Here is a 72089-nt window from a genome sequence, read left to right on the forward strand (position 1 = left end):
ATTCTTGTGTTCACCTACATTAAACCCAATTGGCACAAAACTTGGCATATATAGGCATTTAATTATTCCCAATCAAACATAATTTATACCATTTGAAGCACCAACCAATTCAAAAACATATCAATGCCACAATATCCCATTTAATTCATACTAAACTTTTCTTATACAATTCAACAATGTAAGCATTTCTAAACATGCATCTTTATGCTTAAATTTCACAAGCAAATATCTTTTCAAATTTCAATCTTTTAACTACCACAATATCTACTATTCGTAAGCATTTCAAAGCCAACCTCAAGTTCATAACATAAACCACATACATACATACATTTATATACATATTCAAACCGACTAAATTAAGCCAATTCTCATGGCTATATATATATACAAACCAAAACATAAGTATTTACAAGCCATTTCAAATGGCACAACACATTACCAAATCTAACTAAAATGACCAAAGTCCCTATACATGACATATACTTAAAATACAAAGTTCATAGGTACTGAGAGATAGGTGGATAGTGTGAAACAATCTCCAATGATCTCTGTATCTGAGCTAGCTTGATAACACTATAAAACATGGGAAAAAAAAAACAAAGTAAGCTATAAAGCTTAGTAAGCTGATATGAAATAAACTTAATGGAATCACATAAATATAATTCAATAATTTGAATACACCAATCTGTAGTTTACATTAGTTAACAAACCTTTCAAATACTCATTCACAAAACTATATACTTTCATCATCGTTTCTTCGATTCATTGTTAAAATAATTTATGCACACACCTGTACTATCTAGTACTAATCTCATATACATTCTCGTCTTTCATTTACCCGTTAAACCATTCGGAATAGAAGTCGGATACTCAAGGTTTTCACACGATAAGTACCTATACCATGGCCTGAAGCCAAATCAAGGTAACTTATCTCCAAAGTACTGATATCATGGCCCGAACCTAAATCAATCGATATGCATGGCCCGAAGCCAAATCGATGAACTCACACCCGAAGTGCTATATCATGGTCCGAAGCCAACTCAATGTATCTCCTAATGACATGTCACTAGCATCTTAAACTATTCCTAAGTTTCAATTGGGATTTCGAATGTCGAATCATCGTCGAATCACTATCGTTCATATCCACAGTCTTATATTTGCAATTTATGCAATATCAAAGCATATGAAATACATTTGTATTGAAATTTATCACATCCGAACTTACCTCAAATATGGAAACGACGAAATAAGTCGATTAGTCAATAACTTTAGTTTTCCCTCGATCTAGATACGAATTCCACTTTTCTTGATCTAAATATATTTAAAACTAACTTATTTAATCATCTATTTATTCAATTCAATAAAAAATATACATTTGATCTATTTTACATATTAACCCCTAAACTTTCACATTTTTACAATTTAGTCCTTATCACTCAAAATCACAAATTCATGTAAATTTCAAAACACCCATGCTTAGTTGAGTTACCATTATGCCCCTAGCAGCTCATATTTTTCATTTATTTCACATTTTAACCACAAAGTTTCAACATTTCTCAATTTAATCCCTATTTTGCATTTTCACTAAAAATCACTTAACAAAACTTGTATATCTATAAACAAGCATTCAAAATCTATCAAGAAACTTCAAAAATCATACATATTCATTAATATAATCATTCAAAATCTTTAACAGTTTTGCAAAATAGTCCCTTGGCTAGCTAGTACTAAATATAACGATCACAAAAACATAGAAATCATTAAAAACATGACAAAAATATACCTAAATGAGCAAAAATGCCCTAGTCAAATGATAGCCCTAAAAATGGTGTTTCTTCCCTTCCAAAAATCAATAGAGAAGATGATAACAATTAATTTGGTTTTGTTTTATTTATTTATTGATTAACAAACAAATTACAAAATTAAACTTTAATAAAACCATTTAATATCATCCATTTTATGTCCATAATTACAATGGTCTAATTACAACATAAGGATCTCTACTTTAATATTGCATAGCTATTTGACACCTTTAGCTATTAGAATTCAAGTTTTACGCTTTACACGATTTAGTCCTTTTTACCGAATGAAGCATTCAAACGATAAAATTACTTCACAAAACTTTCACACGTACATAGTATCATGCTGTAAACACTTAAAATAATATTAAAATAATTTTTTGTTCTTAGATTTGTGGTTTCAAAATCGCTGTTCTGATTTAACCAAAAACAGGTTGTTATAGTCAGGACATTTTAGACGTTTTGTAGGCACTTATCGGAGACAAACGCGCAACATCATGACGAGGGTTGTCAGGATATTGGGACTAGGCAACGATCTCTTGAGGCAGGGGCAGGGCAATGTCACAACGACGAGAGTCGTGACGATATCTCACATAATGTATCCATGTTTTAGTCTCCAAGCAAGACTTTTTATCCTAGTTGAACTCTGATTATACCAAAGATATTTTAGCACGGTTAGAACTTTAATCTTAGCCTATTGAAAAGGTTCATTTTATTCCTGTTTTGAGATGTCAATCAATAAGGGCTTTTCTTGAGGGCAACAAGATGTAGTCGCATATGAATTTCGATGAGAGATTCATGGTAACTATGAAGAGAATTTTGTTCTTGAAGTTAGGGTTTTGTTTTTGGGGTTTGGTATTGTACGTTGAGTACATTTAGGTTTATTTTCTCCATATTGTACTCTCGTTTGTTTACTCATTTAGTGAAAAGCTGAAGCCTCATTTGCTCGTAGTTTTTATCCTCTTCGAAAGAGTTTTCCATATAAATACTTGTATGTTTGGTTTTCTCTATTTTACTTGTTCGTTACTTATACGGGTCGATCTTCAACAGATAACACCATATTTGGAAAGGGCATCTTAGGTAAACCTTTAGCTCTACAATGCTTAATTATGAAGTCAATGAGCTATTTCTTGAGGGTACGCACTCCAAAAAATTCTTAGGTTTCAGCATAAGACTATCTAGTATCAATATAATGTTGTTCCAAGAAGGGATTAATAGGTCAAATAATGTTGCCCATTTGCTGCGATTTGCAAGCATAAGAGTTTCTAACCTTTGCTTTCTGAGAAACCCAAAACCATAAACAATTGACATGATTTTACATAGAATGAAGCTCATGATCAAAGATGAAGTCTTTGGAGTAAGAGTGGTTAAGAAAATGAGCATAGTCAATAGCAACTTTTAGCCCATTTTTGTCATCTATGACATAACATACTCTTTTAGATATTGATATAATGTATAATAGTACAAACCCGCATAATTAGGAAGCCATGGACGAAGAAATGCACTATATACATGGCTCATGAAGGCTTTCTGTGTGGAAATGGGCATAAAAAACTCAGGCAATCAAGCTTGCTTATTTCATTTAACAAGCCATTCATGATGATCATATACTACAACATATCAGGTGTTTTTGGAAGGCGGAGCACATAATTTCACCTCCCATTCCTTGGTGACATATTTCATGTAACTTAGTTCAAAGTTGATAGTCAAAGATGTAAGTTTCATTTGAGAAATAAAATACAGTAAATTTACAATTTACATAATCATCATGTGAAGCTTGCAAAAAGAAACTGTAGGGCTAAATACATTGTGCATACCATCCATTACTTTCACTAGAAGTTGTGACACCAAGATAATAAAAAACATTACATCTTTCAAAGTCCAAAGAAGCATGCACAAGAACCTTCTTCAGTAAGAATAAGCCTTTCAAGGGAATTCATTCTCTCTGGATATCAGAAAGGATGTCAAGCATAACTCCAGAAAGGACGTCAAGCATAACTGTCAAATATCTTTTAGAATTATACTTTCCTAAGAATAGGTTGTTGTATTTTAGGATATGATTAGATAATTTCCTTATTTGTATTTTAGGATGTGATTAGGGAGTTGATTTGTTATTGTTAAAGAATTTAATATGTTGTACCGATGCTATATAATTGAAAGTTTAACTCAATGAAATAGATAGAATTATCTTGTTTTGTAGTACACAATTTTCATATAGAATTCTCTTATTTTGTTATGGTATCGGGGCCATTGGGACTTTTTGTTCTTCCTCGTCATTCTCTTCTTGGTTTATCATTTGTGATTTTTTTTTGTTCTCTTGATATTGTATTCATGGAGAAATCAAAGATAGCTTGTGTCAAGTTTTTTGGAAAGAATTATTTCTCTTGGGAATTTCAATTCCAGATTTATGTTTAGGGAAAAGAATTGTGGGGGACCATTTATGGTACAGATAGCAAGCCTGCTGATCTGATAAAGGCAGCTAAGTGGACAATAAAGGATGCTCGTGTCAAGAGCTGGTTATCTCAAGAAAGTTTATACTCAAAATAACTTGGCTAGGTAGTTTCAATTGGAATATGAAATGTCCAATAATGCCCAAGGAAAATTGTCTATTCAGGACTGTTATTCTAGTTTTGTGATGTTGTGGATTGAATATACAAACATTGTTTATGCTTCAGTGCTAGGGACATCTTTAAAAACGATTAGCACTCTTCATCAGACCAATCAAAGAGGTCAAATTTTAATGAAACTCTGATCGAATTTTGAAATTTGAGATCAAATTTGTTGCTCAGAACACCTCCTCCATCTATTGATGATTGTCTTAATGAACTACTTCAAGAAGATAAGCGTCTTATGACATAGACTACATTAGAGCAATGAGGGAATTCCTCCGATGTTCTCAATGTTGTACATACTGCACAAGGTAAACCGCGAAGTGGAAACATGACCAACATCCAATGCTACAGCTATAAGGAATTTGAACACATTACAAATCAATGTTCCAAAAATTTTTACAATTATTGCAAATGAAAAGACATTATTTCTGAATGTAGGAACCGTCTAAAAAATCGTAATCTGAGCACTTTTCATGCCTCAACTACCAACATGGTGATTAAAAGATATTCAAAGTTTACTCCTCCTCAACAATCAACATCGTCTGTTACACCAGAGAATATTCAACAAATAGTTGTTTCATCCCTTTCTACTCTTGGAATTACTGGTAAAAATAAATCCTTATCTAAAATCAGGTTTGTTGACTTAGCTTCTCCAAACCATATGACTTCATCATCTGATAATTTGCTTAATGTCAAAAATTATGATGACTACTTGAAAATTGAGACTGCTAATAAGAATCGTATTTCAATTATTGCTATCAGTGATATTTTTTCCTCTCCATCTATAAAAAATGTCTCCATTTCCCCTGATTTATCTGCTCGTCTGCTTTCCATTGGACAATTGGTAGAGGATAATTGCAAAGTTACCTTTTCTCACCAAGGCTTTCTTGTTTTGTCGGACCTAAGTCCAAATTTTGGCATGTGAAGTTAGGCCATCAAAATGATAGGACTCTTTCATTCATGTTAAAAAAGTAATCTAGTGTGTCATCTAAGGATATTATTTTTTATTGTTCTACTTACAAATTGGCTAAAAGTAAAACTCTTCCTTTTCCCTCTCGTGATGCACATGTCTTTCATTATTTTGATTTAATTCACAGTGATGTTTGGGGAATTTCACCAATTGTTTCTCATGCTCAGTATAAATATTTTGTGACATTTATTGATGATTATAGTCATTTTACTTGGGTCTATTTTTTGAGATGTAAATTTGAAGTTTTTGAGTCGTTCTTAAAATTCTTGGCCATGATTAAAAATCAATTTTCTAGAAATATTAAAATTTTACAAATTGATTCGAGTGAGGAATATATATATCTCAGCATTTTCAAGGTTGATGTGGTTATGCGTTACTAAATGTAAAAGCTGACATCTTCTTGATGTAGTTCGTTTCTTGCTCATTGAGTCTTGTGTTCCATCAAAATTCTGGGTGGAAGCTTTGTCTATGGTTGTCCACTTAATAAATAGTCTTTTGACACTCACACTTCAAAGTCGAACACCATATTTCCTTCTTTATTAAGAGCAACCTACATATCATCATTTTCACCCATTTGGGTGTGTTTGCCTTCTCATGAACTTACAAAACTCTCTCATTTGTTTGTCAAATGTGTTTTTCTTAGCTATGCCTCACATAAAAAATATTATATGTGCTTTGATCCTATTGTTTAGCGGATTCATGTTTCTCGTAATGTTTATTCTCTTTGACCATCAGTACCTTTATCCTTTACCCGCTGTTCATGCTAATAATTCTACTCATTCTCTTCTTCAAAACCGTATTCCTATTCTCTTGCTCCTATCACACGATTCCCGCCCCATCTTGTTTATACATGTCGAAATAGGGATAATAACACAGTGATTTGGTTCCTGAACTTTCTCATCAAGAAATCCCTAAAACTAGTTTGCTATTGTCACCACTTATGTCTTCCTTGCCACCAGCCCCTGCCAGTGATCTGTCTCCACTTAAAAAATCCACTCGCAGCTCACATCCACTAGACAAATCTGACTATTCTCCTAAAATATTTGGTTATCACAAATCTATAATTGCTACACTTTCCTCCATTAAAATACTAGGATCATAATTAGAAGCAATCCAACATAAATGTTGACTACAAGCTATTCAAGATGAACGTGATGCTTTGCACCATAATCGGATTTGGGACATTGTCACTTGTCCTTCTGATGTTACTCCCATTGGTTGTAAATGGGTTTTCTCAATCAAACTAAAATATGATGGGCCACTTGACTGATATAAGGCTCGCTTGGCGGCTCTCGATAATTGACAAGAATATGGGATTGACTATGAAAAAACATTTGCTCCAGTTGTCAAAATGACTACCGTTCATACAATCTTGGCTTTTGCAACTTTTCAAGACTAGTCCATTAATCAGATGGATGTAAAAAATGCATTCCTCCATGGGGATTTAACAGAGAATATTTATATGCGTACTCCACCTGGTTTAACAACTATTGCAAATGAGGTATGTCACTTGAAATGTTCCTTATATGAGCTTAAACAAGCTCTTCGTGCTTGTTTTGTAAAATTTAAAAAGGCTCTAATTGATTTGTCTTTCGTACAAAGTCAATATGATCTTTCATTTTTTTATGTAAGACTCCTCATGGAATTGTTCTGTTGCTTGTGTACGTGGATGATATTTTAATTACCGGTTCTGACATTGAGAAAATTCAAGAACTTAAAATATCTCTACATGCTTCTTTTAACATGAAAGATCTGGGTTCTCTTGCATATTTTTTGGGTTTGGAAATTCACAAAAACAAGAAAGGGATTTTTGTTAATTAATATAACTATCTCAAGGATATCATTTAGTTAGCTAGATTAGAAAATACTACTTCAGTAGATACCCTAATGGAATTAAATGTCAAATATCACAAAGATGAAGGTGTTTTTCCTTAGGATCCTACCTTGTATTGCCTTCTAGTTGGGAGTCTTGTTTATTTGGCAATCACTAGAACAAATACATCTTTTGTTGTTAACTTGATGAGTCAATTTATGGGTTCCCCATGACATTTACATATGGCTATTGTGAAGTGAATTATTCGCTATCTGTATGGAGGGGTGAGCATTCGATCGAATAGAATCGAATCGAATCGAATCGAAAATTTTTGAGTTAATCAAGTTTTCTAATATTATTTTATCATCCTAACTTTATTTGAAATTTTCTCGAATCGAGTCGAGTGATATGGAATTTGAATCGAATCGAATCGAATATATTTGTTCGAGTTAAAAAAAAATTGACTCAGCGTTATTTATTTTTATGTAATTTTTCAAAAAAATAATTTTCTTTAAAGTTTTTAAACATAATCATTCAACAAAAAATTAAAGTAAATAAGTGAATAAATAAAAGCAATACAACATCAACCCAAATAAACAATATTAGTCCAAATAAACAACAAAAACAATACAACCAGATTATAATAAAAATACAGCAACTCGATTTGGAGGTAAAGATTTTGATTTGAAGGTTTGAATGAACTAGAAGAAGAAGGAAGAAGGGTTTATTTTAAGGTTTTTTTGAGAAAAATATATTTTAAGATTTAATTTTTGTGGAAATGAAGATTGGAGTCCGGAGAGAATAAGAAAAATAATTTGGGGTTTGGTTTGGACTTTGGAAGATGAAATTGGTTGGGGCATGGGGGTTTGATTTGGGGGGAGAAATTGGGTTTTGGGAAAATAAATGGCAGACGGGCTTGGGGTTGGGGAAATGGGATAAAATAAAATATTTGGGCTTGGGAGAAATTGGGTTAAGTAATTAATAAAAGCCTAAAATTTTAAAAAATTAAAAAATATAGTTTATATTCGGTTTATTCGAATTATTCGAGTTATTCGAATTATTCGAGTTATTCGAATTTGAGAATTCAACTCGACTCGAACTCGGAATTCGAAAAAAAATTGAGTTAATTCGATTAACTCAATTCGAATAATTCAAAATTTGATTTTTTTTCGATTTTTTCGAGTCGAATCGAATTTTGCTCACCCCTACTGTATGGTACCCCTCATCGTGGTTACTTTTTTTCCAGCTTGCTCTTCTATTAATCTTATTGCTTATAGTGATACTGATTGGGCGAGATGTCTTGATACATGCCACTCTACAAAAGGATGGTGTGTATACTTGGGTGATGCTTCAATTTCCTGAAAATGCAAGAAACAAGATGGAGTCTCCAAATCCTCAACTGAAACAGAGTATCGTGCCATGTCTTCCACATGCTCAGAAATTACTTGGTTACGTGGTCTGCTCTCTGAAATGGGTTACCAACAAATTGATCCTACTCCTCTCCATGTTGACAATATTAGTGCTATTCAGATTGTAGCAAATCCCGCCTTTCATGAATACACCAAACATATTGAAGTCGATTTTCATTCCATTCAAAAATCATTTGATAACAGTTCTATTACGCTTCCTCATGTTTCTACCAATCAATAGATTGTTGATATCCTCACAAAGCTTCTCCCTTGTGCTCGATATCAGTTTTTTCTGTACACAAATTGATGTTGCTTGATTTACCTGCATTAATTTGAGGGGGGATGTCAAGTATATCTGTCAAATATCTTGTAGATATATACTTTCCTAAGAATAGTTTGCTGTATTTTAGGAATGATTAGATACTTTCCTTTGTTGTATTTTAAGATGTGATTAGGGAGTTGATTTGCTGTAATTAAGGAATTTAATATGATGTACCAGTGCTATATAATTGAAAGTTTAACTCAATGAAAAAGATAGAATTCTCTTGTTTTATTAGTTAACAATCTTCATGCAAAATTCTTTTGTTTTGTTAAGGAGGTCTTGAAACCCTCCATGGATCCTAATAACAGAGTCTGGTTTGCAAAAAAGCTTTGTTCTAGAGAACATTTCACAAGGAATGATGCGAGTCTTTTGCACCATAATTTTGATAGATTCTTTTGGATTGTTTAGTTCTGGAATAGAGAAAGCTTGAGCAGGCAAGAACTCAAATATTTGTGTCTCAGGAAATGAAGAAAGAGCCCTTTTTCACACAAAATTAAAGAGAAGGCATTGAAAAATGTAGAAGGGACACATCCAAGTATCTCCATGTTCCTTTTGTTGTCTAGTAATATCGTTTCCCGTGAGGAAGCCAGTATGCAATCAGCTTAAATTATAAATGGAAAGTTTATTACCATTGCTGTAGGCAAGGAAGCCAAGACACCAATAGAAGATGTCCCTCGTTTAAGTTGCTTCCCAAATGGAAAAGCAAGCGAGATAATCCACTCATCTACGTCATTCCTCGAACTAACCTTGCTTTAAGGTTTCACTTGAAACACCTGACGCCACATGAAATAGCGACACGTCTCTTCAGTGGTTTCAAGGTTTTCTTTAGCTGAGGGATGGACCACACATGAACTTGCTCTATCAGATGGCTAGGTATTTTGATCTATTTCACTAGATATAAATATTTCCGAAACATTTTCACCTTATTTTGGATTATTATTGATGACACGAACAGATAACCTTTTGATCTTGCATAAGAACAGGAGAATCTCAGGGTACGGCTCTGACAATTGCGCCTTTGTGGCTTCCACTTTCTCAGGTTTCAATGGAAGAACGATGGTGGTTGAGGGTAAAATCTTATTAGCTCCATAAATTCCCAAAGATCTGAAACAATGGTTGTTCCCTCAACTCATTCAGGAACTATGTACCCAATACCACAATTGCTAAAAATGTGAGGTTGTTTACTCAGACACTTTTGAATCCAATCCCTGTACAAAGAGGAACCATTAATATGAAAGAAAATGGGTATTCAACCATCCATACTTTTATTTCTATCTAAAAGATGATATATTTCTTACTCAGAACTTCAATTTAACATGTTAAACAATCAATTGGTATACATCTACAAATCCACTTAATTTCAACTTTCAAGCAAGGAAGTAGTAAATTTTTAGGAAAGAAAATGGGCATTCATTATCTTTATCTCCAATAAACCCCAGTTGCCTCTTTCCCTTCTTGGTGGATGTAGCACCCCAAACCCGGCCCAGAAGTTATGGCCGGATCCGGCATGCCACATCAAAAACGTTAAAAAAAAAATTCCATTCTAAGTCCAAAAAATCGTACTTGATGTTCAAAAGATTAATTCATTAAGGGTTAAAGTGAATGGAAGCTGTGCACCAGGTAGGAAACCGGAAAAGAGGTGGTGAGTCCATCGGACTGCTTAAGTACCAAGCTCCTTCGGATCCAATCCTGACATGCATACTTGCCATTGCCACACCTTAACGTCATGGATATTTCTAGGAAACCGATTTGATTAAGTCATTTTTAGGAAAAGTGATTAATTTTGGAAAATACTTTCATTGCGGAAGCTTTACTTGTTGTCGTGTTATTTTGAAATCAACTGTTGTTTTTGAAAACGCGCCCTAAAGCTATCCAATTTCAACAGTTAAAATAAGTATTACCTATTTTAGTAATACATATTAAAAACCATCAAAAATAAATAAGCGGCCTTATTACATTTAAAAGCCCAAAACCTCAAACGTAATTAAAAGGATGTCCAGTTCACGTAAGAAAATCAAACTTTCGAGCGGTGGCCACTCCAATTCTCTTATGACTCCAAGCCCACTATGGTTGGGGATTACCTACGTGGATGAAAATAAAGGGATGAGTTTGGGGAAACTCGATGTGTAAAATAACCCAATCATAGTCTAAATCACTCAACCCACAAAAAGCAGAATAAGTTGGCCTTAGCCTGAGCAGATTCGAATAAAGCCCATAGGCCTATAATGTAACGTAAGATATTACATGTTTATGTAGAAACCCAACCATATCCAACCGTATACACCCCGTACCAACCTTACACCGTGTGGGAGACAACTCGACCCACCCAACGCTACACACCACGTAATTTGCAGCATGGCTGCTGAGCAGAATAATGTGACAGAGTCACCAGATCTGAATAATCGTGGCGAGCCACCGGAATCAGATATATGTGGCGAGCCACCGGATCGATATTTGTGGCATAGCCACCGTAACGCTTCCTCCATAATATAACCCATGTCCCCATGCAATGATATATAATCATGGCATACATCATACGAAATCGGATCGTCATGCTTTTCACCAAAATTAACCCTAGGGTATAACGGTAATTTTGCACCTAGGGTATAACATAATTTTCCATACATAGAGGTATTATAGTAATTTAGCTACTTTTAGGGTTTTCATGCATATCCTAACTATTTACGTACTATCGAACACTTACCGTGCATACTTACAATTGGGCCGTTGGCCCATGAACCCGATCTTTGGCCCATTAAGCCCAAATTATCAAAATATACTGAAATCGCGCGCTTCGCAATTTATTACTTTAGATTACCAAATATACAAACCCAACTATTTTACGAGCATTCGACACTCATAAATTCCCAAAATACCGACTTTTCGACATTTTGGCTTTTACTTTTGCCAATCTAGTCTATGAGAGGTGTCGATTACACACTGCTTATGCGACGATATCTTGTGAGATCCACACACAAACCGCCTACAATTGGATTACTAACACGTTAATCTAACTATTCAAATACAAACTACGATTAACCCCTTACAATATTCGCCAACCACACCTACAAATCATAGTAAGCTTATAAGAAATCAATAAGCAACTCATTAACAAATTTTGTCAATGTTTACCACATAATCATAATTTCACTGCAAGCTGTCTTCCTGAGTAACAATCACTAAATCATTTATAACTGGAGCTACGAAACTCCAAATCAAGTGCTGTTAATTTTCCCTGAAAATAGACTCATATATATTCTATCCATAAAATTTTCAGAATTTTTGGTTTAGCCAATCAATACCAGATTTTTCTCAAAGTTTCCCATGTTTCACTGTTTGACTAATCTGACCACTCCTCATTACGAATCAAATTTCTCATTGTACAGAATTCAAAATATGTTCTTGTTTATTTCATTAGAAACTAGACTCAATAAGCTTTAATTACATAATTTATTCAGCTTCTAATTCTTCTCCCACAATTTATGGTGATTTTCCAAAGTCACGTTACTGCTGCTGTCCCAAGCAGATTTATTACCAAATCACTCTTTCACACATACCTTGCATGCATGTTATTTAAACATGTATATCACCAATCAATCATCACATATCTATGATTTTACTTAAGTATAATCTCCATTTCATCATTTTAAAGCACAACATGTTAGCTGATTTTTCCCTTTAACATCTAAGGCACATGCATGCTCATTTGTTTGGCTCAACTTCACCTATCTTTCATTTTTCATCAAAAGAACATGAAACAACAACCATTTCCTTCATTTTAATTCATGACTAAATGCTCACAACACAACTAAAAATCAAAATATGCTTCAAGAGTTAAGGTAGAATCAAGAAGAACTCATGAACCTCAAAGTAGAAGCAAGGTACCAAGAACTTACCTTCAATTTTCCTCCTCCTAATGACCGAATACTCAAGAGCTTTCTCCTCTCCTTTCTCTTCTCTAACTTTCAGCTATGATGAACAAAGATGGACAAAACTTTGTTCTTTTCACCCCTTTTTCTTTTAATAAAACTTCATATTTCATCCATTTAATTCTTTAATACAAAAGACATGAAATTCTTATCATGAAACATTTACCTAACCCATTATCATGAAACATTTACCTAACCCATTATCATGGAACATTTACCTAACCTATTATCATGGAACATTTACCTAACCTATTATCAATTTGTATCAATTTGTACCATAAATTATGGATATCAAGTGTACATTTTGTCTACAACAACATGATGGCTGGCCACTTCATGTAAAATGGGAGGTTTGTCATACAAATCCTCCTATTTTGCACTCCTATTTATTTGACCACTTCAATTTAGCCTATAGCATTTTCAAACATTTTCACATACGTTCTATTTCATAATTTCACTCCCTTTTTGTTATGGAACAAAAATTAACTAAAATTGCCGAGTTCTATCTTAAGCTTGGGCTTTCTAGAGGCCCATTAACATAATTAAACCTATGCCAACATTCACAGGATTCCTGAAAATTGGGGCGTTACAGTGGACCTGCGTACACTACAAATAGAGTCCATGTTCCAACTTCATTGTTGAAAACCAACAATGTTGAACGTGCACCAGTCCTGGTTATGTCTCTAGTTGTCAATACAAACTCCGGAGTTGGCTGAACACCAATCGGGTACTCATTGTCCTCTGCATTCTACATTGAACACACATGCACAAAATGGAAAAACTAGAGTAAAAACCCAGTATATGCTTACGCTTGGTAAAGAATAGAAGAAACGATAACCTGAATAAGCTCCATTAAAAAAGTGAACATCTTTAGTGTATAACTCAGCAGAGAGGCTGGAAACAGCATGATAAAGATCTTGGGTTAAAGGAAGGATTGGGCTCTTTCTTGCCTATTGCGAACTTGTTGCTCCTGATTTCTTCTACATGAAGCTTTGCAGCATGTGTTGCTGCAATAACAGCCATTGCCATTTCTTTGTAACCCAACCAATGCTGAAACACAAACCCTTTCAAGTCACAGAAGATGGAGAGGAAACCAGTGCAAAAAGAAGATAATATGTACGAATGGCTTTGACCCTTTGATAGGACTGAGAAAAAAGGGTTTTTTTTTTTTTTTTGAAGAAAAAGAGGAGAAAAAAGTTGATCAGATGAATATTGCATGAAAGGTCTTCGGCAGTATAATAAACTATAGAGTAATGATGATATTAGCCTCCGTTAAGTAATTTACTTTTATTTTTTCAGTAGAAGGGGCCTCAATAGTGTTTTTACCAGATAAATAATACTATATTATATTATTATACGAAATTTTCTTATGGGTTTTGCTTTCAGAAAACAGATTATTATCATAATTGTCTTAATGTAGCAGAGGAATAACATAAATCTTTCCCTTTCCACCCCAAAATTATTAATTTAAATATTAGTATAGATAATGTATCAACTAATCTTATTTTTAGCATATCCAACATGTCATTCATATGCCATTGTTGTTGTATTGGAAGATAGTATAGCTTTGAATGGGATAAGTATATATATGAAGCTTTTCAAGCAAGAGTCTGATAGGTAGGAGAAGTTAAATTAAGAAGTTAAAAACAGTATGAACGAAAGTTAAAAGTTTTGATATCCATATTTAAATACAAATATAATTATTAACATTGAAAGTATTATAAAAATTTTATATTAGAAATTAGATTGTATTTTAATTTTTTATTAAAATATGCACAAAATTAATTTATATATTTTAATCAAAGAGTAAAATAATCATTTTATTATAAATTCCATCTATTTTTACTTATAAAATTTAGTTCTTGTAGATGCCATACATGTAGCATTTTAAGCTTCACTGTTTAATTATTTTATGGTCATAATTTACTTTTTAATTTAACTATAGAAATTAATTTATTTATTTTTAAAATAGAAGGAAAAAAGATTATGATATTTCATGAAGGAAGAAGCTGTTACATGATTGAGATCCTATCAAGTATTAAAATTGAGTAGTAATAATAAGGATTGATTAAACAAGATTTGGGTGAACTAAAATTTAACACAAATACTACAAAAAGGCATCAAGAATTACATCAACAACATCACATCTCATATCAATCATAATAGAACAAGAACAAAAGCAAAAGGAAACACGCAAATTAGGAAAGAACAAAAAAGGGAGTTTTATTACAAAATGGTACAAGAAGTGGAAGGTTGAGGAGCGTTGACACCAGGCCATTCCTTGCAGTTGCAGCGTTGGGTTTCAGGCAGGCGATTGTAAACAGATGGAACATGTCTTCCACAACCTCCCCATGTTGTCTTTCCGCATGTTGAGCACTTCACTTCGTAGCACATCTTTGCTTGATTTTTGCCTTGTTGCCCTCTTCTTTAAAAAGAACTGAATACTAAAAAGCCGACGACTTTTCTTTTCTTGTGATGAAATCGATGATACCCAGGAATGGAATATCTTTGAGATTATCGTTCCTTCTTGTGTGCGCCTGCCTAACCTATCAGCAATTAGATCCATGTAAAGCCTATGTTAAATTTGGGCTTAGTCATGAGCTAAGTTTTTGGGGGCACATTTGTTTAAGGTTGAATCTCCGTGAAAGCTAAACTATATGTCCTTTTGCTACAAAAATGAGTGAAAATGATGGGCCGAATGGCACTGAGTAGGGCCGTCCGCTTTAGGTATAATTTTTGGTTTGATTTTTTATGGAAATCGATTGGATTTTTAGTTCACATAGTAAAGAAATTAAATTCAGGGTAAAGTGCAGAAATGGTCACTAAAGTATTATCCCCAATCTATTTTAGTCACTGAATTTTTAATTTTTTTTATCTTAGTCACTAAATTATACAAAATCAAATATTTCGGTCACCGGATGTTAAAAGCCGTTTGAATATTAACGGAAGTGTTGATGTAGGCTTTTTTTATTAGTTTAATAACAAATTTAGCTCTCTAATGTTTATATATTCTATCAATTTGATTCTAAATATAAAAGTTCAACAAATTTAGCTCTTTATGTTTACAAAATTTGTCATTTTAATTCAAATTCAAAAATTTAATAAATATAGCACTCAACATTTACAAAAAAAATTAATTTTAATTTTTTAATTTTTTAAATAGTTAATATATACGAAGGCACTTAGCTATCAAAATTCTCATTTTAAGCATAAAATATTTTAAAAAAGTTTACAATTTAGACACCGCATTACATAGTTCATTCATTTTGGTCACTCTTGTTAAAAATTCTAGCGAAATCGACATCAAATTATTTCTAAAATTTTAATTTTTCACATAATTTAAGTAAAATAAAAATTATTATTTTAGCCCCTATCTTTTAATATAAATGAAATTTATCCTAATTTTTTAAAAAAATCTTTCTTCACATTCTCAATTTTCCATCCAAAAAAAAAAAAAAATCCATATCGCTTTTTGTTTTTTTGTTTTAATCAATTTGGCTACTACTATTGATTAATTTTATCCTTTGAAGTTTCAATCTTGTTTGATTTGTAAACTTCTTTAAAAAAAAAAATCTCTTTTAAACGCAAAAATAAGTATGGCTTTTTGTTTGCAAAAAGATTGATTCCTTTTTTTTAAAACATCCTACTTCTTCCCTTCCCCTATTTCTTCTCTGTTCTTGAGCTCCTCTTCTTTTAACTCAAATTTTGTATCTAAATTTCTTTCAAAATCCATTTCTCATTTTCATTAAAGTTTCAATCTTTAATCTCTTTGATTCCCCCCAAACGAAACCTTTTTTTTTTTCTTTTTCGCTTTGTTTATTTAAACATTTGTTGTTGGAGGGAAAAAAATGAATTTAGGGAATTAAATCTGAATCTTTTACCGAGAGAACCTAAAACTTTAAATGCAAATTTTTCATGGGCTTTTTTTTTCTTTTTATTTAAAGTTAAAAAAAATTGATGGAAAAAAAAAGGGTTTTTTAAAGAAAGAGAAATCAAGAAAAATTGAAGAAAAAAATGGGACACTATCATGTAGTTTACCCTTTAAAAAACATTCACATAAATAGATGTACAACAATTTTAAAATTTTCATAATATAGAAATAAAATATCTTAGACCTCAAAATGAAATAAACTTTAAAAAAAAATCAATGAAGCAAGTCAATAAAAGATGATTGAGTTTAGTCTCGTGGATTGAAGTTGATTTAGTTATTTAAGCTATTCGTTTATCTTTGGTTTAAACTTTAAAATCTATAAATATAGAGAGTTTTAAGGTGTAATTTTTTATATACTTCATGTCCGTTTTACAGTTCATATTAGGGATTTATAACTATCATTCCTAATAATGTCGTCTTCAAAGTTCAAATCTGAATTCTCCCTTTGAAAGTGCAATATACTTTACCATTATACCCAACTACTTGTTAATTATAAAATGTGTTTTTTTAAAAAAAAAAAAAAACTTTTCATGTGCTCCTGTTAACATTTAACGAGAAAGAGAAAAAAATGAAAATGGTAATTTACCAATATTTTTAAGTATAAAGGCACATATTTCTCACATATAGTAACTTCCAAAAGGGAAGTCACAAAAGAGATAAAAACTGGCAAGGTGAAAAATAAATAAGAAAGTTTAAGTTCCGGCCCCCAAGAAAAAAAAATGGAAAATGGCTTAATGCCACCATGAATGACAATAGCCATTTTAAGTATTAATGGCGTAAAAGCCCTTGAAAATTGAATAATGGCATTTAGCCATTTGAAATTAAATAGATATAGGAAATTGGCTCATGACTATTTCAATACAAAAATCAATCGGCTTTGCAATAAAGAAAAGAGATTAGAAGAATGGCATTTGACGATTGATAATATGGTTTTCCAATCTTGACGAAAATGGTATTTGTGATTCATCCATTAATAATGGAATTGTTAAAGAAAAAGAAAATGAGGGAACAAGTTTTCTCTGTAACTTCGAAAAACAATACTCGGTTACATCATGAAGAACTTAGGCAGTGATAAGTGGACAATTTCCGTTATGTAATCTTGTCTTACACCGATAAATCAAGATTAGTTTTGCATTAAAGGATTTTATAAGTCTGTTAAATCTTAATTACACATTTATTTTTATGTAATGAATTATTAAATGTGATAATTTTTATTGATATCAAAGACTGTAGGTTATGATTTTTGGTTTAGTCGAAGTTTTTTGTGAAGTTGCTAAAATTCATCGAAATATGTCCGAATCTATGAGTAATTATATAAAAGTGTATATGATCGCAAAACTTGCATAGTATATATATAATTTTGGATTTGTTGTAGTAGCGAAACTTGCACCCCCTCTAAAATTTAAAAAAAATGTAAATTTATTAGTTAATCCCTTAACTTTTGAAAAATTTGACCCCTTTTATGTTGTTGTTTGACCCCTTTCCAATGTTGAATAGTAAAAAACTGTTTTTTATTTTTATTTTATTTTATCGTTTCATATGAGATATTAATTTTTTAACTTTAAATATTTATATAATATATTATACCATCGGTCCCATCCACCACCAACTTTTTTTTTTTAATTATAGTTGGCCACTTTTTACTTTAACATTAAATATGAATTTAGGTTAAAATTTAATTTGTTATATCATGAAAAGAAGTCTCTTTTACTACTGCTATTAATGCTTATTGTTATCAACACCTATCCTTCAAACATGGCATCGGGATCATCTTTCAAGGTTTTTTTTCATCTTTATACAATTTTACTATTGTTTTTATTCTGTTTAAAAGTTTATAGTTTAATTTTATTTTAAAATATTAATTTTTTATCTTTTAGTTATAAAGTCGAAAACAATTTTTTTTCCTTTTTTAAGTGTAGAGACAACACAATCACTATGACATTATTTTTAAGGAAAATAACTTGGCACCAATTTGAGCATTTCATTAGTGAAGAATCACTACTGTCAAATAGGTTTGATCACACTTATATATTTACAGTGTCAAATTACTTGTTAATTTAAATAATTTTAGTGAACAAAAACATATGGTCGCAATATTCATCAATAATATTGACTATAGATATGTTGTCACTATTACATCATTTACTAGGAAAATTTAGTGTCAATTTTAGTATTTCAGTAGTGAAGAATTGATAGTGACCAATGAATTTGATAACAATTATACACTTATAGTGATGATTTACTTGTGATATAATTTAAGTCATCAGAATTACATTATTACAAAAAAAAATTTATAGTGATAAAAATCTGTTGTCACTAAAATGATAAATATTAGTGACAAATGAATATGTTGACACAATTACATCATTCCGCGGGAAAATAACTTGGTACCAAAATTTTACCCTTCTCCATTTGTGATGAACATGCAGTGGCCAACAGATTTGGTAATAATTACACATCTATTGTGATTATTTACTTATGATGTAACTTCAAGTGTGACAACTATTTTCATAATAGTGACCAAATATTAATGAACCACAATTACTTATTTTAGTAGTGTTGCATGAAAATTAGTCACAAATAATTAAATATTTGTGACGAAATTCTTATTGTCATAACTATATTTTCACTAAAGATCATAAATGTTGTAGTGATTGATATAAAATTAACAAGTTTATAAAAATATAAAAATACTAAAAATTAAAAAAACTAAAATTGATATAAACTAATAAAAATTAAAAAATCATAAAACTTATAAATATTATGAAAATTTATAAAAATTCTAATATATTATAAAAAATTAATAAAAATATTTAAAACATTTAAAATTTTATAAAAACTTAATAGAAATTCAAAAAATTATAAATAATATAAAATTATGAAAAATTAGATATTATTAAAAGAAGTCATTTAAACCAAAAAAAAATGAACATATGACATTAGATCAATTGTTGAATAATGTGAATAGTCATCAGACTGTTAGGTCATTTTCACGTTGAATAAAATGTTCTTGATCTTCCACAAATAAACCGATAATTGTAGGATCCTTTCTTTTATTGATAAATTATTATTTTTATTTTTAAAATTTTCATCTCCATTTTATAAGTACAATACAATAGTTTGTATAGGAAAAATATGGTTTAGAAAATGATTTTTAGTCATAGCATAAAATTAAAAATTTTAAAAACTGAGCTGATTTGTGATATTTATAGCGGCAAAAATTGTAATTCGCAAAAGATAAAATTTATTATTAAGAAAATAAATTTTCATTACTTTCTGACATAATAATAATGTAACACCCTAAACCCAAATTTAAACGTTATAGCCAAATCTAGAGATGTCACTATAAATCAATTGAAAACCCAAAATTTGCTGACCTTGTAAAGACATCATTGTTAGCTTTTATTACGTAAAAAACCGATTGTTTGAAAGCATCTCTTTATTATTTGATTAGTGAAACTATTGTTTGTTTACACTTTCCAAAACGTATAAGTTTGCAGCAGAAATATTTAGCATGGAAAATTTTGGAAAACACAATTTGTTGTTTGAAAATCCAATATTTTGCGGTTAAAATGAATGTCGTCAAATAAAAAAAATGTTTAACCAAATTTAAACGAAAAACAAAACAAAATCCAAAACCCCAAACAGTCTAAAAATGTCTAAAAATAGTCCAAAATTTACAAAATAGTTAATCCCAAATTTAAATAACTCTGATGGAACCAAAGTATTATAACCGAGCTCTCGTTGCATCAGTCTGACTAAGTCTGAGGGTTACCTAAAATAACAGACAACAGAAAGTGAGTTTCGAAACTCAGTGTGTAACATATCATATTAACAATAAAAATAAATCGGATAGATATATTGGAAGTTGAACTTATTAGAACAATATAGATGCAGAAATATAATCCTACCCCCATCTGCTACACACCAACTCCGACCATCCCAGCACACCATATGTGGTATGAAACACCCATTCATCCCTACACACCGCTTAGTGCTAGTATGACATTTTTCAGAATATTTGCAGCTTAATTGCCAAATCATTGGCGAATTATCACCGTGAAAAAAAAATAGATGTGTCTGTGCCACCAGTTACAGCAGGTAACTAAACTGCCCACACTTCCTTCAATACATAATCCCACCCTAAAGGCACATATAGAAATAATAGATGCCAAAAGTGCATATGTCATACATACTTAATATCAAACTCAAGTCATGCTTATTGCATATTAGATCATATGTAACACTTTTCAGATCATACATATCACATTACGTTTTTACTTATCGTATATCATTTCAAACATGCATACATTTATCTTATTTTACGATACCAGATGGCCAAATTTTATGTTTTATAGCTTAATTGATCACAGACCCTACGAAAAGCCTACATTCGATCCAAACGTTGTTTACGGCCCTAGGGAAAAATTTAGAATTTTGGACCCACACACTCGTGTGCCACACATGGCTTAAATGGCCAACCTGTATGGTCTACATAGCCTGGCACGCGGTCTCACACATGCTTGTGTGGCTTACAAGACCCCATTGGCCTAGACCGTGTGTCTGATATGGTTCAACAGACGACCTGTCATACAGCCGTGTGTTACACACAGCCAATGTAACACCCCTAGCTCGTGTCCGTCGTCGGACTAAGGTTAATAAGTATTACCAAATATATCACAGTTCTTACTAACATGCATTACATTTTATAATTCAATTTTTATTATTTCACATCAATGCTCATAATAATATTGCCAAATGTCAAATCTTAAATTTCATATCATTCATATGATATCATAGTTAAAACATAAGTTAGCGTATATTAAAAACATATTATATGTATAAAACATAATAAATCATCTACTTCTTTAATGATATTCAATGCCTAACCAAAAAAAAAAAACAAACATTTCATTTCACATTTGTGCACGAGCATAGATGTATATATAGTCATTTAAGTTATTTCATATGGTATTATCAAATAGCATATGCGGCTTTAACAATTTCATTTAAAAAAAATGAAAATCAAGGATATTTCATACAATAATATAAACTTTATACATGTTTATCTACATCAAAATTTGAGTCATTATCGAGCATTGACAACTAAACATAATAAGCCCCAACCAAACATATCAACAACTATTTTTACTCCATTCAAATCAAGTTCATATATTCAACACCATTTATTTATATATATATCATAGGATATTATATAAATATATATATATCAATCGATTTATCAAATGCTTAATACAATTATACAAGTAAATGCCAAAATACAAGTTGGTTGTAACTACCTCATATTTATTATCATTTTACAACCAAAATTACTAATACATTATTATAACATTTTTTATACTTACACATATTATAAATCATACTACACAAAAAATAAGACATTAACCCCAAATAGGCATTTAATCAAAATACGAATCTCACATGTCATGTAATAACCATATCAAACAAAATTATATCATGTTCGAGTTTAACTAAACAACCTGTAATACCAAGTCACATATAATACGTTGACCGAATACAACCACCACATTTATATATACTTTACCCTATAGATACCTTAACCGAATCAACCATATATATATTAATCCAAAATTATTAACCATTCCTAAAACATAAAACTCCTTCCATGAACACCAATCATGCATAGCACATAATACTATAACCAAAACGAATTTTAACCACTGCCAAGCAAAACAGAATTCAAGTATAAAGGTTAAGCCATTTTCGCATGACCTTTATACAAAACTAAGGTTCATCATTTAAAACATATTCTAACCTATACATGCCATAGTACGAGTTTAACTTATAAAGGTACCGAAATGATTGGATAGTGTGATGATCTTGCTGACGACCCCACGAGCTTGTAACTTGATTTAAAATCTATAAAACAGAAACACATATAAACACAAAGTAAGCTTTTTATAGCTTAGTAAGTGATAAGCAAATATACAACACGATAACATTATCAATCGGATTAAACCAAGACAAGTTATAATATTATGACACAATTTAAATCCAAACATATAAAGTTCATATTACATATATATTCATTCTTAAATATCACTTTGGCCGAATGCTCTTATAACCAAATTATCATTATTACCATTTAACTTCCACAACCAAATAATCATTACAAACCTAGTTCACACATCATAAACACATAAGTTCATGTGCCACAACATAGTTTCATATACACATATTAAATATGTGCCCGAATATACAAAACCACACATATATATAATTGAAACTCATTCAATATTTTTTCACAAGGTCAAATATACTTACCACATTTTAAATAGTAACAAGCTAATTCATACCTGTCTATTTAGCTCGTTTACACAGTCGAACATAACTTATCTTTGCCCGATGAACCATTCAGAATTGGGTAGGACACTCAGATAATCACACATATATCATACAATGCCAATGTACCAGACGTGGTCTTACATGTAATCACATATCGATGTCACTGTCTCAGACAGGGTCTTACTCGCACACATATATCGGAATCACATATCAATGCCATGGTCTTACTTGTAACACCCCTAACTCGTAACTGTCATCGGATTAGGGTTACAAGGCATTACCAGACAGACAGAACATTTCAGACCAATTCAGGCTCACATAACATAATACATATGCAATCATCAACCATTCATCCCTTATGATGGTCTACGAGAACTAAAACATACTATTAAGGACAGCTAGGATTAAACCAAACACATTAATAAATTTCAGGACTTAGAAAATTTTCTAATTCTGTTGAAGTCACATGCTCGTGTAACCAGCCCGTGTGCCTCACACGGGCACCAAACACACCCATGTGAACCAGCCATGCCAAACAAGGCATACATACTGACTTTCACCCATGATCAACAGACACGCCCGTGTGCTATAGCCGTGTAGATATTAAAAGATTACTGATTTACGTACACAGCCACAAGGCACGCCTGTGGTACTTGACCGTGTGGCAAAATGCAGGCTTGATTTAAGCCAACCTGCCACCCCTATTTGGGCCATTCCTACAAGCAATATTAAACAACATTCAGGCCACAATTTTTAACCAATTCCATGCTTAAAATGACCAAATCATATTAGATCATAAAACATTACCAATATAAACCATTAGGCATAACCAACCAAATATCAAAACTATGCACAAACATATCATTTGCTAGCCAACTCTCATGGCATAGCATATATACATATCAAAGCTTTAAATACCTAAACATTCTAACCTATACATGCCATACTTAGACATATTTACACTTTCAAAAGTACCAAATTGAGTTCGATAGTGTGGTGACGATCCTCGACTATCTTCGAGCCTTCAGTAGCTATGACAACTGTAAAATAGACAAAAATCACACAGAGTAAGCTACAAAGAACTTAGTAAGCCAAATACAATTGGTCTAACTACTAAAGCATATAAAGTACAATTCAACAACAAAAATTCATAATCATTTCACAGAATAGTTCATAAGCCTAACCATGCTTATTTGTTTGCATACATGTCATGCTTCAATACAAAATTCCATACATACTTCATAGAAACAGAGTCTTTCATATTTAGAAATTTAGTACGATACAAACGTACCTGTATAGATTATACATTTCATATATTCATTTCCATAACTTGTACTTCATCATCAGATGGTTCAGAAACGATTCAGATAGTCATAACCGGGTATAAGGCCGACGTCCCGGACGTGGTCTTACATGTAATTTAGTATCGATACCTTTGTCCCAGACAGGGTCTTACACAAAATCAGATACGATGCCAATGTCCCAGACATGGTCTTACACGTAACTCTCAAATTGAGGCCTGTGTCCCAAACACGGTCTTACACAATATCTCATATCAATGTCAACATTCCTTTAGAATAATACAAATCTTTTCAGATACTAACATATCATAGGAATTTACTCGGAATTCATACATCAGGCTCTCAAGGCCATCCAATACAGATTATAACTAGTATATACAACATTCAATTAATTTAGTCTATAATTGTAATTTGACTTACCTCGTACAGATTTCGGACGGAATGCGTCGACTATTCAACTATTTTAGACTTCCCCCGTTTTAAGTCTGATTTTCTTTGTTCTTGATCTAACACAATTCAAATTCAACCATTCAATTTAATCCATATGCACATATTTAGGGAACTTTGCATTTTAGCCCTTACACTTTCACACTTTGACAATTTAGTCCATTTTTCACAAAATCACAAATATGCAAAATTCACCAAAACTATAGCTTGGCCAAATATACATAACTTCCATACAAGCCCAATTAACATATTTAATTTAAAATTTAGTCCTTCGAAACCTCATTTTCACAAATTAGTCCAAAAACTCTATTCCATCAAAATTCAAAAATAAAGTATAATAATCTTACATATATCTTTCATAATCCATATAAAAGCATTACAAAACTCATATAATCATCAATGGCACATTTTATAATCTTCAACAAAAACTGAAATTCAAACATGGGTTTTGAAGAACACGAAGCAACGATCACAGAAACGTAGACATTATCAAAAACCGAGAAAAACTCATACCTTAATCAAGTTCTTTAATAGCAACATGAAAACCTAGCTTTTCTTTCTTCAATTTCGGTATGAACAAAGTGAAAATGGCCATTTGCATGCTTTGTTTTATTATATTAAGCATTATACTCACCTTTTACCATTTTTCCCTTGATGAAATAACATTAAATTTACCAACTACATGACCATATTTTTCCATCATTAAAACAAATGGAAATTACATGCAAGGACCCTCATTTAAGTGGGCCAAATCAAATAGGTGCTTTAACACCTAGCACTCAGCTTTTACACTTTGCGCGATTTAATCCTTTTTCATAATTAAGCAGAGAAACAGACAAATTAACTCACAGAAACTTCGCAGATGTAAATTCACATATCACAGACACAAAATAATATTAAAATATTTTTCAAAATCGGTTACGTGGTCTCGAAACCATTTTTTCGACTAGAGTCGAAACCAGACTGTTACAATTCTCCCCCTTAGGGATTTTCGTCCCCGAAAATCTTACGGGTAAACAAATTAGGATATTGTTGTTTCATAGCATATTCAGACTCCCATGTGGCCTCTTCAACACCGTGTCGATGCCACATCACTTTAACTAATGAAATTTTCTTGTTTCGCAACTCTTTAACCTCACCAGTTAAAATATAGATTGGCTTTTCTTCGTAAGTCATATTGGCCTGAATTTCAGTCTCAGACGGTGAAATTACATGCGAAGGATCAAATCTGTATTGTCGAAGCATTGATACGTGAAACACATTATGAATCTTTTCTAGCTCTGATGGTAGCTTCAATCTATAAACAACTGGCCCAACTCGCTCTATGATTTCATATGGTCCGATGAACCTCAGACTCAACTTGCCCTTTTTGCCAAATCAGAACAGTTTCTTCCACGGAGATACTTTCAAAAACACTTTATCACCTGTCTCAAATTCGATATCTTTTCGTTTTAAATCTGCATAAGATTTTTGAAGATCAGAGGTGGCTTTCAGACTATCTCGGATTACTTTCACTTTCTGTTCTGTTTCTTTTATCAGATCAATACCGTAAATCTTATACTCACTGAGTTTAGTCTAGTATAATGGAGTTCTACACTTTCTACCGTATAAGGCTTCGTACGGTGCCATTTTAATGCTCGATTGAAAGCTATTATTAAAAGCGAATTCAATTAAAGGTAGATATTGTTCCCACGCACCTTCAAACTCAAGAATGCAACATCTCAACATATCCTCGAGTATCTGAGTAATCCGTTCAGATTGACCATCTGTTTGCGGATGAAAAGCAGTGCTAAAATGCAATTTAGTACCCAGAGCATCTTGTAACTTCTTCCAAAATCGTGATGTAAATCTCGGGTCTTTATCTAACACTATCGACAATGGTACACCGTGCAATCTCACGATATTAGAAATATAAAGCTCAGCTAACTTATCAAGTTAGAAATCAGATCGTACTGGACTAAAATGAGCTGACTTTGTCAATCTGTCAACTACAACCTAAATTGCGTCTTACTTTCTCGAAGACATGAGCAAACTCGAAACAAAATCCATGGTCATTCGATCCCATTTCCACTCCAGAATCATAATCGGTTGTAATAACCCAAATGGCACCTGATGTTCAGCTTTAACTTCTTGACAGATTAAACATTTAGAAACAAAATCAGAGATATCTCTTTTCATTCCAAACCACCAATAATGTTGTTTCAAGTCATTATACATTTTCGTACTTTCTGGATGTACAGAAAATCTACTACTGTGAGCTTTACTCAAAATTGTCTGAATTAATTCTGGATTTCTCGGAACACAAAGTCTATTTCTGAATCTCAAACAATCATCAACATCAACTCGGAATTTAAAATCACACTGAGCTCGTTTTGCTATTAATTCATTATCAACTTTCTGAGCTTCGATAATCTGTTGTAAGAACAAAGGTCTCGCTTTTAATTCAGCTAAAACTGAACCATCATCAGACAGAACCAAATGAGCATTTATTGCACACAGAGAAAACAACGATTTCTGGCTTAAGGCATCAGCAACAACATTTTCTTTTCCCAGGTGATAATCAATCACAAGTTCGTAGTCTTTTAGCAGTTTTAACCATCTTCTCTGTCGTAGATTCAAATCTTTTTGAGTCATTAAATACTTTAGACTTTTATGATCAGAAAACACGTGACATTTTTCACCAAACTGATAGTGACGCCAGATATTCAAAGCAAACACAATGGCAGCTAGCTCAAGATCGTGTGTCAGATAGTTCTTTTCATGAGGCTTCAACTGTCTCGAAGCATAAGCAACAACTTTTCCTTCTTGCATTAGAACACAACCGAGTCTATTCAATAAAGTATCACTGTAAACAACAAATTCGTTGCCTGATTCAGGTTGTACCAAAACCGTAACTTCAGTTAATAGAGCTTTTAACCGATCAAAACTTTTTTGACATTTCTTAGACCATTCAAATTTCACATATTTCTGGAGCAATTTTGTTAACGAAGTTGCTATCACAGAGAAATCTTTTACAAATCATCTGTAGTAACCGATAAGTCCCAGAAAACTGCGAACTTCAGATACATTCCTCGGAGATTTTCAGTCTAAAATAGCTAAAATCTTGCTCGGGTCAACTCGAATACTGGAGGCTGATACAATATGACCAAGGAAACCAACTTCTTGCAACTAGAATTCACATTTACTGAACTTTGCATATAACTATTTATCTCGCAGAGTCTGTAGCACTATTCTCAAATGATCAGCATGTTCAGATTCATCACGTGAATAAATCAATATGTCATCAATGAATACCACAACAAATTGATTTAAATACAGTCTGAAAATTCTATTCATTTAATCCATAAAGATAGCAGGTGCTTTCGTTGAACCAAAAGGCATAACTAAAATTCATAATGCTCGTACCTCGTTCTGAAAGCAGTTTTTGGAATGTCAGAGTCCTTTACCCGCAACTGATAGTAACCCGATCTCATATCTATCTTTGAAAACATAGTAGCACCTTTCAACAAATCGAATAAGTCATCAATTCTGGGTAGAGGATATTTGTTCTTTAAAGTCACTTTGTTGAGCTGACGGTAATCAATACATATTCTCATTGTGCCATCTTTCTTTTTCACAAACAGGACAGGAGCACCCCATAGTGAAAAACTCAGTCTAGCAAATCCTCGATCGGTCAATTCTTGCAACTGGGATTTTAATTCTTTTAACTCAATTGGAGCCATTCTATACGGAGCTATCGAAATCGGAGTAGTACCAGGTACTAATTCAATGCCAAACTCGACTTCTCGAATCGGAGGCAAACCCGGTAGTTCTTTAGGAAACATATCAGAAAATTCGCAAACAACGGGTACTGATTCAACTTTCCTATCATCAACTTTCGAGTCTAACACATAAGATGAGTAGGCTTCACAGCATTTCTTCACAAATTTTCGTGCTTTCATTGCAAATATCACAGCTGGTAGTGCATTCAGATCACTAGACTTAATTCGAATTATTTCATCATTCTTACACCATAAATCAATGACTTTTTGTTTGCAATTCACAATACCATCGTGCGAAGTTAACCAGTCCATTCTTAGAATTATATCAAATTCATCGAAAGGTAAAAGCATCAGATCAACAGGAAAACCGATATCTCGAATCATTAACGGGCAATTCTTGCAGACTTTATCAACCAGGACACTTTTGTCTAAGGGTTCGATACTCTAATTACGAATTCAGTAGACTCTACAGGAAAAGTCTTATTGTGCACTAAATTCATACAGATATAAGAATGCGTTGATATAGGGTCTATCAATGCAATCACAGAAATATAATAAAGAGTAAAAGTACCAGTAATCACGTCTAGAGACGAGGCTTCCTCACGAGCTCGGATAGCGTAGGCTCTAGCAGGTGCTCTGGCCTCAGATCTAACAGTAGTATCCCTAGCAGCTCTTTGACCACCACTTGTATTTCCCGTGTTTCTGGAAGGTCTACCTCTAGCTGAGGTGTTGGTCGGTCTCGGATTTTGTACATTCTCTTGCTCAGCAGGTTCAGAACAATCTCTTACAAAATGGTCCAGAGATCCACATTGGAAACAGGCTCGATCATTCAATCTACAATTTCTCGGATGTCTTTTACCACAGTGCTTACATTCAGGTTTCTCAGATCGAACATTTCTGACACTTGCAACAGATGTAGCAGGAGCTTTGAAATTCAAATGCGATCTAGCACGATCTCGGTTTGAATGTCTCACATCAGCCTTTGAACGGCTATGATTATCTCAAAATTTCTTTGACATAGATTGAAATGATCTACTTGAAGATCTCTTTCTAACATCTCTAGCTTCAGAATTAGCTTTTCTTTTCTCTTTACTTAATTCTTCAGCTTTACAAGCTCGCTCCACGAGCACTACCATTTCTTTAATCTCCAAAATCCTAACTAATTGACGAATATCTTCGTTTAGTCCATCTTCAAATCTTTTGCACATTATTGCTTCATTCGATACACATTTCCAAGCATACTGACTCAATCTCACAAATTTACGTTCGTATTCAGTAACAGACATAAGGCCTTATTTAAACTCGAGAAACTTTTTGTGTTTCTGATCGATGAATCTTTGACTGATATATTTCTTCCGGAATTCAGCTTGAAAGAAATCTCAAGTAAGTCGTTCACTCGGAACCATAAATGTTAAAGTTTTCCACCAATGTACGCCGTATCTCTCAAAAGTGAAACGACACATTTTCTACATTCCTTAGGATTTAGAGACATTTCATCAAACACTCGTATTGTATTCTCTAACCAGAATTCGGCTCTTTCAGCATCATCATTTGTTGTAGCTCGGAACTCTTCAGCCCTATACATTCTAATCTTATCAACCGGTGGTTTACTTGGCTGAACCAGATTCACTGAGGGCATAACCAGAATTTGAGAAGGATTAACCGGGGGTGGAGGTTGTTGTACAGCCGAATTAGTTCTAATATACTGAGTGAACCAATCATTCATCATCTGACAGAAGGCTTGCTTAGGCTCACCATCACATCTACTCGTAGCCGGTCAAGAATCAGCTTGCACCGTCCCTTGCGCGGGAGCAGGCGCATTACTTTCTATATCATCAGCTACAGCTCTATTGGGATCCGTTTGCTATATAAAAGCACATTTAAATGTTAGGATTCATCACATTATCGCAGTTTCAGATGTATGGCATGTACAACTAGACTCATATACATTATGGTAGTCCTAGAACTGACTAAACCATAGCTCTGATACCAATAAAATGTAACACCCTTAACCCGTAATCGTCATCAGATTAGGGTTACAAGGAATTACCAGATAGACAGAACATTTCAGACCAATTCAGAATCACATAACATAATACATATGCAATCATCAACCATTCATCCCTTATGATGGCCTACGAGACCTAAAAGATACTATTAAGGACAGTCAGGATTAAACTAAACACATTCATAAATTTCAGGACTCAGAAAATTTTCTAATTCTGTTGAAGTCAAAAGCTCGTGTAACCAGGCCGTGTGCCTCACACGGGCACCAGATACACCCATGTGAACCAGTCGTGCCAAACAAGGCATACATACTGACTTTCACCCATGGCCAACAGACACACCTGTGTGCTATAGCCGTGTGGATCTTAAAAGATTACTAATTTACGTACACGGCCACAAGGCACGCCTGTGGTACCTGACCGTGTGGCAAAATGCAGGCTTGATTTATGCCAACTTGCCACCCCTATTTGGGCCATTCCTACAAGCAACATTAAACAACATCCATGCCACAATTTTCAGCCAATTCCATGCTTAAAATGACCAAATCATATTAGATCATAAAACATTACCAATATAAACCATTAGGCATTACCAACCAAATATCAAAACTATGCACAAACATATTATTTGCTAGCCAACTCTCATGGCATAGCATATATACATATCAAAGCTTTATATACCTAGACATTCTAACCTATACATGCCATACTTAGACATATTTACACTTTCAAAAGTACCAAATTGAGTTCGATAGTGTGGTGACGATCCTCGACTATCCCCGAGCCTTCAGTAGCTATGATAACTGTAAAACAAACAAAAATCATATAGAGTAAGCTACAAAGTGCTTAGTAAGCCAAATACAATTGGTCTAACTACTAAAGCATATAAAGTACAATTCAACAGCAAAAATTCATAATCATTTCATAGAATAGTTCATAATTCTAACCATGTTCATTTGTTTGCATACATGTCATGCTTTAATTCAAAAATTCCATACATACTTCACAGAAACAAAGTCTTTCATATTTAGAAATTTAGTACAATACAAACGTACCTGTATAGATTATACATTTCATATAATCATTTCCATAACTTGTACTCCATCATCAGATGGATCAAAAACGATTCAGATACTCATAACTGGGTACAATGCCGACGTCTCGGACGTGGTCTTACATGTAATTCAGTATCAATGCCTCTGTCTCAGACAGGGTCTTACACAAAATCAGATACGATTCCAATGTCCCATACATGGTCTTACACGTAATTCTCAAATCGAGGCCTGTGTCCTAGACACAGTCTTACATGATATCTCGTATCAATGTCAACATTCCTTTAGAATAATACAGATTTTTTTAGATACTAGCACATCATAGGAATTTACTCGGAATTCATATATCAGGCTCTCAAGGCCATCCAATACAGATTATAACTAGTATATACAACATTCAATTAATTTAGTCTATAATTGTAATTTGACTTACCTCGTACAGATTTCAGACGGAACGAGTCGACTATTCAACTATTTTAGACTTCCCCCGTTTTAAGTCTGATTTTCTTTGTTCTTGATCTAACACAATACAAATTCAACCATTCAATTTAATCAATATACACATATTTAGGGCACTTTGCATTTTAGCCCTTACACTTTCACACTTTAACAATTTAGTCCATTTTTGACAAAATCACAAATATGCAAAATTCACCAAAACTATAGCTTGGCTAAATATACATAACTTCCATACAAGCCCAATTAACATATTTAATTTATAATTTAGTCCTTGAAAACCTCATTTTCACAAATTAGTCCAAATAACTCTATTCCATCAAAATTCAAGAACAAAGTATAATAATCTCATATATATCTTTCATAATCCATATAAAAACATTACAAAACTCATATAATCATCAATGGCACATTTCATAATCTTCAACAAAAACTGAAATTCAGACATGGGTTTTGAAGAACACGAAGCAACGATCATAGAAATGTAGAAATTATCAAAAACCGAGAAAAACTCATACCTTAATCAAGTTCTTCAATAGCCGAATGTTAAAACATGAAAACCTAGCTTTTCTTTCTTCAATTTCGGTATGAACAAAGTGAAAATAGCCATTTGCATGCTTTGTTTTATTATATTAAGCATTATATTCACCTTTTACCATTTTGCCCTTGATGAAATAACATTAAATTTACCAACTACATGACCATATTTGTCCATCATTAAAACAAATGGAAATTACATGCAAGGACCCTCACTTAAGTAGGCCAAATCAAATAAGTTCTTTAACATCTAGCGCTCAGCTTTTACACATTGCGCGATTTAATCCTTTTTCATAATTAAGCACAGAAACAGACAAATTAACTCACAGAAACTTCGCAGATGTAAATTCACATATCACAGACACAGAAAATAATATTAAAATATTTTTCAGAATCGGTTATGTGGTCTCGAAACCACTTTTCCCACTAGAGTTGAAACTAGACTGTTACATTACTCACACACATATATCGGAATCCTATGTCATGACATATGTATCCTAACTCTTCTTAAGGTTCATACGGGGCTTCCGGACTTCGTAACTCCGGTCGAAACAATTTCAGAAATATAATAATTAAGCTAAATCATATTCAGCTATAACTTAAATAAAATCATAAATTTCATTTCAGCATCTATATTTTGTATTTGTTTAAACTAAATACATCTATTTGCATATAAACTTACCTCGGGGAATGAAAAATTAGTATGGATCGACTAGTTGACAACTTTCGTTTTCCGCCGATCCAAATCTGATTTCTTTGGTTCTTAATCTAAACATATTCAAATTAAGCTCATTCAAACATATTTTCATTCAATTTAGTCCAAAAACACATAAATGGAAAAATTACCATTTTACCCATGACATTTACACTTTTTAAAATTTAGTGCCTATTGCACAAAACACAAAATATACAAAATTTCAAGACACTCATGTTTGGCCGAATCTTACCCATTACCATACAAGTCCATATATTTCATTTATTTTACATTTTAGTCCCTCAACTTATTATTTTTTGCAATTTAGTCCTAATTACTCAAAATCATAAAAAACTCCAATACAAAACATGTTAATCTAAAACATATCTTTCATTTTTCATCACCAAACAACAAAAATCACAAGCTATCAACAATGGCACAATTCAAAATATTCATCAAAATCAACTGTTAAAGCTTGGGTTTTGTAGTACTCGAAGCAACGATCTCAAAAACATAGAAATTATCAAAAACCGAGCTAAAACTTACCTTGAATCAAGCTTGAAAGTGCCAAACCTAGGTTTTCTTTTCTTTTTCTTCCTTGTTTAAGTTTTGGCTATGGTGGAATAATATGAGCACTTATTCTAATTATCATATATTATATCATATATATTAACTTATTATTTTACCTTATTAACCTTAGTTATAAAATTATAAAATCATATATAACATGCCCATTACCATCCACTTCACTTAATATTGGGCTAATTGCAACATAAAGGCTTCCATTTAAAAATCCAAGTGCAATTCAGCCCTTTTAGAAATAACCACCTAATTTTCATTTTACGCGATTAAGTCTTTTTATTTAATTAGACACTCAAACGTTAAAATTAAATCACAAAAATTTCATTGACATAAATTCACACAAAATAAACACAGAAAATAATTTTAAAATATTTTTTTGACAATGATTCATGGTCCCGAAACCACCATTTCGATTAGGGTCTAAATCAGGCTGTTACAACTCTCCCCCTTTAAGGATTTTTGTCCCCAAAAATCTTACCGGTGAATGGGTTTGGATAACATTCTCTCATTGTATCCTCTGGCTCCCATGTTGCTTCCTCAACTCCGTGTTTATGCCACAGTACTTTAACCAATGGAATTTTCTTATTTAACTCTTTAATTTCATGAGCCAGAATGCGAATCGGTTCTTCTTCATTTGTCATATCGGGCTTAATCTCAATCTCAGATGGACTAATCACATGTGAAGGATCAAATCGATATCTACGAAGCATCAAAACATGGAATACATTGTGGATCTTTTCTATCTCAAGTGGTAACAACAGTCTGTAAGCAACCAACCCGATACGCTCTATAACCTCATACGGCCTAATAAACCTCGAACTCTTTACGACCGAATCTTAGTATTTTCTTCAACAGTGAGACTTCCAAAAATACTTTATCTCTGATCTGAAACTTTATTTCTTTTCTTTTCAAGTCCGCATATGATTTTTGACGATCTGATGTTGCTTTCAAACTTTCACGGATCACTTTCACTTTCTGTTCAGTTTCTCTGATCAAATTGACCCCGTGGATCTTATTTTCACTAAGCTCAGTCCAATACAATGGTGTACGACATTTACGACCATATAAAGCCTCATAAGGTGCCATTTTGATACTCGATTGAAAACTGTTATTATACGCAAATTCAATTAGAGGTCGTATCGTTCCAACGTACCTTCGAACTCAAGAATGCAACATCTCAACATATCCTCAAGTATCTGAATGATTCATTCAGACTAACCATCTGTTTGCAGATGGAAAGCAATACTAAAATGTAATTTCGTACTTAGTGCATTGATAAACCGTAATTTTTATACATATTTTTATCCCATGCTTAGCCTATTTATGAATGGTTTCTCCTTAGATTTGGTGAATTCGATGCTCCTAATCCTTTAATTTCATGTTTTATACTTAGAAGAGCATAGGAGAGTAAAAAGAGCAAGAAATGGGCTGAAAACGGGGAAAATGGACCTACGTGGGAAATAAAAAACGGCCTGGACTTTCTCACACGGGCGTGTCACACGGCCGTGTCCCTTTGACAGGATTAAACCACGACTTACACAGGTATACTACACACCTGTGCCTGTTCAACAGCCTTGACCACGGGCCAGAGTAATCTTACACGGGCGTGTCTCTGCCGAGCCCAAGTATAACCCTATTTGAAAAAGGCTAATTTTAGGGGCTCTTAGGCATTCTAAAGCCTATTTAAACACCTGAGGAGGCACTTAGAAGGGGGACGCAGAATAGGAAGCAAGGAATTACTCAAGGAAAGCCGATTGATCCATCTCAAAAGCCAGATTCATCATCAAGACTGAAGATCTCCCTTCAAGTTCCTTCAGGAGTTTTGGGTTTTCTTATGTTTTGTTATCTTTATGCTTTTGAGATGTTTTCTTTCATAAGTATGAACTAAACCCCCTAAATAACTAAGGGGAATGAAACCTAAGACAGATTTTGTTATTATTATCTGAATTGTACGATAAATATTTGACTTGTTCTTAATTATGTGTTCTTAATTCTAGTTTTGATATTCCAGGATATTGATTCAAGTTAAGCTCTTATTCAGAGGAGGAATAGACCCTGTCTAAGAGTAAATTTGTCATAATTAAGCAGAGTTGATTCCACGCCTAGAGATAGGGTGATAAGATTTTGTCGGATTTGGGTGAAACCTAATAAGGGAATCCATAGATCGAATTAATGCAATTCTAGGGTGTTAATTAGAAAGAGATTTCAATTAATCAACCTAGGGTTAGATATTATTAGTCTCGAGAGAGATAATAATATAACTTAGGGATTTCTACGGATCAAGTCAAATGAATAAATCGTCTGATTCAGAGTCAAATAACAAGTGAAGTCTAGGTGAATTTTTCCTTAGGTATTGTCTTAATCAATCGAATTTTCCCAAAAGTATTTTCCCAAATTTTCTTTCTGTGCATTCTTAGTTAATAATTAGTTTAGATAACCAAACCTCTTGATTTTTAGGCTAGATAATAAAAGGGAAGTAAATACTAGTACTCGTAGTTCCTTTGGGCTCGACAATTCGGTCTTACTGAACTATACTACTGTTCGATAGGTACGCTTGCCTTAAACGTGATAATAAGTTAGTCTCAAGAACGATTCATTCATAAATCTTTAAAACCTGTCACGAATATCACGTATCAAGTTTTTGGTGCCATTGCCAGGGAACTAGGATATTAGGAACAGTCAATTTTTATTACTTTAGCCATTTTACTTTTATTGCAATTTAAATTTTTATTTTCTTTTCTAATTCTTCATTTATTTTCTTCTGATAGGTTTTTCTAGTTTATGACCAGAAGAAACCCGTTAGGACTGGTACTGTTTAATAGTGAGCTCGATCGTACAGTTCGTAGAAACTGAAGAGAAATAAGGTAAAGCTTACGATACACAGAGGAAGAGCAAGAGGACGATACTTCAACTACAACCGAGGAGTTGGCTGATAACCAAGAAAATCCACTGCCTCCTGCGATTACTGTTAATCAGAATCTTGCTCTGGGCACTATGTATGATTATGCTAAACCTTTTTTAACAGGAACAGAATTGAGCATAGTTAGACCTGCTGTAGCTATAAATACTTTTGAACTAAAACCTAACACAATTCAAATGATATAGCAATTTGTTCAGTTTGATGGTTTGCAGGACGAGGATCCCAATGCTCACTTGGAAAATTTCTTAGAGTTTTGCGACACTTTTGAAATCAATGACGTTTCTGATGACTCTATTCGCCTTCAGTTGTTTCCCTTTTCATTGAGGAATAAGGCTAAACAGTGATTGAACTCGTTGCCACAAGGATCAATCACTACTTGGGAACAAATGATTGAAAAGTTTTTATTAAAATATTTTCCGCCAGCTAAAACAACCAAATTATGTAATGATATCTCTTCTTTTGTGCAGATGGATTTAGAAACACTCTACGATACATGGGAGAGATACAATGACCTCTTGAGAAGATGCCTTCACCATAGGTTACCACTCTGGCTATAGGTTCAAACCTTTCATAATGGCCTGAATTCTTCGACTCGACAAATGATTGACGCAGCTGCTGGCAGAACCATCAATAATAAGACACTTGAAGATGCCTATGAATTTATAGAGGAGATGCCACTGAATAACTATCAGTAGAAGTCATGAGGACAAAGCCAACGAAAACAGCTGGTGTTTATAACGTCAATTCGGTCACCATGCTCTCTAATCAAGTAGAACTCTTGAATAAGAAAATTGATGGCTTTCTTAGTTCTTCACAGGTTCGCCCAGTAATGCAGTGCAAAGCAAGTGGAGGTGGATCAAGCAATTCAGAATACCCATCCTATGGCCACAACATGGAGAACGAGCAGTTAAATGACATGGGTAATAATCCTCAATCTCAAAATAATCCTTATAGTAATACTTTACAATGCAGGTTGGAGGAACCACCCAAATTTCTCATGGGGAGGCCAAGGAAATCAGCGACCACCACCACCTCCAAGCTTCCAACAACCACCCTACCAACAAGAGAAAAAGTCGAACCTTGAGGAGATACTAACAAAATTCATCTCAGTGTTAGAAAATCGTTTTTAGAATATCGAGACAGCACTCAAAATTCAACAAGTGTTGATCTAAGGGTTCAAATCTTAGATAAGTCAGCTCGCTAAGTTGATATCTGAAAGACCATCAGGAAGCCTGCCAAGCAATACTGAATCTAACCCAAGGGAGCAACTCAACGCGATTGCCATTCAAGATGAGGAAGGGTTAGTTGCAAAACTAAGGCCAGAAACGGTGGTAAGCAAAGGTAAGAATGAGGTAGGCCAAAATGACCCAAAGCCGATGAGTAAAAAATATAAACCTCGTGTGCCATACCCCAATGCGACAAGGAAAGACCGATCAGAGGAACAATTTGGTAAATTCCTTAAACTTTTAAAGAAACTACATATTAACTTACCGTTTATTGAAGCCCTTTCGTAGATGCCAAACGCAGTCAAGTTTTTAAAGGAGCTTTTAACAAATAAATGAAAGTTGGATGAGGCATAGCATGTAGAGTTGAATACAGTTTGCTCAGCCATACTACGGAATAAGCTACCCAACAAATTGAAGGATCTAGGGAGTTTTATGATTCGTTTTTTAATTGGTAGTTTAGATGTTCATCATGCATTGGCTGACTTAGGGGCAAGCATTAATGTTATACCTTATAAAATGTTTAAACAACTAGGTCTCGGGAAACCCAAACAAACTAGGATGAGCATTCAATTGGCTGATAAAACCATTAGATTTCCTAGGGGTATCATTGAAGATATTCTTATTAAGATCGATAAATTTATATACCCAATAGACTTTGTTGTTCTAGACATGGAAGAGGATAGTAACGCACCTTTAATTTTAGGACGACCCTTTTTAGCTACTGCTAGAACCATTAGTGATGTTGGTACAGGTGAACTCACGCTTTGTGTGGGAGACGAAACAATCACCCTTTAAGCTCGTAATTCGAGTAACACATCAAAAATTAAAGGTGGTTGTATAAATCATTCTACTAGTACTGATCATGTGGTGACACCCTCTATGCAGGAAACAATTTCGAAGAATACATATGAGCCGTGTTCAAACAACAACAAAGGACCTATCTATGAAGAATTAAAGTTACAAATCGAGGAGATAGATGAATGGCGGATATAGAAATTGAGAACACCCGATAAACCGAAACTGAGCCAGTACAAGCTCAATACCTTACCAAATCAACTTAAGGTTGGAGACAAAGTACTACTAGATGCAACAGATCCTCGCATTGCCACTCTTGAACCTAATGAAGAAATTCCACTTACGGTACTCAGTATTTTCCCATATGGTACAGTCGAGGTAATTCATCCCAAATTCGACACATTTAAGGTAAACAATACCCGTCTTAAACTTTATGTTGATAAAGTTGATAGCAGGGATGAGGAGTGTAAACTCCTCGCACCACCTTGACAATGCAGAAGAGATGTAAGTCGAGCTTAGACTATAAATAAGCGATTCTCGGGAGGCAACTTGAGAACTAACAGTGTTAATTTCTTTAAAATTTTAGTTTTTAACATCTAACATACTAACCGAATCATGGAACGCAGACTTTCAAAAAACCACACAGCCAGGCACATGGGCGTGCATTACACCGTGTGAAAACAGGGCAAGATTTTTTCCCCAACACGGGTCCGATAAGTTACCACGGCCGTGTGACATGGCTGTGGGTGAAACTGCCAAAACAATACTGGTGTGAGACACGCCCGTGCTTCGAAACCGTGGTTGAAACTAAGAATGTAACACGGGCATACGACACGCCCGTGCCATCCACCCGTGGTCTACATTGTCAAAACAAACACGGGCGTGGACCCATGTTCACGGGCGTGGGAGAAGTGAAAGAAGTAAGATACGGCCGTGAGACACGACCGTGTGCACCAACACGCCCAAAGAACACGGGCGTGGGCCAAATGTCAGACGCGCCCAAATTCAAAATTCGCGAAACACACGGGCAAAAATTAGGCCACACGGGCATGTCCCGCGGTCGTGTGCCCCAAAATCTATATAAACCCCTCACTATTCATCATCTCCTTCCCCAAAAAACCCTAACCCTAGTCGCTGCAACTTCACACGCTCTACCCCTCACGCCCGTGCGCCGCCTACAACACCGATTCTGATGCCCCAAGCTCATTCTTTTTGCGTTTGTTTACTCTTTTCTCTCTATTTTCTTTAAATATGTTGCTTATTTCATGATTCCCCTGCTACATTGAACTATTTTGAATGAATATTCATAGTTAGAATATTAAAATACTCATGCTTGTTTAATAAAATTTTTTGTCATTTTAGTTACAACATTATGCTATACTCTTTCATTTTTCCTTGTTTCTATGAAATTTATGCTTACCCACATTTATTCATTCATTATTTCCATAATCCTATATCTTGATATATTTAGTGGTTTTAGTTTGTATCATCTCGTACGTAAATCTCATAAAATATTCATATTTAGCCTTGATTTTCCATACCTTTCTTGGGGCATATTGGTTGAACTTCGATTTTTCAATACAGGTACAATGTCGTCCTCACATGGTAAGAAGACCGCTATTCTCGCCTCGAAGAAGAGGAAAGGAGCAGCGTCATCCTCGGGTCCTACCACGGAGATTAGGCACCCGTTCCTCTAGGTTCCCTTGGGACCTCAAGAGGAATTATATCAGATATTACGGGCACGACCCTTAGGTGTGGGCTGTTACATTGACTGGGCCGCACTCGAACAGATTCAATTTGCTGACTTGGTCCGAGCCCTCCTAACGACTAACCCGTGGGGGCTCTTCTTTGAGATCATCGAGCCGACGTATCTCGAGTTTACATTGGAACTCTGCTCGACGTTCCATCTTCAAACCGTCATGACAAACTTCAGCGATCCTGGAACGGTCCAGTTCCGCCTTGGTGGTCTAGTACGCCAGTTGAGCGTACTCGAGTTCAGGATTACACTAGGGCTATACACGGAGGAATTCATGGATGATAATGAACTCAACACCCTCCACCGCCACATCCACTATTCCCCCTCAAAATATTGAAGGGACCTAGTCCCTGCCTCGGCCACCTACGACCCTAGCTGCTCTAAGGCATCAGGTCTCCCTCCATCCTTGAGGTATCTACACGCCATCTTGGCTCACACTCTAACAGGGAGATGAGAGAGCACCGGCGTCGTCACCACCCACAAAACTTATTTCTTATGGAGTATGGTGAATGGGCACGTCATCAACCTCACCTACTTTATTGCCCTCGCCATTTGCCACCAGACGGAGTGGCACAGGAGAGGGGTCATCTCTATTGAGCTCTATGTGACTCGACTGGCTTGGCACTTCGGGCTCCTCAACACGGCAGCCCAATCATCCTCCCTCACTCTCATCGGTCAGATGTCCCTACAGGGCATCTCGAGCATGCTTAGTATGAGGTTGATCAAAAAACGACGTGGCACCTACCTTCCTTAGTACCGCCTCGTCCAGTCCACTGAGGAGGAGGATCCAGAGGACATTACTAATGATGTCCCTCCACATCATGAGGACCCACCGTCTCAGCCACACCCCCACTTGTCCAGTTCATGTGGCGGCTTCATACGCTGGCATCTTTGAGCGCCTTACTCGATTCGAGCAGAGGTGTTTTTAGCGCTTCGATAACATAGATGCTACTCTATAGTAGATTTGTCAGCACTTTCACATCTCATCGCCACCCCCACCTCGCGAACCATCTAGCGATGAAGATGTTTAAAAACTTTTATTTATTATTTTATGTTGTTACTTTTATTCTATTTTAAGACTACTTTTTATTTTTCTTTAAGCTTATTTTTATTAGGTTTTATAATTATTATTTTACAATTTTTAATTCGGCTATTTCATTACGAGTAATTATTCTTCTTTATATATTTCCCAAAAAAGTTCATGATTCTATCACAGTTATAAAGATCTCCAAAACTCACTATTACTTAGGAACTTGGAACTCCACTGGGAAAGGTTCTCCACGACTGCCATGCCCTGCTCGACCACGACCATAGCCAACATGAGATATAATATTCTTTTGGCACAGCATTTGTGGAACCCAATCTCTACCACCACTGGAGTATCCTCCTCCACCCTTATCATTGCTTTGGCCGTTTATTCTCTATGACTCTAATTCAAGGAGTTCATTTATCATTTAGGTCGCTTCACTTCTCTCCCTATCTTATGATTATAAATCTATCTTTGTTAATATATCTTTCTTTGTACATTGAGGGCAATGTATATCTTAAGTGTGGGGGGTTTTTTATATCATCATTAAAAATCCCTGAATTTTTTCTTATTCTCACGTGAATCACTCATATCACTATTAGAATGAATTTTCATTAATTTATGATTTTTATTGATATGTCTTAAATTAAAACATAGGTATTTATGCATTGATTGTTTAAACTTTAGGACATTAGGGAATCAAGCATGATAAGTTGATTTTTGAAGAATTAAAAACTTTTAGGTTGTTTCCCTAAGTTTAGGTATTATCTTGAGTTGAAATTCACAAGTTTGAACATAAAAAAGCCATCATTTTTGAGAGATCTTGAGCCTTTAGAGCATATTTTATTTCTTTCATGCTCACTTTCATTATGAGTGCTTCAGTTTTGATTTGTTATTCTAGAACTTGCTTGATTATGCATGTCAAGACCACACCATCTGATTTGATATGTTAAGATGATAAAGACACTTAGGTTTAACCCACTTACTCCACAAAAGCCTACCTCTATAATTAACCCTTAGTGAACCCCTTTTGATCCTAACAAAGCCATTAAATAATTTACCCTCAATATTAACCCATAACCTATTATTGTTGAAATCCCCTAATTTGATCCCTATTTTTGTTGAGATTTGATTTGAACAAATTGCTTAGTTATGTTTTGTTCTTCTAAATATTTGACTTGTTCTTAAAAAAAATACTTACATACATATTAGTAGTAATTCGTCATTTTTGAGCCTGAGTGTTAATTCCATATTCTGAGAAGAAGCTCACTTGTATTCAACTGATGACTAGTTATTTTTCTAGCCAGGTATTTTTTTCAATTCAATCTCGATTCTAACATCTTCTTTCAGCTTGTGACCACACCCCTAACTAAAGCCACATTACAACCCTCTAAAATTCCTTTTTGATTGATGTATCAGCTCAATATATAGTGGTGGAGATTTGATTTTCAAGCAAGCCTATGGTAATAACTTTTCATATTGACTAATGAGTGCTTTTATTGATGTCCTTAAACATCTTGAGTGATTTGAGTGAATCTTTAGTGAGGATGTCAACTTTTGATATTTTGATCAAAGGTAATCACTTAGATAATGGGAGACACCTATGTTTTCGTGATAAAATGCTCAACTTGGAATGTTTGAAACTTTGATGTACTTTTAGTTGAATTTTCAATGTATGAGTACTTATTGATTATTTTGAGATATTATTGATAGGGATTATAAATTGAGAAGAATTTATTTTGATTATGAGTTGAGGATTTTTGCTTGAGGATAAGCAAATGCTTAAGTGTGGGGGTATTTGATAAACCGTAATTTATACATATTTTTATCCCATGCTTAGCCTATTTATGAATGGTTTCTCCTTAGATTTGGTGAATTCGATGCTCCTAATCCTTTAATTTCATGTTATATACTTAGGAGAGCATAGGAGAGTAAAAAGAGCGAGAAACGGGCCGAAAACAGAGAAAATAGACCCAAGTAGGAAATCAACACGGCTTGGACTTTCTCACACGGGCGTGTCACATGACTGTGTCCCTTTGGAAGGATTGAACCACGACTTACACGGGTATACTACACACCCGTGCCTGTTCAACAGCCTTGACCACGGGCTGGAGTAATCGTACATGGACGTGTCCCTATTGAGCCCATGTATAACCTTATTTAGAAAAGGCCAATTTTGGGGGCTCTTAGGCATTCTAAAGCCTATTTAAACACCTGAGGAGGTACTTAAAAGGGGGACGCAGAGTAGGAAGCAAGGAATTACTTAAGAAAAGCTGATTGATCCATCTCAGAAGCCGAATTCATCATCAAGACTAAAGATCTCCCCTCAAGTTCCTTCAGGAGTTTTGTGTTTTCTTATGTTTTGTTATCTTTATGCTTTTGAGATGTTTTCTTTCATAAGTATGAACTAAACCCCCTAAATACCTAAGAGGAATGAAACCTAAAACGGATCTTGTTATTATTATCTGAATTGCATGATAAATATTTGACTTGTTCTTAATTATGTGTTCTTAATTCTTGTTTTGATATTCCAGGATATTGATTCAAGTTAAGCTCTTATTTAGATGAGGAATAAACCCTGTCTAAGAGTAAATTTGTCATAATTAAGAGGAATTGATTGCACTCCTAGAGATTGAGTGATAAGATTTTGCCGGATTAGGGTAAAACCTAATAAGGGAATCCATAGATAGAGTTAATGCAATTCTAGGGTGTTAATTAGAAAGAGATTACAATTATTCAACTTAGGGTTAGACTTTATTAGTCTCGAGAGAGATAATAATATAACTTAGGGATTTCTACGGATCAAGTCAAATGAATAAATCGTCTGATTCAGAGTCAAATAACAAGTGAAGTCTAGGTGAATTTTTCCTTAGGTATTATCTTAATCAATCGAATTTTCCCAAAAGTATTTTCCCAAATTTTCTTTCTGTGGATTCTTAGTTAATAATTAGTTTAGATAACCAAACTTCTTAATTTTTAGACTAGATAATAAAAAGGAAGTAAATACTAGTACTCGTAGTTCCTTTGGGTTCGACAATCCAGTCTTGCTGAACTATACTACTATTCGATAGGTACACTTCCTTAATCGTGATAATAAGTTAGTCTCAAGAACAATTCATTCATAAATCTTTAAAACCTGTCACGAATATCACGTATCATGCATCTTGCAGTTTCTTCCAAAACAACGATGTAAACCTCGAATCTCTACCTGAAACAATAGATATAGGCACACCATGTAACTTCACAATCCGAGAAACATACAATTCAGCCAGCTTATCAAGCGAGTAATCTGTACGTATCGGAACAAAGTGAGTCGATTTAGTCAATCTATCCACAACAACCAAGATTGCATCTTTCTTACTCGGTGTCAACTGTAAACCTGATACAAAATCCATCGTGACTCTGTCCCACTTCCACTCAGGTATCATAACCGGCTAGAGTAATCCTGAAGGTATCTGATGTTCAACTTTTACTTGTTGATAGATTAAACACCTTGTAACAAAGTCAGAAAGGTCTCATTTCATATCATGCCACCAGTAGCTATTTCAAATCATTATACATCTTGGTACTACCTGGGTGAACAGATAACCGACTGCTGTGAGCTTCATTTAAAATCATTTGAATCAATTTTGAATTTCTTGGGACACATATCCAGTTTTTGAACCTCAAACAACCTTCTGCATCAATTCTGAATTCTGAATTAGCGTCAGTATCAGACTGAGCTCATTTCACTAACAATTCATTATCAACCTTCTGGGCATCACGAATTTGTTGAACAAATAGTGGTCTTGCTTTCAATTCAGCTATTATCGGACCATCATCAGACATAGCAATATGCGCATTCATTACACGCAATGAAAACAGTGATTTTCGGCTTAGAGCATCAGCAACAACATTAGCATTTCCCGGGTGATAGTCAATCACAAGCTCATAGTCTTTTAACAATTCTAACTATCAGCGTTGTCTCAAATTTAGATCTTTCTGAGTCATTAAGTATTTTAAACTTTTGTGATCAGAATAAACATGACATTTCTCATCGAACAGATAGTGGCGCCATATCTTCAATGCAAACACAATAGCTGCCAATTCTAAGTCATGTGTCGGATAGTTCTTTTCATGAGGCTTCAACTGTCGCAAGGCATAAGCTATAACTCTGCCTTCCTGCATCAAAACCCAACCCAACCATTTAAAGATGCATCACTATAGATAACGAATTCTTTACCCGATTCTGGCTAAACTAATACTGGAGCTTCGGTTAAAAGAGTTTTCAACTGATCAAAGCCTTTCTGGCACTTTTCTAACTACTCAAACTTAACATCTTTCTGCAATAGCTTCGTCATTAGAGCTGCAATCATAGAAAAACCTTTCACAAACTATTTATAATAACCAGCAAGTCCCAGAAAACTTTAGACTTTGGAAACATTCCTCGGAGGTTTCCAATCAAGTATAGCTAAGATTTTACTCGGATCAACTCGTATACCCGATGCTGATACAACATGACCCATAAAACTGACTTCGCTTAACCAGAACTCACATTTGCTAAACTTTGCACACAACTTTTTATCTTGCAAAGTCTGTAACACTAGTCTCAGATGTTCGGCATAATCAGTTTCATCATAGGAGTAAATCAATATGTCATCTATGAACACAACCACAAATCGATCCAGATACGGTCTGAAGATCTGATTTATCAAATCCATAAAAACAGCAGGTGCATTAGTAAGTCTGAAAGGCATAACCAAAAACTCATAGTGTCCGTACCTCATTCGAAAAGCAGTCTTTGGTACATCAGAGTCTTTAACTCTCAACTGATAGTAGCCTGATCTCAAATCTATCTTCGAAAACACTGTAGCCCTTTTTAGTTGGTCAAACAGATCGTCAATCCGTGGCAACGAATGCTTATTCTTTATAGTCACCTTATTGAGCTGTCTATAACCAATGCACATTCTCATAGTTCCATCTTTCTTTTTCACAAACAACACTGGTACACCCCAAGGAGAGAAACTCGACCGCACAAAACCCCTATCTATCAATTCTTGCAACTGAGGTTTCAATTCTTTTAATTTGGTAGGTGCTATTCTATACGGAGCTATGGATATCGGAGTCGTCCTGAACATTAATTTGATACCAAATTCTACCTCCCGAATAGGTGGAAAACCTGGTAATTCTTTAGGAAACACATTTGGATACTCACATACAACTGACACTGATTCAATGTTTCTCTCGGCCACTTTACTGTCAAGCACATATGTAAAGTAAGCTTCGCAGCCTTTTCTCATATATTTCTGAGCTAACATTAAAGAAATCACTGCTGGTAACCCATTCAGATCATTAGATTCAATCCGAATAATCTTATCATTTTGGCACCGTAAATCAATAATCTTTCTTTTACAGTTTACAACAGCATCATGCAAAGTCAACCAGTCCATACCGAGAATTATGTCGAACTCATCAAATGGCAGCAACATTAAATCGGCCAGAAAGCATGAATCTCGAACCATCAAGGGACAATTCTTACACATTTTGTCAACCATAACACACCGGCCCAAGGGGTTTGACACTCTAATCACAAACTCAGTAGACTCAACAGGTAAAGTCTTACTGAATACTAATGCCTCACACACATAAGAATGAGTAGAACCAGGATCAATCAATGCAATTACATTAGTATCATAAAGAGTGAATGTACCAGTAATGACATCTGGGGATGAAGCCTCCTTACGTGCACAAATAGCATAGGCTCTGGCAGGGGCATAAGCCTTAGATCTGAATGCTGTATCTTTGGTCCCTCTCTGACTGCCACTCGCATTACCCGTATTTCTGAGTGGTCTACCTCAAGCTGCAGTATTACCTGATCTTGTATTCTGCACTGGATTTTCTTCAGCTAACACTGGGCAATCACGAATATAATGATCTGTCGATCCGCATTTAAAATAGGCCCGATCATGCAATCTGCAACTGTCGAAATGTCGTTTACCATAATGTTTACATTCAGGTTGATTTGATCTAACATTCCCCACACTAGCTACTGAGGTAGCTCTCGAACCCATAGGTGGTCTACTCTGATCCCATCTAGAATAACCCGAAGTGGCTTTGGAATGACTGAAATCATCTCAGGACTTCTTTGGTGCCGACTGGACTGACCTGCTGAATGATCTCTTACGCGAGTCTCTAGCTTCAAAATCAGCTTTCTTTTTCTCTTTCCCGAGCACTTCAGCTTTGCAGGCTCACTCAACAAGTACCACAAACTCTTTTATCTCAAGTATGCCAACTAACAATTTAATGTCTTTGTTCAGTCCATCTTCAAATCTTTTACGCATTATGGCTTCGGTAGGAACACACTCTCGGGCATACCGACCGAGTCTCACGAATTTCCGCTCATACTCTGTCACGGTCATCTGACCTTGTTTCAACTCTAAAAATTCTTTATGCTTCTGATCAATAAATCTTTGGCTAATATATTTCTTACGGAACTCAGTCTGAAAGAATTCCCAGGTCACCTGCTCTCTCTGAACCACTGATACAATGGTATTCCACCAGTGATATGCTGTGTCTTGAAGCAAAGATATGGCACAGTTCAAACATTCATCTGGGGTACAAGATAGCTCATCAAACACATGGATAGTATTATTAAGCCAGAACTCAGCCCGTTCAGCAACATCATCATCTGTAGCTTTAAACTCTTCAGCCCCATGTTTTCTGATTTTATTAACAGATGGCTTATACAATTTCAACGGATCACTTACTTGAGGTACAGTAGGCATCGAAGATGGATTAGTCAAAGGTGGAGGTTGTTGTATAGCAGGATTAGTCTGGATATACTAAGTAAACCAGTTATTCATCATTTGGTAAAAGGCTTGTCTAGCCTCTCCTTCCTGGTTACTCGAAATCGGTCGAGAATCAGCCGGCGCTGTCCCTTGTGTGGGAGCAGGTGCTACACTCTCGACATCATCAGCTATAGCACTGTCGGGATCCATTTACTATATGAAAACATATTTTCAAATGTCAAAAGTTATCACACTATCGCAATATATAATATGGCATGTATAGCTAAACTCACACGTGCTACGTTAGTCCTAGAACCGACTAAACCATAGCTCTGATACCAACAAAATGTAACACCCTTAGCCCATGTCCGTTGCCGGACTAAGGTTAAGAAGTATTACCGAATATATCACAGTTCTTACTAACATGCATTACATTTTATAATTCAACTTTTATTATTTCACATCAATGCTCATAATAATATTGCCAAATGTCAAATCTTAAATTTCATATAATTCATATGATATCATAGTTAAAACATAAGTCGGTGTATATTAAAAACATATTATATGTATAAAACATAATAAATCATCCACTTCTTTAATGATATTCGAATGCCTAACAAAAAAAAATAAACATTTCATTTCACATTTGTGCACGAGCATATATGTATATATAGTCATTTAAGTTATTTCATATGGTATTATCAAATAGCATATGCGGCTTTAATAATTTCATTTTTTAAAAAATGAAAATCAAGGATATTTCATACAACAATATAAACTTTATACATGTTTATCTACATCAAAATTTGAGTCATTATCGAGCATTGACAACTAAACATAATAAGCCCCAACCAAACATATCGACAACTATTTTTACTCCATTCAAATCAAGTTAATATATTCAGCACCATTTATATATATATATATATATATATATATATATATCAATCGATTTAACAAATGCGCTATACAATTATACAAGTAAATGCCGAAATACAAGTTGGTTGTAACTATCTCGTATATATTATCATTTTTACAACTGAAATTACTAATACATTATTATAACATTTTTTATACTTACTCATATTATAAATCATACTACACAAAATATAAGACATTAACCCCCAAATAGGCATTTAATCAAAATACGAATATCACATGTCACGTAATAACCATATCAAACAAAATTATATCATGTTCGAGTTTAACTAAACAACCTGTAATACCAAGTCACATATAATACATTGACTGAATACAACCACCACATTTATATGTACTTTACCCTATACATACCTTAACCGAATCAACCATATATATATTAATCCAAAATCATTAACCATTCCTAAAACATAAAACTCCTTCCACAAACACCAATCATGCATAGCACATAATACTATAACCAAAACGAATTTTAACCATAGCCAAGCAAAACAGAATTCAAGTATAAAGGTTAAGCCATTTTCGCATGGCCTTTATACAAAACTAAGGTTCATCATTTAAAACATATTCCAACCTATACATGCCATAGTACGAGTTTAACTTATAAAGGTACCGAAACGATTGGATAGTGTGATGATCTTGCTGACGACCCCACGAGCTTGTAACTTGATTTAAAACAAAAACACATATAAACACAAAGTAAGCTTTTTATAGCTTAGTAAGTCATAAGCAAATATACAACACGATAACATTATCAACCGGATTAAACCAAGACAAGTTATAATATTATGACACAATTTAAATCCAAACATATAAAGTTCACTTTACATATATATTTATTCTTAAATATCACTTTGGCCGAATGCTCTTATAACCAAATTATCATTATTACCATTTAACTTCCACAACCAAATAATCATTGCAAACCTAGTTCACACATCATAAACACATAAGTTCATGTGCCACAACATAGTTTCATATACACATATTAAATATGTGCCCAAATATACAAAACCACACATACATATAATTGAAACTCATTCAATATTTTTCGCAAGGTCAAATATACTTACCATATTTTAAAATGTAACAAGCTAATTCATACCTGTTTATTTAGCTCGTTTACACACTCGAACATAACTTATCTTTTCCTGATGAACCATTTGGAATTGGGTAGGACACTCGGATAATCACACATATATCGTACAATGCCAACATCCCAGACGTGGTCTTACATGTAATCACATATCGATGCCACTGTCCCAGACAGGGTCTTACTCGCATACATATATCAGAATCACATTTCGATGCCATGGTCTTACTCGCACACATATATTGGAATCCTATGTCATGACATATGTATCCTAACTATTCCTAAGGTTCATACGGGGCTTCTGGACTTCGTAACTCGGTCGAAACAATTGCGAAAACATAATAATTAAGCTAAATCATATTCGGAAATAAAATCATAAATTTCATTTCAGCATGTATATTTTGTATTTATTTAAACTAAATACGTCTATTTGCTTATAAACTTACCTCGGACAATGAAAAACCAGTACGGATCGACTAGTTGACTACTTTTGTTTTCCCCCGATCCAAATCTGATTTCTTTGGTTCTTACTTTAAACATATTCAAATTAAGCTCATTTAAACATATTTTCATTCAATTTAGTCCTAAAACAAATAAATGAGAAAATAACCATTTTACCCCTGACATTTACACTTTTTACAATTTAGTCCTTATTGCACAAAATACAAAATATACAAAATTTCAAGACACTCATGTTTGGCCGAATCTTACCCATTACCATACAAGTCCATATATTTCATTTATTTTACATTTTAGTCCCTCAACTTATTCTTTTTGCAATTTAGTCCTAATTACTCAAAATCATCAAAAACTCCAATACAAAACATGATAATCTAAAACATATCTTTCATTTTTCATCATCAAACAACAAAAATCACAAGATATCAACAATCGCACAATTCAAAATATTCATCAAAATAAAAAATTAAAGCTTGAGTTTTCTAGTACTCGAAGCAACGATCTCAAAAACGTAGAAATTATGAAAAACCGAGCTAGAACTTACCTTGAATCAAGCTTGAAAGTGTCGAACCTAGGTTTTCTTTTCTTTTTCTTCCTTGTTTAAGTTTCGGCTATGGTAGAATAATATGAGCACTTATTCTAATTATCATATATTATATCATATATATTAACTTATTATTATTTTACCTTATTAACCTTATTTATAAAATTATAAAATCATATATAATATGGCCATTACCGTCCACTTCACTTAATATTGGGCTAATTGCAATATAAAGGCTTCCATTTAAAAATCCAAGTGCAATTCAGCCTTTTTAGAAATAACCACCTAATTTTCATTTTACGTGATTAAGTCCTTTTGTTTAATCAGACACTCAAACGAAAAAATTAAATCACGAAAATTTCATAGACATAAATTCACACAAAATAAACACAGAAATAATTTTAAAATATTTTTCTGAATTGGATTCGTGGTCCCAAAACCACCGTTCCGATTAGGGTCTAAATCGGGCTGTTACAGCCTACCACACGGTCGTGTGGGGTCGACAGTTCCCTTTTTTGACTTTTGTCATTCACTATTTTCTAAGGTTTTCGTTACACACCTAAAGGTTTTTTTGACGTGAAACTAACAATCAAGTACTCATACACCTAAACCGACCATTAACACAACTAATTTTAGTAACAATTCGTAAAACTTAATAAAAAATAGATCGTAAACAAACCAATTAAAACTTCTAAAACCACATTCACACCCTTACCACTAAACTAACAGCCACTACGCAAAGATTATGTTGCCAGAGGAACACCAATCACCTCACAATGTTCTCCAAAAACATATTGGATTCATTAAATAGCATACAATACGGATTTTTGTACCACAATCTCGAAATCCAAAAATCCCCAACGCCTACGAACAATTTCAATACAAGAATAGAAGAAAAAAAAAGAAAAACCTTACCTTCACGGATTGAAACCAAAGAAAAAGAACCAAAAACAACTTGAAAGCAATTGCAAAACTGAAAGGAGGGACGCAAGAAATGAAAGCACGAAAAGAAAGAAAGGAAATAAGAACAGATGTGAAAGACCAAAAGGAAAAAAAAACAATAGAAACGTGGGGATAGGGGGAAATATTTTTTTCTTTTTCTTTTAATTTCAAAACTAAATGTGATAGGATAAAATAAAAATGAAATAAATAAAATAAAATAAAGGAGAGAGAAATATGCCCACTATAACATCCCTCACCCATATTCCACACCGAATAGGGTTACGGAGCATTACCAGACTTACAACACTTTTAAACATTCAATTATTCACATTTCATGCAAACATTAATCAAACTCAAGCATAATGTCCCTATAACAAGCCTTCGAGGCCGTAAACATACTTTGGGAGTGGTTCGGGGCTTAGAACAAGCATAGGTCGTGTGTTTCACACAGCCACCAGACACACTCGTGTAACAGGCGGTGTGGACATTCGAAATGGGAGCACATGGCCATGTCCCAGCCCGTGTCCAACCCTGTATAACTCTCTTACTTGGATCACACGACCAACACATACGCCCGTGTGCCCTAAAAATGGCCATACATGTCTGTGTGGTAGGCTGTGTACTAGGCCGTGCCAAACTTGTAGGGTATACTAACTTATGCCACATGGCCAAGTCACACACCCGTGTGTGAGGCCATGTGGAGCATACTGACTTGATTTTAATTTCAACACCAGGGGACACACGGCCGTATACTTGACCGTGTGTCACACACGGCTGAGACACACACTCGTGTCTCAGTCCGTATGGACAAAAATAGGCTATTTACCAAGCCAATTTTCCACCCAAATATGCACATACCTACACAACCAAAATGGCACCAAATCATATCATAATTGGATATCCAAATCAACCACAACCAAGACTAAAATATACCATTTCAATATCAATAACTAACATACTTATAATACCATAATTTGGCCTACTCAAATCATGCCATTTCACAATTCCAAAACATTAATATGCACCACTTCAACTAAATATTTCTTAGCCTATAACCACAAGCAGTACCATCTACAATTCATCAACCATTAGCTACCTAGAATGTTGCACTCAACAATTCATTACCAAGCAAGCATGAACCACATCACTAAGAGGCATTAAAAACATAAAAATATACATCACATAATTTCCAAAATAAGCCAACTTACATGGTTATCATTGTAACAACCTAAACCCGGTCTAAACGTTATGGCTGAATCTAGGGATGTCACATGGAATAGGGTTTGAAATAAAGATTGACAAGTTAAAACCGTTCCAGTTAATTAGCTTTTATTTAATTCGAGAAAATGTGAACTAGCTGATTTACCTTAAACATGTCTTTTAAGCAGAAGCTTTTGAAACCAATTATTTTACAAAATCGAAAATCTTAGTTTTTAGAAAAAAATCGTGTTTGTTGAGTTACAGTTTAAAAATCCATAAAAAATAGTATAAAATCCCAATTTAAACCAAACAGTCCAAAGTCCCAACATTACAATAAAAAATACCCAAAGATAATATAAAATCAAAAGCTGTAATAAAGTAGTTCAATAGTGGTGGTCACCGTCAAGCCCTCCGTTACACCAATCTGCCCAAATCTGGGGATTACCTGTACAGATTAAACAGAAAAAAGGGTGAGTTTTTGCAAACTCAGTGTGTAATCCCCACAGAAAACATACATACAGATACACATTAAAAAATAATCAATTACAGATTTAGTTTGGGCCTTGGCCCATTTGAATACAGTCTCAGATATAATTTAGGACATTGGCCCATCTCAGATACAATATGCAATAGCAGAAAATCAGAATCCTACCCATCAGCCTCTATATACCATCTCTGTCCATCCCTACACACTATGTGGGGATTAAATCAACCCACCAATTCCTACACACCAAGCTGTACCGAAATGGGACACATAATTAGAAATTTGCAGCAGAGCTGCCAGATAACAGGCTTAATAGCCTTTCAGACACTTCCTCCAAATAACAATAACCCACTTCGATGCAATGTAACATACAAAAGATGTCATGCTATTATGCAATTATAGTACATACATTCAGATATCATAATTCATGCTTAGTATAGAAATCAGACAGACAGATTACTCATATAGGGGTCAAAGTAGGGATTACCGACCCTTCAGTAGGTCCACAGACGACTTGGACAACTCCTGCAACCTTAGACAACTTTCAAAAAAATGGGCTCACACGCCCGTGTGGCTCAAACGGCCCAAATTGGCCTTGGCCGTGTGGTTCATTTTTTATGTAACCCATGCTAGCTAAATATTCATATATGTTTTCACTACTTACTTATATGTTCATTCAAAGCAACTTACTTGAGTCATTGTCACTAAATTATTTATACCTTGAGCTATAGAATTCCAAATTATGATCCGCTTGATGTTTTTGAAACTAGACTCAAATACCTTTCTACCATAAAATTTTTAGATTTTATAGTTTATCAAATAAGTACAGTAAAATCTTCAAATTTATCCCTATTCTACTGTTTGACAACTTCAACCTCACCTTACTAAAAATTATTTATCTCTTAGTACGAAATTTGGACGATGTTTCTGTTTATTTCTCTTGAAAATAGACTCATTAATAATTTAAACATATAAATTTAACTGCCTAATTTTTTTTACAATTTTTGATGATTTTTCCAAATTTAGAATAGGGGAACCCGACATCATTCTGACCTTGTCTAACAAAATTTATTATATCTCATAATATACAATTCCATTGCTTATACTGTTTCTTCCATGAAAAACTAGACTCAATAAAATTTAATTTCATATTTTATTCAACCCTAACTCAATTTCCACTATTTTTGATGATTTTTCAAAGTTAGACTACTGCTGTTGTCCAAAACTATTTTAGTGCAAAATGTTGATTTCCAAGTTTATAACACCCTTATTTCATTTCTCTACATTTTTTCGCATCATTTTCTCTTATTTCTCTTATTTCTTGACAGCAAGCAATTTTGACTTTTCGTCGAATATCATTTTCTGTGTTTCAGGTACACACCTGGTATCGATTCGCTGTGTAAAGTAACATGAGCCTTCAAAAACCTATATTTGACCAATATATCCCCTAATTAATCACTTGATTCGTCAATCAAGCCAAATATCCCCAATATAAAACTCGAGAAACTAAACCAACGACGATTCAAAAACTTACCGCGACGAATCTGATAACCAGTCGTCTCCACACACTGAAATATCCGCTTAAAACCTTTGATCGGCACCGAAACAAGAGTAAAACGAACCCTTTGTTAATTGCCTAATCAAAACACGATAACTAAGGGGAAAAATTCCACTTACCAAAACAGATGAAGTCGAAAGTTGCACCTAAAGAGATGACTCACAAAAAAAATACAAAACTGAAAAGAGTAGGGAAAAGATAAGAGAATTTTAGCTATAGCGCAAGAGATGAACTGATCAAGAAAACAAAAAAAGAGGGGAAAGAGAAGGAACAAGATTCGACCAAAAGGGAACAAAAACCAAAAGTGAACAAGAAGGGAGAAGAAACGGCAGAGAACCAAAAGTCTAACGTCAGAAAATTTGTTGGGAAAAAAGGAAATAGAAAACTGATAAGAAGAAAATCTTATTTTGATAATTTCTCCCCAATTATCTCCTAAAAACACTCCCTATTAACCCACTAAAACACAACTACTCAACAGTCCAGTTTAATTTGAACTCCACCACGCCACACGCCTCAAACAAAAATTAATTCTCCTGCTTGGGCAGGGACTCGAACACAAGACCTCTTACACACTAACACTTCGTTTAACCACCAGACCAACAGGCCCATTCTGATATATTTTTACCAACAATCAAATAAAAGCCTACTGTACAAGAGTAAGGCATAATTCATTCAAAATACCAAAATTTTCCCAAGCGAAAGCTTGAAATTGGGACCTCCCAAACACTCTAAGAACACATAACCACTAAAGCTGACAGATATTTGTGTCATATTTTCAAAATAACGAAATTAGAAATTTTGGGGCATTACAATTCTACCTCCTAAAAGAAAATTTCATCCTCGAAATTTACCTGATCAAAATAGGTGAGGATACTGCTAATTCATTGTATTTTTAGGCTCCCACGAGGCCTATTCAGTGCTATGATTACGCCATAGAACCTTTACCAGAGGTATAGACTTCCTCCTCAGAACCTTTACGTCTCTATCCAAAATCTGAATCGGCTCCTCTTCAAAGGTCAAATCTGGCCTAACCTCAATCTCCTCCACTAGAACAACATGTGTACGATCAGAGTGGTAGCTCCTCAACATAGAGACGTGAAACACGTCATGAATCTGATCTAACTCTAGAGGTAGCTCCAACTAATAAGCGACCAGTCCCACTCGTTTCAGAATCCTGTACGGTCCAATAAACCTAGGCTCAACTTACCCTTATGACCAAACTGTAGAATCTTTTTCCATGGCAAGACCTTGAGGAACACGAAGTCCCCCACAGAATACTCAATCTCTCGACGCTTGAGATTCGCATAGGATTTTTGTCTGTCAGATGCCGCTTTCAGATGATCCTGAATCAGTCTAACCTTATCCTCAGTCTCCGATACTAAATTAGGACCCAGAATATGTCACTCTCCCAACTCAGTCTAACATAAAGGAGTACGTCACTTACAACCATATAGTGCCTTGTAAGGTGCCATCCGGATGCTAGACTGGAAACTATTACTAGAGGCGAACTCTGCTAACGGTAGATAATCCTCCCAACTGCCTCGAAAATCGATAGCACAACTCCTGAATCTGAGCCTTAAACTCTACAAGCACCATCAGTGCCATTCGATAGGGAGCGATAGACACCGGAGCTATACCTGAAAATAGCTCAATCCCAAATTCTAACTCGCAATTCGGAGGTAACTCCGGTAGCTCCTCAAAAAAGACGTCTGAAAAATCCTTTACCATTCTAATATCCTTAACTGTAGAATCCCTAGAATTCGAAACACTTACGTAGGCTAAGAATGCCTCACATTCCTTACAAACCATCTTCTCTGCCACCAGTGCAGAGATCACATTAGATAAGTAATTCTGGAATTCTTTAATCATGACTACCTCCTTATCCTCCTCAGTCTTTAGTACGACCCTCTTAGTCGCACAGTCCAAGCTAACACTATGCTTGACCAACCAGTCTATCCCCAGAATTAGGTCGAACTCCCCAAATAGAAGCTCCATCAAATCAGCTAGGAAGATTTCCCTTTGTACCTCTAAAGGAATGTCCCTATACAGTTTTCTAACTCTAACAGATTGCCCTAATGGGCTCAGTACCATAACCTCAGTTGTAGTGTTCTCAATTGAAATCCCCAAGTTTCCAAATATGTTGTTAGCTATGTATGAGTGAGTAGACCCTATGTCTATCAAAGCAATATACAGTACATCAAGAATAAAGAACATACCCGTGATGACGTACGGAGTATCTCCATCCTCTCGATGATGAGCAGCATAAACTAGGGCCAGTTGCCTTGCCTCAGCTTGTCCAGCACCTCTGCTCGATGCTCTCTGCCCACGACCCATACCATTACCACCTCTGGCCTATCCACGACCCCTCGGTGGCTACTGTACTACCCTCTATGGTTTTGCCGTACAGTACCCTTAGCTTGCATCTGATCGACACTCAGCGGACACTCCTTAATATGATGCTCCAATAACCCACACCGCAAGCACGCCCCAGTCCTTCTTCAACACTTGCCCTGATGGCGTCGACCACAATTAGTACATGCTACAGTCCAGTAACAGTAACAAGGGGCCCAACTCTAACCGGCCCATCAGCTCTAGCCTTTTTCTTAAGCCTTTGTGCAAAACTTGAGGGCTCCAAATCCCTCTTATTCTTATCCCTTTTGCGGTCACGGTTCTGGCGCTCAGCGCACTTAACCTCCTTGGTGATCTTCACCTTCTCCACCAGTGTAGAAAAATCACACTCCCTCTGCGGAGCTATTAAGACTCTCAAATTAGCTTTGACTCAATCCTCAAAACAAATACATTACTTATACTCAGAGGCCACCATACCTCGTGCATAGCGGCTCAATCGCAGGAACTCGGCCTCATACTTGGCCACTGATCGATCTCCCTGAGTCAGATTCAGGAATTCTCTCCTACAGGCATCTACGTAGCTCGCCCCCACATATTTCCCTTGGAAGGTGGTTTTAAAGAACTCCCAGGTCAGACGTTCGGGCTGAGTGCCCTCCTTAACATTGAGCCACTACTGATAAGTCTCATCCCTTAATAGTGAGACTGCACCTTTTAATTTCTACTCTATGATGTAGTCTAAGTCATCCATTATCCACTCTGTGGCCTCAATCCAGTACTCGGCCACATTAAGGGCAACTCTAGTGACACCCCTGAAGAGCTCAGCTCCATTGGACCGGAGTCATTCCATAACCGACCCGCAGCCCTTAGATCCAGTATTGGACCCAGCAACCCTCTCTAAAATCCTTAGCATAGCGTGGGACAATGCGTTGTCCCCAGCAATGCCATCTTGAGACCCAGTCTCAGTAGCAGGTGACACTGGTGTCTCACTTGTATCTAATTTTGGTATGCTACCCAGTGAAGAGGATTTAGCTCAAACTCCTTTGCGGCCTCTACCTCAGCCTCAAGTACCCCGTCCATGGATACCTCGTGCGCTCATTGTCTAATCACGTTTATCTGTATTAACAATTTTATAAATAAGTTACAGTTTCAGTGTTTATTAACAAATATTTTATGTAAAACAATATCGATTATTCAGAGTTCATTTTCGTAAATCGTAGTCTCACTACAGTTTTCAGTTTCTCTACAATTTTTAGTATACACTAACTAAAGTGTTTTCAGTACAGTTTACTACCTATAGTAGTTTCAGAATATACTATCCACAACAATTTCAGTTTAAACAAATCACAGTTCAGAATACTTATAGGATCGATGCCAAAGACTCAATGTACCACTTACTCAGTAAAAGCATTTCAAATCATTTGGAAATCAATCAATTTTTCAAAAGCCCAATTTTTATAAAACCCATAATCCACAACTGAGTTTTGTAACCTAGCACTAATACCACTAAATGTAACACCCCAAATTTGGCCTAGACGTTATGGTCGAATCTAGCGATGTCACATGAAATGAGGTTTGAAATCGAGATTGACAAGTTAAAACCGTTCCAGTTAATTAGCTTTTATTTAATTTAAAAAAAGTGAACTAGCTGATTTGCGTTAAAACATGTCTTTTAAGCAGAAGCTTTTGAAACCAATTTTTTTACGAAACCAAAATCTTAGTTTGTAGAAAAAAACCGTGTTTTGTTGAGTTGCAGTTTTAAAATCTATAAAAACAGTATAAAATCCCAATTTAAACCAAACAGTCCAAAGTCCCAACATTACAATAATGAATACCCAAAGATAATATAAAATAAAAAGCTATAATAAAGCAGTTCAGTAGTGGTGGACACCGTCGAGCCCTCTGCTACTCCGATCCACCTAAATCTTGGGATTACCTATATAGATTAAACAGAAAAAGGGGTAAGTTTTTGCAAAATCAGTGTGTAATCCCCATAGAAAACATACATATAGATACACATTAGAGAATAATCAATTACAGTCTGGGGCCTAAGCCCATTACAGATTCAGTTTGGGCCTTGGCCCATTCAGATACAGTCTCAGATATAATTTAGGGCCTTGGCCCATCTCAGATACAATATGCAATAGCAGAAAATCAGAATCCTAACCACCAGCCTCTAAATACCATCTCCGTCCATCCTCTCCGTCCATCCTTACACACTATGTGAGGATTAAATCAACCCACCAATCCTTACAGACCATGTTGTACCGAAATGCGGCACATAATCAGAAATTTGCAGCAGAGCTGCCAGATAACAGGCTTAATAGCCTTTCAGACACTTCCTCTAGATAACAATAACCCACCCTGATGCAATGCAACATACAAAAGATGTCATGCTATTATGTAATTACAGTACATACATTCAGATATCATAATTCAAGCTCAGTATAGAAATCAGACAGACAAATTACTCATATAGGGGTCTAAGTAGGGCTTACCAAACCTTCAGAAAGTCCATAGTCGACTTGGGCGACCCGTGCAACCTTGACAACTTTTCAAAAAAATGGGCTCACACGCTTGTGTGGCCCACACGGCCCAAATTGGCGTTGACCGTGTGATTCATTTTTTATTTAACCCATGCTAGCTAAATATTCATATCTGTTTTCACTATTTACTTATATGTTAATTCAAAGTTGTCTACTTGAGTCGTTGTCACTAAATTATTTATATCTTGAGCTACAGAATTCCAAAAATTATGATCTGCTTGATTTTTTTGAAACTAGACTCAAATACCTTTCTACCATAAAATTTTCAAATTTTATAGTTTATCAAATAAGTACAATAAAATCTTCAAATTTATCCCTATTCTGCTGTTTGACAACTTCAACCTCTCCTTACTAAAAATTATTTATCTCTTAATACAAAATTTGGATGATGTTTATGTTTTTTTATTAAAAATATACTCATTAAGAATTTAAACATATAAATTTGAGTCCCTAATTATTTTTTACAATTTTTGATGATTTTTCCAAAGTCAGAACCGGAGAACTCGAATTCATTCTAACCTTGTCTCACAAAATTTATTATATCTCATAATTTACAATTCCATTGCTTACACTGTTTCTTCCATGGAAAACTAGACTCAATAAAATTTAATTTCATATTTTATTCAACCTCTAACTCAATTCCCATTATTTTTGATGATTTTTCAAAGTTAGACTACTGTTGTTGTCCAAAACTATTTTAGTGCAAAATGTTGATTTCCAAGTTTATAACACCCTTATTTCCTTTCTCTACTTTTTTTAGCATCATTTTCTTTTATTTCTCGGTAGCAAGTAATTTTGGCTTTTCATCGAATCTCGTTTTCTGCGTTTCAGGTACACACCTGGTATCAATTCGCTGTGTAAAGTAACATGAGTCTTCAAAAACCTATATTTCACCAATATATCCCCTAATTAATCACTTGATTCGTCAATCAAACCAAATATCCGCAATATAAAACTAGAGAAACTAAACCAACGACGATTCAAAAACTTACCACGACGATGAATCCGATAACCAGTCGTCTCCACACATTGAAATATCCGCTTAAAACCTTTGAACAACACCGAAACAAGAGTAAAATGAACCCTTTGTTAATTGTCTAATCAAAATACGATAACTAAGGGGGAAAATTCCACTTACTGAAATAAATGAAGTCGAAAGTTGCACCCAAAGAGATGACTCACAAAAAAATATAGAAACAAAAAGAGTAGGGAAAAGAGAAGAGAATTTCGTCTATAGAGCAAGAGATGAATTGATCAAGAAAACGAAAAGAGAGGGGAAGAGAAGTAACAAGATTCAGCCAAAGGGGAACAAAAACCAAAAGTGAACAAGAAGGGAGAAGAAACGGCAGAGAACCAAAAGTCTAACGTCAGAAAATTTGTTGGGAAAAAAGAAAATATAAAACTAAGAAGAAGAAAATATTATTTTGATAACTTCTCCCCAATTATCTCCTAAAAACACTCCCTATTAACCCACTAAAACACAACTACTCAGTAGTCCAGTTTAATTTGAACTCCACCACGCCACAAGCCTTAAACAAAAATTAATTCCTCTACTTGCGCAAGGACTCGAACACAGGACCTCCTACACACTAGCACTCCGCTTAACCACCAAACCAGCAGGCCCATTCTGATATATTTTTACCAACAATCAAATGAAAGCCTACTGAACAAGAGTAAGGCCTAATTCATTCAAAATACCAAAATTTTCTCAAGCGAAGGCTTGAACTTGGGACCTCCTAAACACTCCCTGAACACATAACCACTAAAGTTGACAGATATTTGTGTCATATTTTCACAATAATGAGATTAGAAATGTTGGGGCGTTACAATCACAAAACCAAACACTTAATATTTACAAGCCAACACAAATAGCCAAAATCATGCTACATATACCAAAATAATCAAAGTCCCGATACATGTCATATACCTAATTGACCAAAGTTTAAATGTACCAAAAGATAGGTGGATAGTGTGAATCGATCTCCGACGATCCCTGAATCTGAACTAGCTTGTTAACACTATAAAACATAGGAAAAATAAACAACATAAGCTATAAAGCATAGTAACCTCGTATGACATAAATTCGATAACATCATAACACATAATTTAACACTTTATCATCAGTATAAGAATTCACATCAACTAACAAACATCTCAATTTCTCATTTACAAAACTAAATACTTTCTTTGCCATTTCTTTGGTTCAGAGTTAATATGATTTATGCACATACCTGTACTATCTCGTACAAATTTCAAACACATTCTAATCTTTTTGTTACCCGTTGAACCATTCAGAATAAAAGTAGGATACTCAAGGATCTTACTCGATAAGCACCTATACCATGGCCAGTAGCCAAATCAAGGTAACTTATCCCCGGAGTACTGATATCATGGCCCGAAGCCAAATTAGTTGATATGCATAGCCCGATGTCGAATTGGTTTATCTCGCACCCGAAGTGCTATATCATGGCCCGAAGCTAACTCACTGTATTCCCTAATGACATGTCACTAGTATCCTAAACTATTCCTAAGGTTCAAGCGGGATTCCAACTGTTGAAACCTCGTCGAATCATTTCCAAACCTATCTATAGTCACATAATTACAATTTTTTCTATATCATATAGGATGAAATTATAACATACGAACTTACCTCGGATGTAAAAACGATGAAATTGTCAATTAATTGAGTACATTATCTTTTCCCCGATCCAAGCCCGTATTTCTCCTTTCTTGATCTAAATATATTCAAAATTAACTTATTTAATCACCTATTCATTCAATTTAATCCAAAACACACTTTAAAATACATTTACACTTTTTCCCCTAATATTTCACATTTTTCACAATTTAGTCCTTATTTCATAAAATCACAAATTAATGAAATTCTAAATATATCATGCTATCCAAATTACTATTATGCCCTATTAGCCCATATTTTTCAATTATTTCACATTTTAACCACTAACTTTACACATTTCACAATTTAATCTTTATTTTGCATTTTCACCAAAAATCACGTAACAAAACTTCTTTAACTATCAACAGCCATTCAAAATATATCATCAATAATCAAAAATCATACATATTCATCAATGGAAACTTTCAAAATCTTTAACAGTTTTGCAAAATAGTCCCTGGGCTAGCTAGTATTAGCTGCAACAATATCAAAAACGTAGAAATCATTAAAAAGGGGACAAAAACTGTACCTTAATGACCTAGGAAAGATTGGCCGAATAAAACCTAAAGAAATGGATTTCTTCATCCTCAAAATTCGGCATAAGAAGATGAATGCTTTAAATTTTTGTGTTTTGTTTTAATTAAAATAACCTTTAATAATTAAATACGAAAATTAACCTTTAAATTAATTCAAAATTTCGTTTATGCCATGCCATTATCATCCACTATCATAATAATGGTCTAATTTCTGTTAAGGACCTTAACTTTAAGGTTCTATAGCTATTAGACACCTTTCGCTATTAGAACATCACTTTTAAACTTTGCGCGATTTAGTCCTTTTTACCTAATTAACCAACCAAACGATAAAATTTCTTCACGAAACTTTCACACAATCATTCAATCATGCTATAAACATCAAAATAATAATAAAATAAATTTTTTGACCTCGAATTTATGGTCTCTAAACTACTATTCTAATTTGACTAAAAACGGGCTGTTACACCCACTATCTTAACAACCCCTAACTCACATCCAATAGGTTTCTTAGACCCCAATTTGAATCCAACTTCCCCAACTGTGTGACACAAAAAAGCATTAACAAAAATACTTCTAATTGCTCACGTAGGAATTCAACGTAAAACCCACCACACACATCCAAGGTCCTTAACCACTGAAGCAAATACTTAAGGTAATTAACAAATCAAATATTCATATATTTTTGGGGTGTTATAAACAATATATGAAACTTGTGTGTTAATAGCTCTACCAGTGTCATTTAGTTATAGGAAGAGAGAAGAATTCTGGTTGAATAAGAGTTACACAAATAATATTTATTTAATCGAAAACACTCCTCTAGTTTATCTAGGAGAGCGATGGCCAGCACACCCTAGTATATTACTAGGGCTGTCAGCCCTTCAGATTCACGAGGGATAGTATTGAGCCTCTCATGTATTGAGTCCAATTATATCTGCTTCTTGAATTTTTTATCTCCCACTTAATAATTTAATCCAACCCAATACTTGTTTTCTGTTTCCCAAAATTAATATTATTTATTTAATTAATGAAATCAACTAAACTAATTTCCTAATTAAATAATTTTTTCAATCCAGTTCTAACCAGTCCAATTTTGATCTTGCACTTCATAATTTAATCCAACCCAATACTTGTTTTCTATTTTCCAAAATAAATATTAATTAATTAAATCAACTAAATTAATTTTTAATTAAATAATTTTCTCAATCCAGTTTTAATTCCATTAAAATAATGACAACTTTACTATAAAAGAATATATGAGAAAATATATTTAATTTCCATATTCAAATGGATGCATAGTGACTAATTAGTTTAATTACATTTTGAACTTCAATTATTTAATTATAATTGACTAAATAATAATTTGAAAACCTTAAATTAATTCTCAAGTCATTTATATACTTAGTAAGAAAACAAATTAATTTGTGAAGGTGACCTATTAACTTCATCATTTCCATTCATTGTTGTTCATTTGGTTTTACATGTAATTCATCTTTGGTTTTAACAAGCTAGTAGAGAGACCGATTAGACATATATAATTAGGGCTCAAATAATTTAAAAATAAGTTTTAGCTTTTTGCCTATTTATTATAAACTTATTTAGTTATAAAGTCATTTCACTATAGTATCATGATTGAGCTCTCTCTAATTATATACCATTATGAAAGTTATTCAATAAGTGCTCATCCAATGACCTCGTCATATATGTGTTAATCTCATAGGATATCGTTAATCTCTTAGGTATAAATTCATTCTCTCAATATAATTCTATTTTATCTCATGGAAACCATTACAACTTCCTTCATGAAAAATCAATTACTATTAAACAGTAATCAGATCATTTATCACAAAGGCAAACAACTTGTGGTCGCGTTTACTTTCTGGCTATCATGTAATGTTGATGAGAGGATATCATTTACCCATTAGTTGGACTATGAATTCCACAATTGTGAATAATGCTACATATTGTAGAAGTCGTATATCCAACGCACCAGCTTTTGGTTCCTTATCTATTTGAATTTAGGCTTTTATTTACATCAAAGTATACGAGTCATGCATACATAGTCCATCATCCATTTAGGATTAAGGTATGTCACACTATCAATGTCACAAGTGAATAAATACATAAATGGATCCAGGATCTATTCTACTTGGGTCTTGCTTGATGTACTATCAGTCCAGTCAGTCGCATCTATTTCTCTATCTTTTGGAAGTCATTCGCTTAGATACTCAAGACAAAGCATCTCCTCAATTGGACTTGATAGACGACATATTAATCTTTCAATCGGTTCCCTCATTTTCAATTAGACTAATGGCATGTTTAGGCTCATCTACTAATACAAGTTGTCTTTCCGTATTACAATTCGATCACGTAATATCGCTTAGTATTAGTTAAATGTTAGATAACCAGTAATCTAATATTTGCTTCTATTTTGCTTTGCATGTAAAAAAATTGAGGATAATATGCAAAGGGTATTAATGTAATTAATGGATATTATTACTAAATCAATTTGTTCAAAATATACATCTATACAAAACGAATATACTACATTTAGGGAATCAAATCCAATAATTTGAACCTTGAAAAGTTGAGAACTTTTTGCTAAGTATTGTCTGATATAAATTATTCTTGGTACAATTAGATACTATCAAACCAAAATTTCATTCTCCAATGGCTACATATTAGCATATGTCAGCATGAAATATTTTGACCAAGGTTTTTAGAACCATATTAGTGGTCGAACCGGTCAGGTCATAGGTTTGTTAGTTTGACCAATTTGACCGGTCCGTTTGGTTCAATTAAATAAATGTTTAAAATATTAAAAAAATTAAAAATAAAAGAATGATTCAACTTATCCATGCCAATTCCCCAGTCAAAGGTTTAATAGCTTTCAATGGATCAATACCTTTGCCAATTCCTAGTCCGATCAGCTTATTCGATCCAATTCAAAAAACATTAATTCTAATAACTATTTTCATTATCCAACGGTTGGTCTAATATCACATGTTTATTTTGATTTTAGAGATTTAATTTCCAAAATTAGGAACCAATAAATTAATTTTTATATTTTTACATACTTTTTAATATTTATAATTTTCTTAAAAATTATAATTTTTATAATTCATTAGAACATATTATGAATCTTTTATAACTTTTGATAATGTTTATAAGTTTATAGAATGTTTTTATATTTTTAACATGTTTTATTTTTATAATTACTTTTATAATTTAATAGTATCTTTTATAATTTTTATAATATTTATAAGTTTTATGAATTTTTTTGTAGCTTTTATAAGTTTCGTAAATATTTCATACATTTTTAATATTTTTAAATTTGTAATAATCTTTTATGATTTTTATAATTTTTATGAGAAAAATATAATATTAAACTAGAAGTTGTCACTTGCCGTTATCTGATTGGCTCGTCAATTGATTTTAATGGTTACCGTGGTCAAAGATGGAAATCGTTAACTGTTAACGGATGGAATTAATTGAATTTTTTTATTAACAACAGGGGTTCAATTAGGTATGAATTTAGTATGGAAGTTGAATTGTTTTTTATTTTTGTATTTTCATAATGTTCTTTTTATACCTATAAGGATTAGTTGAATTAATAAAGGGGAATTTCATTTCTCAATTTATACCGAATCAAATTTCAAAATCAAAATTCTAAATGTAGGAAATCTCTTATAAATGACATCTTATAAAACAAAGATGAACTATATCTTATTTAACTGTTACAAATTCTAATGATAATCTAATATGACATTTTTGAATACTACATAACACAATTTACTATATCATAAATGTTACGTACCACTTTAAAAGACTAAAATATAATTTCCACAATACTAATTATAAATTAAAAATAAAACATTTCATTATTTTCTTGGTTTGGGTTCTTACCCAACACCGTCCGAAGCCATCTTTTCCTGAGTTGACTTAGCTAATGCTTCCCCATTCTTTTTTGCTATTTGCACCAACCAACCACCACCCCTAAGTCGGTAGTCTTCTACCTGTATCTTCATAATTCCTTTTGTTGGTCGAATAAGTGTTAATATTTATGGACACAAGAAGTGAAAAAGAATAGAACTATCTGTAACGCCCCAAAAATTTGACTGAATGACCTTTGGAATCCGTCATAATTAAATCTCTATATTTGTAGTTCTGTACTCTGCCTTTGTGATTGAGGTCAGGAGTTCGAGTTGTATCTTGGAAGTTTTGTTATTCAATTTTAACTAATCTCTACCTTTGGATTGCTAACTTAAATTTAATTGTGTATAAACTTATGTCAAGAATGAGCTTATTGGTTTAATGGTTAAGCATTTGTATTTAGTTTGGCCTTGTGTTTGAATCTCAACGTTAGCGTTATAAAAATTTTTCTAAATGCTAGGATGGGGCTGGTAGTTATTTAATCAATTTAAGTCAAATCCTTTTCTTTTCTTCTTTCTTTTCCTCTTTTCTTTTTTTATTTCCTCTTTCAATTGAATTCTTTTTATTGCATTCAGTAAGTGATTGTCGAAGTATTTAAGGATCTTAAATTTTTTTGGAGCGTTGTTAGAATATTTCTGTGTAAGTTATGGGGAGTTTTTTGGTTTCTATTTGCGTAGTTAAATTGGGATTTCTCCGGCTGTTGTGTGTAAACACGTTGTTAATTGATTTTTAATCTTTTCCTTAAGCATGAACATGAAGGAGTAATCATTCGCGTGCGATTACAAAATAGTTCGGCTAATTGTCAATAAGCGTTCATATAACATCCTGATAAATTAATTTGTGTATGTAAATATCTGTCACAAGTGTGTATCTGCTTTAGTGGTTAAGTGTTCTTGGGTATGTGTGAGAGGCCTTGGGTTTAAGTCTCACATTTGCCATTTTTTTTCATTTTTCTGATCTTAGCCTTACCCTTGTTGAGTGGGCTTATATTAAACTATCTATTAATTCATATCAAAATGAGCCTTCTAGTTCGAATGGTAAGGGAGTTGGTGTGTTGGAGGTCTTGTGTCCGAGACCCTGTGTAACATCCTGAAATAGGGCCTAGTCGGAATAGTGGTTTCGGGACCACAAATTTGACATCAAAATATTTATTATATAATTATTATGAGGCCTAGAATATGAGTATATGCATGTGTTAAAGTTTCATGAAGAAATTCTAAGTATAAGGTGTCTAATTGGAAATTAGGGACTAAATTGAATAAATTGTAAAACTTGGATTCTAGATGAAATTTGTATGAAATTGCCTTAGATTATGAATTAGAAGGTCTTGGAGAGAAATTTTGTCCAAATTCTAAATTTTTGGACAAAAATGGGCTTACATGGATGAAATTTTAAAGAAAGGGCATAAAGGCATTTTGGTGATTTGTCATTTTAATTAATTAAAATGGGAAAAATCAAGCCAAAATCAGCCATTTTCTCCTTCATCCAGCCAAAAATTTGGGGTTCTCCATAGCTAGGGTTTCAAGCTTTCCAAGCTCAATAGTAAGTACTCCCAAGCTCCGTTTTTCATGTTCTCCGTATTTTTGAAATCCCGGTAGCTTGTTCTATCCATTTCTACCCATATTTCATGCTAGGGTTCATGTTTAAAAATTTACCCATGCATGATTTGCTTGTATTTTGATGGATTATGGAGGGATATGAAAGATGAATGTGTATTAAAAATCTTTTCCTAGTTGATTTTCATGAAAAACCCTTATAGGGACCATTTTGCAAAAGATGTAAATGTATGGTACAAATGAGAAAATAATGGATAATGTGGGCTACCATAAGAAGGAAAAGTGTTCGGCTAGGCTTGGGTAAGATAAAGAGTGCTTGTGTTTCTTTATACGAGCCTAGTGACTAAATCGTAAAAAATGTGAAAGATTAGGGGCAAAACGGTCATTTAGACCGAGGGTAGATATTAAAATTGAAATGCATAATGTAGTGTATTAATGAGTTAATTTTGTTGATATCGACCCCGAGGAACAAATTCAGAGGTTGATCGAGGTAAACGCAAGGTTTCGAAATAACCGAAACATAACTCTAAAACGAATACTAGGTAAGTTCGGATAACTTAAAGTAAACCCCTAATATGTATAATAGTATAATTTATGAATGCATGATGATTGTATTTATTGTTGGCATGAATATCGTAGAAATGCATATTTGATGATAACATGTAAAAATGTCTCGGTTGAGGTTGAAAAAGGGAATTCGATGGACAAACCCTCTTTGACATGTGAACTGAGATCCTGCATGTGTTGCAGTAGGATTTAGCCCGGACGGGTAATCCGTGATCTCAAGGATAGAAAGGATCTAGCCTGGACGGGTGTTTCTTGAATGATCAAGCCTCCCGAAGAATATGTGTGCATTATGGATTTAGCCCGGACGGGTAATCCAATTTGGGTCTGAATTTAGCCTGGACTGGTAATTCAGATCTGAACTCAGAAAGGGTGTTTGTCGCAATAAGGGATTTAGCTTGGACTGGTAATCCTGACATCACCTTACGAGTTCATGATATAGGGGATTTAGCCTGGACTGGTAATCCTACCATGAGGTCCGAGGTTCGCGAGAGTGCATATATGTGAAATGATCATTCATAAGAATTGACGGATGATGGGTATTCCATCGAGATTTCCTGGAAACTCAATGGGATTAATATGATGTATGTCAATAAGATGGTCAATGATGAGCTCATCTACATAAATTACGTGATGCTTTGTTATGTAACTAACTCATTGGTTGAGTGCATGTGATAGGGAATCGTTTCATAATTGATGATTTCATGATTTAGATATGGATATATGCTAATTACTCGGTAAGTTTACTCTCTGGTTATTCGAACTTACTAAGCATGAAAATGCTTACCCTTCTTTTTCCCTGTCTCACAGAGCTCAATGACTCATAAGGATTGGAAGACAATTGGAGAGTCAACACACTATCAACTAAATAAGCTTTGATATAAAGACTCCGTTTATTTTGTTCAATGGCGTGTGTAGTATTTTTTAGTATTTTGTTATATATGTCATTTGATTTTCCAAGTAAAGGCATGTAAAAATATGTTTATCTCTTTGTATATGGCCATGAAAATTGGTTTAACTTAAGTATGCTATGACCTACGATTTTATGCATGGTTTTAATTACAAATGATGGGTTGCTATCAATTGGAATTGAGTCACATGAATGAGCCAATTTCGGATGGATTAAGGTGACATGGGAACCCATGACACTAAAGAGGAAATAACCATTTATGTATGAAACCAATGATATGAGGTTTCCATGCAACTATTTTCATTAAGATTATTAACAAGCGTAAAATTATGTTTTTTTTCTCAAACTTGGTAACCACTAGGCACAAGTAGTAGAAAGCGGTCATTAAAGGCTTGGGAAAATAGCCTAATAAAGTCCACATGGTTGGACACACGGGCGTGTGTCTAGGCCGTGTGTGAAAAATGGTTCCCTTCCATGGATGTGTCTATGGTCGTGTGTCCCCTACACCTAGAATTGTAGCTCAAAGTTGTACATGGGTAGGCCACACGGGTGTGCGCCATGGCCGTGTTAAAATGACAGTTTCGTCCACTGGCAGGTAGCACGGGCATGTTACATGGCCGTGTTGATAAGTCAGTATTGCCCACGGTTGAAGGGCATTGGCGTGCCCCAAGATACACGGGCGTGTGAGTCCACACGGGCCCCCTACATGGGTGTGTGAGTCCACATGAGCCCTCTACACGGGCGTGTGTCCCTTTATGTTAAGGAAAATTTTCTGAGGAGCCTAAGGTTAATTGAGCGTGCCCGTATTTGTCCCGCATTGCCTTCCAATATGTTATCGGCTTCGAAGGCCTATACAAGGGACGAGATGTTCATGATTGAAAAGCTTTAAATTCAAATGAAATTTTGTAACCCGAGTTAGTATACTAAAAGTGTAAAGTTCCGGTAATGCCTCGACCCCTGTCCCAGTGTTGGATACGGGTTAGGGGTGTTACATTTATTGGTATCAATGCTACGGTTTAGTCAGTTCTAGGACTACCGTAGAGGATGTTAAAGTTCACTATACATGCCATTATTCGAGTGTTGATAGTGTGAAGTCTCCTAATTGTTTAAGCTGTTTGAATATAGTAAATATCTTTCAATCAAGCACAAGATGAGTTCGAGGGAGCCGAGAGCCATGCTCCATCTTCCATACAACGAGTTGTATCTAGTAGTAGTAGAAGGCTGATGTCAGAAGGCCGAGAAGAGGCCCGAGCTACCTTCTTTGATATGATGGATAAATGGTTTGGGGATTATCTAAGAAATCTCCCTAATATACTGAGACCTCCCCCGCCCCCTAACTAAACTGATAAGGATGTGCCACGAG

The 72089-nt window shown here is 34.3% G+C and overlaps 1 non-coding gene and 1 pseudogene across 1 annotated transcript; both read right to left on the reverse strand.

Moving 5' to 3' along the window:
* Positions 1–13113: 13113 nt before the first annotated feature.
* On the reverse strand, positions 13114–15518 carry LOC128293696 (uncharacterized; annotated as a pseudogene).
* Positions 15519–37302: 21784 nt separating this feature from the next.
* On the reverse strand, positions 37303–37409 carry LOC128281468 (small nucleolar RNA R71). Its single transcript, XR_008271681.1, has one exon. It is a non-coding gene; the product is annotated as a small nucleolar RNA R71 (small nucleolar RNA).
* Between the last annotated feature and the right edge of the window lie 34680 nt (positions 37410–72089).

The sequence above is a fragment of the Gossypium arboreum genome, chromosome 1 (genome assembly GCF_025698485.1).
Source record: "Gossypium arboreum isolate Shixiya-1 chromosome 1, ASM2569848v2, whole genome shotgun sequence".
Classification (NCBI taxonomy): Eukaryota; Viridiplantae; Streptophyta; class Magnoliopsida; order Malvales; family Malvaceae; genus Gossypium; species Gossypium arboreum.